Raw genomic sequence first — 70,821 nt, 5'->3', positions numbered from 1 at the left:
GAGCTGGGGTAATAGCAGTGGGAAGAACAAGGTCTTTGATCAGACTATTTTCTTGTTTATGTTTTACATTATGGCATCTTACAAATATGTTAATAGCGATGTCAACTTACTCGTGTCCCAAGGCACCTACACTTAATTTGTAAACCAATCACAAGACAATGTAATTATATGATCGTTTATATATCGTGAAAAATATGTAAACATTTGGCAAGGAGCCATGAAACTGAATAATCTGAAGGGAAAATGTTTTACACAGTGTGTCAATGTTAGATCAAGCGAGGGGGGAAAAAAAACAACTGACTATTTAATGTTTAGGCTGGAGAATAACTTTTCGAGGGTCAGACCATCTTTCCCGAGAGTCTTTCTTATATTCCAAACAGCCTTTGTGAGTTTTCATATATCACTGAAGTGTATACCTCTGCACTGAAATAGCTGAGACCCTGTGATTTAATTACCTTGCCCTGTTGCCGCCGTTCCCACTCTAGGCCAGGCTTCCCAGTTGCAGTCCCTCTCGTTCGCTCCGGCCTCCCCACATCAGGTTCTGATGAGCTTAACTGGAAACACGTGCTCCACGCTGGCTCCCCCGACAGATGGGACAATATCATATTATTAATGGCAGAAAGAGAGAGATGGAGGGAAGGAGAGGAAGAGAAGTGGAGAAGGAAAATCCTTCCTCCTCAAAGGACTTGCTGGTCTTAAATAGCTCAACACTGAGCTGCCGTCGCTTCTGAGGAAGTTATTATAGGAAGGTAGCACGTCTGTGTTTGCATATGGAATATCCTCTCAATCTAACTCAATACTCCACCGGCTTAGCCCCATGTCACTCCTCTTAAAGCCGCTGAACTCTGGACCCTTGTGCACGCCGATGAAACGATGTATATACCGCGTGAAGCTGAAGATGTTTTTTCAGTTTAGTTTAGTTCTCATTAAGGGAACTATTAATATTACGGCTTCCAATGATATTTTAACAAAGTGTGCTTCCAACTCTGCGGCTGCAGATTGTGGCTCCCTCTCTCCCCTCTCTTGTTTCAACAAGACAATGTCCTATTGCACAAAAAGAAATCCTTTTTATGCAATAAAAAAAAGGTTTTCTGAGTTTGATATAAAGCACTTGACTGGACTTCATCCCAAACCAAAATCCTCTGGGATAAACTGGAACGAAGGCTTGAGGTCAGTTTCACAAAGTTGTTTTAGGGTGTATTCACACCTAGCTTGTTTGGAGATGTGTTTCACCACCAGGTTTTGTTTGTTCGGGCATTTGTGAACTCGGCAATCGCTCTTAAATGTGGGGCAAAAACAAAGTGGGCTGAGATCGCCTGGAATGGGTGGTCCATTTCCTGATGATTAGAGATAATCGAATCAAGTTTACCTGAAGTATCGTCTGAAGAAGAGTTGTCATGTGAATGTGTGGCGGAGCCCATCTCTGACGACAAAATCTTGAGGCAACACGTCTTTTCTAATAAGATGCATCAGGATGATGGAACTGGATATTTTATCCATTTAATGAAGACTGGTAATCTTCCTGGTCATATTTCTGACCATTGTATGTGTTTACAACTTTTGTGAACAGAAACAAACAAGGGGGAAAATGCTACTATTGCAATCTGATCTGATCTGTAGTGTTAGGCCAGTCTTTAGTTTGCTCTTAGATGAGTCTGAGTCACATTGGCCTCATATTGAGGCAAGACAAAAAAGATGTTCTCAAACATGTCAACAACGATCAGTGACACCTGCTAACCAGTGATCGTTTTCGTTCCAAAGGTGTTAGATAAAGTACTAAACTCTGACACATTAAGAAGTAACACCATCTGAGCCCTCCTGCAGATCTACATGGCTCTAAGATTTCATTTTTTTTTGTTTGTTTTTTTGCATTCTGCTGAATTTTCCTAATAAAATGTCCTTGTAACTGTTGGATTCTTCCAAGAAACAAATATTTTCTGACTTGGAGTGAACAAAACTCAGCGGTTTGATGCGGTTGCACACTCCAGCCAGTATTTGTTAGTTAAAAAAACAAAAAAGGAGTCTTCTTTGACCCAGAATTCATAGAAAATTAGTCTTACTTGAGATAGTCAAGACAGACTCATGTATTTAGATGTCTATCTGAAGCCTGACTGTTAGTTTGATCCAAACCACAGTGAAAAACACCTATTAGTGCTCGACCTCACTAACGCTTATGTGGTTGGATGGGAGCAAAGGTTTTGACTACTTTAATGCAACAAGGTTTATTTTGGTTTTTGGACACATCACCATCGACAAATCTTATCATCCACAGAGACGGAAAGCAGAAAAGTGGTTTCATTATCATTTCATTATGTCTACTGCTATCAGACAGTACTCATCAGCACCAGGACCATGGACGAAAACATCCTTGTGCTACAGACTGAGTCACAAAGGGTTGATTCACCTGCATCAATTTACTCTGTAAGCCCGAGGCCATGTATCCTGCCAGCGCAGGAAATACTGAGCATATACAGATCGTGGAGGTACGGGGGTGAAATGTGGCAAATCCCTGCATCCAGGCATTAAAACTTTGGAATAAGCCTGGGGTGTCCACAAACCTTTCTGTATCTTGGTGCAGATAAACAAACAAATGTTTTTTTCTTGAACACAACTGCACAGATATCGTCCACATGCTAAGCGACAATTAGGTGGTCTGCTGCTTTAATGGCTTTTTTCACCCCCAGTCACCACTGATTCACTTTGTATCAAAGTACCGGAAACTACATTAACACTGAGTCAAACCACCTCTGTGTCTCTCTTTCATTTGCCTTCTCTCTCTCACAAACACACACACACACACACACGTGTGCAGTGCCACAGCATATACACAGGAAGGGGTCTCTGAGTTTGCAGCCAAGTGACAAAGAATTTACAGGCATGTTGTAAGGACCTGTAGATCTAAGTGTGCATGTGATAGAGTGTGTGTGAGAGACAGAAAGAAAGAAGAAAAAAAAAGGGGGTCTGACACTTGTCTATGAGTGCCTTATTAAAAAGGTGAGAAGTGAGTGCAGTGTCTGGAGGAGGGGGTTAATTGTGCTCTTAAAAGAGGACTTCAAAGGGAAGCTGGTGTCAGGGCTGAGGGGCATGGGAGTGAGAAAGAATGAAGAGGAAGAGGAGGAGGAGGAAGAAAAGATACAGTACTGATGTTGGGGGCTCAGGGGGAATAGCTGCGAGAGAGCAGAAAAGGTAGTGTTGGGGTTATACCAACGATTTTGAGATGTTCTGAAGAGGAAGAAGTAGTTAAGGAAAGGGAGGATGGGGTAAGAGATGTTTTTGTCACGGGATGGACCAAGAAGTTATAAAATGGTGAAAATGACTCTGTCTTTACATCTTCTTGCTTTTTGTTACCATTCTTCTAACTGCTGCTGAGAATATAACATCTTATCAACTATGAAATACTCAGAAATTCACCCCAATAGTGTCAAAGACACCTTAGACATCTTCTGTTTTTAGTAATGGCTCCAAGCAGTCTGCCACTTTGGTCCAGTATGAAATGTCTCAACAATTATTGGATGCATCTACACGTGCCGTGTCTCAATTCACACATACTACCATACTTACTCTTGCTATTTTAAGTACATACAGTAAGTGTGTTCACACAGTCAGTTATGTAAAAATGCAGTGTACTGTGAATACCCGGATGGTGCACTCGTAACGGTCAAAGATTATGTGAAACTTCTCGCTTTCAACGGTCGCTATTTTGGCTATGTAGCTGAAAGGAAGGGACCGCCTGCACTGTAAAAAAGTCGGTAGAGGAAGCTGCTGGAGCTGAAGTGGTTGCAGTGAATATCGCAATACACAAAAGTTGTACATATGTTTTATATTTACATTATGGCAGGCAAACGTTGCCGTTAATTCTCGACCAGATCGTCATTTCCGGTACAGTAAGTGCACAATGGCTGTACTTGAATTGGGACAACACTACTCTGCCAAAGTGAGCGCACTACGACAGGAGGTTCATAGTGTACTATATAGAATTATTCGAAGTGAGACAAACCAATGAACTTTGCTTCAGACATTCATGGTGCCCAGAGGATGTATCTTAACAACTTGTGGTAACCCTGACTTTTTATCTAGGACCACCTGCAGGCTCAAGATTTTACTTATCTAGCCAAATGTCTTGATATCCACTAGATGGACTGTCTTTGTACAGACATTCATGGTTCCCAGATGATGTATCCTCATGACTTTAGTGATCCTCTAACTAGGTGACTCCTCTGACCATGACAAGGACATTTGTGGTTTTCAGTGAAATATTACTCAGTGACTATTGGATGGATTATCATCAAAATTGGTCACACACGTTTCTTTCAGAAAGAATAGTAATACTTCCTGTGATCATTTAACTCTTCATCTAGAATGACCATCAGGTCAGTTTTGTTAATTTATCAAATATGTTGATTTATGAGCAATTACCTGCAAAACTAATGACATTCTCATCACTCTGCTGTAGTTTTGTTTACGGCTAATTAGCAAATGTTAGAACACTGACATGGAAAATTAAGATACTGAACATTATATTTGATAAACATCAGAAAGTTATTATTGTCATGTTGAGCATATTAACATGCAGACTTAAGCTCAAGCACCAATGTGAGCATTGTCTGGCTCTTAGTCTTTTTAGTAATCTACAGTAGGTTGAGACGTGCAACGTGGATGTCAATTAACTAACGGAACCAATTAATATTCTCAGCACTAGTTTAGACTTAATATGACTTACTAGGTGGTCGATCAACCTCAGATGTGCCGTGTGTCACTCCCTAAACAAACTAAATAAAGTACTGACAGATAGATATTTATTAGCAAATACTCTATAATTACAAACAAACCTTTTCCATTATTTATAAAGTTAACATTAGCGATGTTATAAATCTGAACTGATGATTCATTTAAACTCTTTGACAGTAACAGCTCCTCTCATGAGCTTTGAGCTCTCATGAACTCCTGATTGGCTGTTAGATGTTAGCTTAATGTAGCATAGATGATTGGACATTATCATTGTTCTAATTAGACCCTCGAACAGGCAGCTGTAAAGCAGATGGAGGCGTGCAGCTCTCAGACTAAACACTCCAGAGTCAGAGGAGACGCTTTCACATGCTCCGATACCGTTGCTCTGTCGGGTGAAAAGCTCCCATCTCCAGTACCTTAACTTCTTAGTAACTAAGAGAAGCTGCTGTGTTTCTGACCTGATGCTCATGCACTGTCTGTCTGTCCGTCAGGTTTTGAACAGAACCAATCAAAGATTGTATTAATTACAATAAAATATAACAGTATAACAAATTGGAGATACAAGGTTTTATGCTCAGCAGAGTTGATAATGAGTTGAGTTGACTGACTGCAGATGAGGAATGACTTCAGCACATTTTTGTTTTTCACTCTTTCTTGTCTCATTCATTTTTTTTTTGGTTTCCTCCAGATATTTGTTTGATTTTTAAATTACTGTTATTAAATAGGAACTTTAAAAAAAAGAGAGATGTTTAAAAAATGTGACATGGCTGCTTAGAAAAATAATAGCATGTAATCAAATAATCAGAGGAGAGATCAAGACTTTCTGCTTATTACCATGTGACATTCTCTGAAGTGTTGTCATAAAAAAAAAACACAAATACATAAATGAGTGAAGTGAAGCGAATGCAGAAGAATGCCAAAAAACTGCAGTTCCTCTAACGTCCACTTAAGGGCGGGCTCCAGGAATGGGCCAATCTCCATAAGCCTCCATGTTAACGTGTCCAACTTCACAGCAGAAATAATTATAATTCACTTGATGAACGTGACCCAATATTCACTCTCCTTTTAGCTCTGGTTTTGGTCTCCACCAACTCCTGAGGGAAATATCTGACTCTTTAGCTGCTAATTGCTCCATTATGTTCACCAGCTCGTAGCTAACTTTGTCTGTCTGCTGTCAAACTGATGATTTTTAGAGCTTTTTCACTAAAAAACAGCTGCCTGCTGCATTTAAATCATACATTACATACATTTATTTGAAAGAAGAAAATGTATGCTCTCCTTGTTGTACCAGATAAATTGGAAGCTCATCATCGTCAGGTGAGGTATTAACCAGTAAGGGAAGGGCTAGAATGTAAACTTGTTGTTCTTTGTGTTTACTTCCGTTAATTCCTTTATTTTGTATTGAGGGATTACAGTGACATTCATTACATTGAAGTGTAAAAACAATGTTGGGACAAAAGACTAAGTCTGCATTCATGTCTTTCTGTAGACCGGTGAGGAGGTCTGCTTCGCTCAGGACTCCCACAGACGATTTATGACAGTGTTTAAACTCTATAGTGAGCAAACCTACAAATCATTTAAATCACAGCCATTTGAAAACACACAAGAAACGCATACAAATAAGCGCAGCTCCAAATTTATGGTTGAAAAATAACAGATGTAATTGGTGTCCATTAAACACTGACTCAAATAACTCCAGGTGTTAGACCTTTAAACTGTTACGCTCTATAGAGAACGGCGCACAGTGGCAGGTCGAAATTCAAAAATAACACAAACTGAGTCAGATCAGCAGGAAAAGTCATGTTCAGATCCTGAAAAACAGAACGCTGACATCAAGGCTCTCATACAAGCCGCCTGAAGCATTGCTTAAGATTTCTAATACAGATTTTTAATCAACATTAGAACTTTTCCAGTGATTCATGATCCATCCATGTTATTTCACCTGACACTGATTACTCTCCTCTTGGACAGATGGTTTTACAGCAGTTGCGTTGAGGGATTTCACCCAACCGCAGCACCAAAAAATGAAAATGAAAATATCATTTGTAGCTGAATCAACTTGGCCCGCAGCGCTTATGTGTCTTTTTCCATCTTTGAAAAAGTATTTCAACGCTGTTTAAACCATTTGTCTTGTGTAATGATATGTTAGCAGGTATACCATCAAATATCTAGAGACTTTCTTGGAGCACAAACCATATTATGAGGATAATCACCGCTCAGATGAGTTCATAATATTCTGTCATATTTGCCATTTGCTTGCCACCTGCATTTACAGGATTTAACTGCTTTTCTTTATACTGTATAACCACACACACACACACACACGCACAGCTTGAAAACTAAAGCAATGCCCATGCTTACGTGACACTATAATGTTGGCCTCTGAGGTATTCCCTCCCAGCACCCGTCTGACAATAATTACAATGATTCATTTAGCTTTTTTAAACAACAGACATCTCTCTTTGTGTGTGTCGTGGCCTGGGGAGACCTAAGTGTCTCTAAGTGACGGGTCTTTAATTACAAGCACAAACAAACGACACCACGTACATATGTTCTGGTTTACTGTAATGAGGGAGACACCAGCATGAAAATAATGTTGTCATCGCACAAAGGATTACTTAGAAAGAGATATCAAATTCACTCCTGCCGCTTTCTCTCTGTCTTGCTGTAAAAAGCAATCATCATTACTGTAAGTTAGGTAACTCAATCTGCTGATATTGCTTTGATCCACTGATGTTGCTCAGGCAATGAATCTACATGTACTTACAGCGACGAATTAGATCGAGAGTATCTGGCCCTTACGTTCACTTCTCATCAGGGCCTCACAGCAGTTTAACCATGTGTTTCTGATCACTTCAATTAATCACTGTTTATCTGAAAAAAAGGTTAATTTCTCACTGGGAGAAAAATAAATAAATAAATAAGTAAATAACACCAGCTTTTCGTCTGTGTCATGCTCTCTATCTCTGTCACCTGCTGGAGCTTTGCTTGTCAGATGTTCAGAGGAGAAGGGGCTCGAATTACAAAAGTTGGTCTGCGAGCTGCAGCCAGGTAACAAACCAAAGAAGCCTGAGAGTGTTTTTGTGCATGAGGGAATGCTTGTTTTTCTGCACACACGTGCACAACCAGGTTCTCGTGCGTGTGTGTGTGTATGTGTGACCAGAAACACCAGGCAGTGTGAGTAATGCCTTAGCCTTTGGATGTCTCTCATATGAAGCGACGTCAGAGCCTGTTAGTAAATGATTAATCAGCAACGTTATTTGGGCTAATGCTGTCTGATAGCATTTTTCCTGGAAGCTCTGGAATTTGTCTTCACAGCTGGACTTTTACAAGATCTCTCTGCTCTGCGAAGGGAGTGACAAAAGAAGAAATGCAAGAGCGCTGAAGTGTTGTGCAACAGTTCAGAAAACTTCTTGGACAGCAGAAATAAGCGGATACGTAATATATCAATGATTGAGGACATTGTTTAATCCCAGCTCCTAAACTCTGCAGGACACTTGATGGCAACAATCGTTAATAAAAATGATAAAAAATAATAATATCAGTAATAAGTGAAACATACTAAAAGTAGTGTGGTCCTCGGAACAAAATAAAAGCTGCTTTTATTAGTTTTTATAATGGATGGAGCACAAAGTTTTGCAAATACTGGCTTGATTTTATCTTCTAATGTATCTTAGAGGTGATTTATTTTGTTGCATTTAACCTCTCTCTCTCCATCTTTCTTTAGATAACAACTCCACCACTTGTCTTTATCTCCTAGACAAATTGTTCCCATGACATCATTGCTTGTTACATATATCACAGCCCACCCACTCTTCTCAATCTCAATACTCCCCCTCCTAACACAAATCCCTAAAAGCTTTGGCTCATTGCTTAGTTTATCACAAGCCATCAGCTATCGTACTTTCTTGCTCCTATTTTTAGGACGAGTATTTGAACATAAAATCCATTAAAAATATGATTGCTTGTAGTTGAAACACTTTTAAAGTCTATTAAAGATACAATTCAGGCAGTTTTGTGCATTAAATCATTGCATTCCGCTTTGTGGCTTTCAAGCTACTGTTGGAACAAAGCTCCTCCATCACAAGCTGGGTATTTTGTATCCGCGGCACCTCCGAACATCAAGTAGACTCCTCTTGATTTCACGCTAGTGGCTGGATATGCTAGATGTGAGAGACAGACGTATATAACATCAGACATATTGACAGATTTACCACTGCAAGGATCACTTCATCTGCTGGGTTAACAGTGAAACAGATGAGCATGCTGGGAACTGGAGTTTTGGGTTGATCTAGCCGTATTATTTAATTATTTTCAGAAACTCCGATAGTTGGAACTTTTCTGGAACGTGACAAAAATTTTATGATTTTTTTGGTTATGTCAGGGAGGCAGGCTGGCGCTATAGGCTATACAAGCTATACTTTGGGCACAAATGGTCAAAACAAAATTCAGATTACAAGAGATTGAACAATAATTCTGTGCAATTTCCAGGTAAGTAAGACACTTAAAATAAAGCTCAACCAATTTTGTATCAACATATCCAACAGAAACCCTGATGTTATTTAGAAGTTAAGTTTCCGTTCACCATCCTGATTGTCTATATATATAGGCTGCTGTTGTGCTTTAAGCTTTATATTGATGGCTTTTCCAGGAATGAACTGTTCACACTTTACTGAGATGCTTAATGGACCCATGGAGAAAAGTATCCACACACTCAAACCTGTGCAAAAGAAGCCAGAACAGCGAAGTGGTTTGATGAAAAAATGCATTCAAACCTTCAACAAAACACCTCTTGTTGTGCCATAAAAAACAGAGGTATCTGCAGGAAACCATCTGAAAATACTCAGAGAACAGAACAAATATGCAGGCAATGAGAAAGACAGACAAAATGTGGGTCAACCTTTCCTATTGAGCTCACCGAGTTGGCATGACCCACTGCTGGAGGTCCCTGCATGCTGAACTGACCGTTATATGGCTTTAATAGGTTCCACACAGGCCAAACAAAACTGTTACATTATTATTCATATGAAATTTTTACCATAGTTCCACACGTAAAGACATTCATTTGGCCATATTTTTACATTAAAATATATGGCAAGCAGCTCTACTCCAAATCTGCTCCTGGTGTGTTTTTATCAAGACTGCTCTCAAACGTTGTGAAAGGGACTCTGTTTAACATCAGCTGCATTTTTCTCAACAAAATGGTGAAGAGGAAGTTAAATTTAGGATTGCTTCTGAAGAAATTGGACATGAATGCTGCTAAATGATGTAACTCTAAACATAAACTATGCGATCAGACAGAGCAACATTTACCAAGATCTGGAACAGCTGGTTTTAAGAGCTGGTAGACAAATTTATCCCCTCATGAGATTTAGTCAAACTACAATTACCCTCTATAGTAATGGAGTGTCTGACAAACACATTAGCAGGGCTATGCCATTTGTCTGTACCTTTAATAACCTTTAAACATTATTGCTGCAAAACTGTTTTCTGATCTGACACCACTTTGGTTGAACTTTAATGATGTTTAGGTTTTCTAGATTTGAGAAAAGTAAGCACGGAAGTTGGACTATCTGGTAATTAACTATGAACTAAGTTAACACAGCTCTCATTGATCCAAACTCCATTGCAGGAAAAAAAAAACATTGTTGTTTGCTCATCATGATTCAGTTATTTCTGCATCTGATTATCGGTTTATTGCAAATCACAGCAAAATCTGTTTATTTTGAGTTTGTACCGCTGTAACGTTGGAAACAGTCCGTAGTTCACAGTTAGTTGTTGAGGTTTTATGGTTACTTTAGTACATGTCTAACAGTAAAAGAAATCTTGAACAGTGTCATCGCATCGAGGGTGGGACGAGGTGAAATGTTTTTTTTGGGCTCGAACATAAACAGATGTTTTTGGGTATTTGTTCAAACGACTGATGTTGTCATGTTTCTTGGAAGGACAGTTTCACAGTGTTCACTGACAGGAAATCTCCTCTGAGAATTGGCACTCGGTATTGAACCTTGCTTTGTCACTGTACCCACAGCCAAAATTAAGGTCGAAGTCAAGGTTTGATTTCGTGACTTATGTCATGCTATACCTTACATGGAAATTGAATTTTTCATGCACTTTTTGCTATAAAACTTTTGTCTAAAAGTGGTGTTGGAGAAAAGGTCCAGAACGACTTCTCCTCAGCCTCCACTTTTCCACTTTAACCTCCCTCCATGAATGCATGATTTACCAATGTTACACTTCAGTTCACTGCAAACTTTCAGGCATCTGTCTTTGGGCTGAATTTGTAAACATATAGCGTTTCTTCTAAATTTAAAGATCTGATTTAGAACTCGGTTCAAGACAACTTTTCAGCGGACCATGTACCAGGTGCCCCCTGTTGCATGAATGGATGCCTTGTTTCGGTCCAGTGGACTAGTTAATGTCAGTATCAGGATTAAAACCATAATCAGATATGATATAATGAGGTTTCAAAGTACTGTAATCCCCATCAGTGAGAAGTTGAGTAGTCATTCAATCGTGTTTGTTTAAGGCTCAGACTAACATGGCTGAGTGTTCCAATGATGGTATGTTATTATTAGTTTGTTGCCTCGACAAGCAAATATTATCTGTCAAGGTCCATTATAAATAAAAGCTTTTAAAGATGAGCAGTTAATAAAATCAAATAAACTTTGTAGAGATAAACATTCATGTGTGTCGGGAGAAATCCACAGAGGTCTTGTAAGGTTCAAAGAATCAGGATCCATGTGTATTTCTGTGTGGTCTCTTTAGGTGGAGCAAACTGATTTATCGGTGAGAGGAACCCAGGTCAAGGATCTTATGAATCAAGACAAGTGGAGAAAGTCAGACAGACAGAACATAAAAAAGAGGTAAAGGAACTTGTAGATACTTTTTTCTGTTGGCATACATGTAAGATAGAGGGGTGACAAATTAATGGAAAAACCTGAATAAATGAGTCGAGAAACATAACTAATGCAGATGCTTCTACATAGGTACACTCCATGGTACAATTTTTAAAAAATAATATCCAGTCATTCTCTGTGGTGTTTATGAAAATGCTCAGCAGGTCCACTTACATCAAGATGGTAAGAGGAGAAGATCTAAGTGCCTCTATCATGCAGTGGCAGACATTTTGTTGGGTCCACTTGAAGGCTCATAGCAAGTCAATACAAAGCCTATGATGAAATATTTTTATCCTGATGGGAGGGGATAACAATGCCTCCATCCACAGGGCATGAGGGGTCATTGGTCATCAGTGTCATCAATCATCAATGGTTTGATGAGGTTGAAAATTATGTAGTCAACAGATCTTAACCTAATTGAACACCTGGGAGATTTTGGACCGATGTGTTGGACAATGTTTTCCAACACCATGTTGGAGATGAATGGTGTTTCATTCCTCCAGTAGAGTTCATAGACCTGTAGAATCAATGACAAGGTACACTGAAGATACTCCTGTGGCATGTGGTAACAATGTTGAGTAGATAGATCTAGATAAAACTTAAATGATCTGCATACAGGTATGTGGGTAGGTAGAAATTAATTTTATAAATGTAATACAACAGTTTAATTTTGATTGACTTCCTACAAGAGTCCATCCAAAGGATGTAGTTTTCTCTGATTTCCCTTGTGAGGCATAATCCATGTATGACTCTGATTCAAACCATTCAACAAATGATTAAAAAACAACAACAACAACAACAGAAAAAACTCAATTTGATGAATTGAAAGTTTTCTGGATAGAGTGTTTTTATCATACGTGTCTGGTACAGATTAACTTTGTTTTTTTGGTTTTGCAACTGCATATTTCTTTCAGCAGCTTGTCAAGTCGCCATTAAAGTATTGTTGATTTGTAGCATGTGGTTGAGGTTTGAGTAAAAAAAATGAGGGTAAGACAGGTGTAAAACCAGGCTGCTGTGGTGGAGAGGACAAACCTTTCATATGCTTCAGCTATTACAGAACAGTAATACAATGTGACTGTTAGAAGGAGAAAAATGGCAATAGACATACCCTCTGCTGTAGTTGTTGCAACATACCAATTGGGTTGGGACCAAGTGGCAACCTCCATGACTGTGAACGTCCACTTGAGGCTGGCTACCGAACGAGTCAGTCTCCATAAGTCCCCATGTTAAAATGTCCAACTTCACAGCAGAAATAAATATGTTTACAGCCTGGAACAAAAAACTGTTTTGGTCCCTATAGCTAATTTTCCTTCATGACTACTGTACTGACGGTGAATTTGTACAACTCACCTGTTTAAATTATATGAAGGCTACATTTTTGCATAATTAACAGTGACCCTCCTTTGATTGATAGGTAGGTGTCGTGACAGGCAGCTCATTTGAGTATCCAGGCATCATTCAGCCCTCCTCAGGTCAGCCTATTTTTAGAGTAGCCGAGAGGTAGAATAGGTAGGACTACCAACATGGTGGCAGCCAGCACCACAGATTTTGAGCTTCAGAACGGCTCTCAAGAAACCCATGGGTGACTTCACGCATACGCTGTCCATTTTTTTATACTGTCAGTGGTCTTTGCCTGCTTCACCAATAACATTCAGATCCAAAACAATCCAAGTGACATAAATTTATCCAACAAAACCTCTGTCGATTTTCTGTCAGTGTAGGCCAAAATGTAGAATTCAATGAGTATTTTGTTTCAAAGCTCAAAACACAAACCAAAGAACTTTCCACATCATCATGCATACACCATTAAAACATGAAATCATTACAGTTTTCATGCAGTCCCCCTTCTGCCCTCTGTAAGTGGTGAATTTGCCACCAATTCACAGATTGCTTGCACGTCTGCAGTAAATTCGGCCTTCACCAGAGGCCTGCTATAGGTGTGAAAATGCAAAGTCTCTTGGCAGCACGATTACAAATGTTCCTGTTGAATCAGCTGAGCTGCTGGAAAATTACAGAACCAACAGTTATGAAGAGGAGGAAACCACTTCTTCTGCAGAGTTTGTTGTGTTGAAGAAGAAAAAGACTCGTCCACGACAGCAGCAGGTGGCTAATGTGTCTCTGATGAGTTTAATTTTGTAGCCTGCTCAGCTGTCTCACTTTGTCAGTCCACATGGCAAAGCTAGATGCTAAGCTAGTGCTGGCTTGTTAGTCTACCAATGATATGCTTTACTTATACCAGATGCATAACAGATCACATCAAAGATACACTGCTGACTGCGTCCAATCTGTGTTGTTTTATTGTTATCCTGCCACATCTTAACAGAACGTGTTGAGCTGATTTAGGAGACTGAGGCAATAGTATGGTATTTCTCCATTATCCCTGCTTTTGTGAGGTCTAGACAATACCATGTACTTGGCTGCTCTCTGCTCACTACCAAGATACAAACAAAGAGAATTGCCACACAAACAGGTCTAACTATGTTGGGAAGACAGTGACACAGTTGGGAAATATTGAGGAAAGAGAAGAGAGGATACTTTGGGTGGTAAAATAAACTCAAAATCGGAATGATTTCTCCTTTTGTGGTTTTTGGATACAAAATATTAAAAGTATCTGTGCTATTTAAATTGTGCCAGCGAAATAATATGACAGGAAATCTACGACCAGACTGAAAACAGCGCTGCATTAAAACCTGTGCAGGGGGCTCCGCTGGAGGCATGTAGTTTAATGTAGTGGTGAGACAATGAAATACGATCAGGAAGTCCAGCTGGAGTAACAGATTAATGCATTTCAAGGCAGAGCAGATGCCAAAACATTGCAACAACAGTTTGTGACACACACAGGCGGGATTTAACAACTCTGGAAAGGTAAAATTATCACGACAACTATTTTATCTTTAATTCTGATGATCTGGAGGTAAATAATATTAATGTGATCGTAAGCAAAAGGCTTTTCTCTGGGAAACCCCATGCATTAGCGTCTCTGCTGTGTCAATGGATGGGCTCCATTGAAATGAATGAGAGCAGGGTTCAAGTTGGCCTGAATGCAACCTTACATGGACACGAATATCTGCTAAATTCCACCCGGAACGTGTCGCAGCCTTGCCTTGTTCCGGGTACGCCGAGGTCCCCGGCGTTGATCGTGGCCTCTTCAGACAATGTTTGTTACCCGACCAGAAGCGCCGCGTTGCTCTGCTCTGCTGAGAATACGCGGCCGGTCTATTTTTGACGGACGCTGCGTGTAGCCTCGTCAATCAGCACAGAGCAGATCGAGCTGGCCACAAGTCAGACACACATGGGAAATCTGGTCGATTTTTCAAATAAAACACCCTGTGAAAAACTCAGCCAAAAGGGAAACAATTTAACAATGCATAATTATGCATAACTAGGCATATTTACTCATGGTAGAAGCACATAAACCAGGGAAAAATGACCAAAGTTTACAAAGTCTGGAGGGCAAACTGGTGAAATCTGAAATGCTCAGGTATGAACTCGCAACAAAAAACAGACAAACAGAGAGCAACGTGCCCGATGGGGTCTAGGCATAAAGACATGACAGAAAACAAAGCCTAATGTGCAAAATCTTCAGGTACTGATTCTTGCCTCTCTGACTCTCACTGCACCGCTGTGGACCAGGAAAATAATCTGAGTTTTTGTGAAGATAAACAAGGATTGAGACGGTATAAATGACATATTACATAATAGTTAATGTGGCCAATTAGTCCTGATGAGGATCTCTGTACTGTATGTAATCGTGGTACCTTTAAAATCAGTTACAGGTGCAAACTAATGTATTATTTGTTTAGAAAGTAGGCCACAGTCCCGGTAAAGAGCCCAGCAGCGATGTGACTTACCTAACTTTGGTGATGTAACACACATATGCAAGCTCTACTCTAAAAATGCTGTGGGTTGTCTCCCTGAAAGCTCCCATGTTGCCTCATTACTCATCAACATCTCAGACAAGACCAACAATCAAAACCGCTGTACAAACAAATGTGACGTGACATGTTTGTTTGCTGTGCGTATAGTTCATGACCTTATATTGTATTTATTGTGGCGATGCTCGTTAATCCCTTTTTTCTGTTCTATTAGACATTAATCATCTCTTTAGGAAACATGTGGTCTCAGTTGAGTCTGCATCCAAAACATCAAAGATATTTGTGTATTGTTGCCTCCATATGAGGGAGTTGGCCTCAGCAGACACTTTCTTATGCACGCTGCAAAAGAGTATTCAGTGCGAGTCAATGTCGTTTATGTTTTGTTGCCTCCATATGAGTGACTTGGCTAAAGCTGACACATGCCGATAGCAATAACAGAGAAGCCAACATGCCAGTTGCGCTGGCCACCATATGAAACAGACCCTTTGAAATTCACAAAGATGTGTCAGAGTTCCAAATACTGTATGTCACTGTCATATCTGTTAGATGCCGCGCAAATCTGTAACAGCTCTCTATCCTCATAGCTTAAAAAGCTTATATTGTATTAAACCAATAGTCCATTCCCTGCTCTAATTCTGGATCAGCAACTGAATACATCGATCACTGTTGTGAATCCAAGCTGATCTTCAGCTTCAGCTCTTCAGCTCTCTCTGAAAGACAACCGGCTTCTTACAGCCATCGTGAGGGCTGATTCATGTACTTAAAGTCCGTGTAAAGGCAATTCCATGTTTTCTTTCAAAACACAATAAATATGTTGGAAAATAGTTGCTGAAAACATGCGAAAAGACTTTGAAAGATGTATTACTGAAATGTGGAGTTAGAGGTTCAAACTGTTTTTCACCAGTTTTCAGTCCAGGATTTTGTGGGCGGTCCTAAAACGAGGTCACGCTGTGATTATTAACATAAAATTAGCATAACTCTGATGGGATAGAAGCCTTAAAGGTGGTTCTGGTGGCTCAAACATATAGATTTTAACAATACCAATAATACTGATAGCTGTAGCATCCATATTGTGCTTGTTACAGTCCTAAAACGAAATCGCATGAAGTCACGTGATGGTCATTAACATAAAACTTGCATATGGCTTCGGTGCATTCGGTGAACACACACCCACAGTCCTGAAGCTGAGAATACGTCTCATTTTTACCTGATTTTGACACCTAATTTCAAAAACTTGTCGTTATTTTTGATCATTCAAATTTGGCTGGGTGGTTAATAACCATTTCTTCTGAACACAAATTTATTTTTACTTTACACGGACTTTAAAAATTAAATAAATCCGTCAAGTGTTACCTCAAAAGGATAAGGCAAAACCAACAATGCATTTTTCCATCACTCAAAAGGTTCTGGCACTCAGCACAAGCCAGTTCGTAAATATAAACATGTCACACATACTGTATATAGAATAAACTATTTTTGGCCGTGGCTCTGTAGGGAGGCAGTTAGTCCAGACTAAAGAATTCTCTACACATACTGGATGGATTGAAATGTCGTACAGAACATTCATTAGAGAAATAGAAGCAGACTAACTTTGGTTGAATCTGTCACTCTTAAACTAGCACCATCAGATACAATTTCAGTTTGTCCAACACTTTGGTTTATTTGACCAAATACCTGCAAAACTAATGATGATCCATCAGAATCAGCCACAAATGATGAATTATGTTGGTGATGCAACCATGTTGGTGCAACATTTTATATGCTTAACACATGAACATTAGAAGCATGAGCATTAGAGAAACTCATAGAAACTGTGGCTCATTTATGTATTTAGGTGCTTTAATTGTTTACATCGGAGGTCTATGGAGCAGAGAAATTAGCTATATTAAATTATCAATAGTTGTTAGTTGGATCAATGCATTGTTGGCTTTTTCATAGAATTTGTTGACAATAAATAAAATACAGGTTACTATTATGACCAGACTTCAAGAGTAAAATCACAATTCAATGCTTTTGAAGGTGTTATTATTTAGAGCAATGTTTAAAATGACTTATATTGGGGTGGTTGGTAGTGTAGTGGGTTAAGCGGCCGCCCCGTGTGTGGAGGCTATAGTCATTGCTGCAGCTGGCCCGGTTCGAATCCCACATCGGGCAGCTAATTTACTGCGTGTCACTCCCCCCTCTCTGCTTCGTGTCTATCTCCAGCTGTATTATCAATAAAGGCATAAAAGGCCAAAAATATCTTAAAAAACAAACAAACTTATATCTGAGAGAGTAGCAGTGCTCAACTTTTTTAGGCACATATGATCGAGGCCCCTCACAATCAGCTGCATACAGCATATCTGACAGTTATGACCAGTTTATCAAAAAGAGTTATAGTATATATACTATGTATTTTCTTTGAATAACCCAACAAAGCATAAAAATACAAGACTTAGACACTGAGATAGAGTTTAGCGGGATTTACCTTCAGTCAGGACATGTGAGAGACAACCGCTGTGGAACCCATGAGTCAAGACATTAGCAGCTATACAAGGGGAAGCCCAGCCTCACTGTCCTCATTACAAGCAACAGACCGTTGTGATGATGAAGCTTGATGACTCCTTTTATGTGAGACCAAGTCTCATGTCTAATGGCCCTATCATTACTGGAGAGTGTAAACAGGAGAAAACACTACATGCAGACATGGGATCAGTCCTGGAGTGAGTGTTTGTTGTGGTTTTGAAAACCACAGGATCATGTGTGTGTTTTATGTGTGTCTGCGCAAGTGTGTGCCATCTCTGGTAGCAGTGCTTCTTCCAACGCTGTAAATGCATTAGGCGTCATGAGCCCCGGCGTGGAATCAAAGCAAGCTCGAGCAAACGTATGCAGGTGCTCGTGCCGACCTTGTAAAAAACGTGCAAACACAGTTATTACACACAAATGACAACTTGTATCATCAATCGACCATCACAGAACAAATTCAGACTTGAAGGGAGAAAACACTACAGGGGTTCACGTCAAAGGAGGTCACTTCTCTACAACTGCACGTCATCTTAGATGTACTCACAGTTTAAACTATCAGTGCAGCAGACTTTCAAGTGATTTTGGAAAATCTTTTTGCTGTGACTTTGTCACTACAGAGACAATTTTAAAGCCTACAGACAAAAATTGGATGCTTGATTTAAATTAAGTATTCCTTTAAGGTGTAACTGTCCCATAGCACAAAACAAAAAAGGCTCCAACTAAGGATTATTTTCATTATCAATTAATCTTCTGATTGTCTTCTAAATTAATCAATTCATGACGCAAGTATATAATAAAATAAAAATAAAAATACATAGCCAGTAACCATGGATTAAAATAGCTCCATCCAAACAAGATATTCAGTTTACGATCATATACCGTATATTAACCAATAATCGGATTAACATCAGAGAAGCTGGAAGCAGTAAATATTTGGCTTTTCTTTTTGTCTGAAAATGACTGAAATGATTAATTAACATAGTCAATGGACTGATCAATTCATTGACTAATCATTGGAAAATATTCTATCTTGCCTGATAGCCAAATTTGTGAAGTATTTTGCACCCTCTATGTAAATATAAATTAGGATATGGTCGGGGGATTAAATAAAACAAATACTCTGAGCAGTGAACTCTCCATGTTTGCCGAAATACACCGTAAAAAACTGCTCAACTGCGGTTTTTACTACGGTAAAAAAACAAAAAACTGGCAGCTGGGGTTGCCAAAAATTTACCGTAGTAAATATGGTATAAATTTTTCTGCTATTACAGTAAAAGGATATTAGTACTGTGGATTTCCTGTTTAAGGTTGGTGTTTTACATTTTTAAAAATTCTGTATAAATAAAGGTACCAAAGGTACCAAGACATATACCTACATAAGACAGTAATATTAGTAGTTTGTAGGTGTGGTTTTGGCTTATTTGATCCAGATGAACAGGTCTTGAGGGTTTTCAGTCTTCTGTCATGACCATGTTTGAAATATGTCTTCTAAACACAAAGAGCTCTGTAAAATTATCTTTCTTGATTGATCTTTAAAGTGAAGCGCTCACTACTAAGACAAGTACTTAACAGGTTAATTCAAGTGCATTTCAAGTGCTTCAAAGTACTTTCAAAGCATTTTCAGCTCCGCAACCTTTTTTTCTTGTCTCTTGCCTACAAACGAACGTCTTCATCCTCCCTGTATGGACTCTTTTTGCTTTGGTTTGTTCGCGTGTCTAGACAGAATGCATTTTGCGCGGCTTTGAGCTGGCTGTCTATTGTCTACCTGTGTACCTGGGCATGGCTGGATGGCCTCACCACATCACAGGGCTTTGTCTGACTGAGTTTGTTCTCTCATCAGAGACCAGACATAATTGCCTTTCAACTCCTGTCGCCCTCTCTTCTCCTCACTGATGTGTCGTGCGGGGGAGGTGGAACATCCCTACCTGCCGCGCTTATATGTAGAGGATAAAGCTACACTGGTCACCTGCTAACGGAGCGTGTGCAGAGAGATTAGGGAAGGGGAGGGAGGGGGTTATTGGCCCACTTAAACCTGATACTTGAAATCCAACCTCGGGACATGGAACAAGACCGGTGTCTGGTTCCAACTGTGGCAAAAGTAATGGACATGAGTGGTGGTTGGGGGCAGGTTGGTGTGTGTTAGGTTGGTGTGGGAGGTTACAAAATCCTCTGTAACATAAGAAAGGAGCTGATAGAACTTCCCATGTCTCACTCTTTCCTCTGACCTCTCACCCTCATCCGACCTTTATGCAAATGTGTGTGTGTTCATGACGTCTGAGCGTTTACGTGTAAGGTTGGAGGTGCGTGGATTTGTGTCAGTGTCAAGGTCAACCGAGCACTGAAAGCTTTTTTTTTTTTTTTTTTAATCTTAAGAATGAAACAGAGTGCCACACTGTGATGTCTATAGCAGGAGGTTTTTCGTGCCTCAAAAGGTCTGGGAGCATTTTGGCCAAATAACTCTGGAGTCACACAAACACCTGGCCTCTATTTTACCTCATTCCTGACGCAACTCTGCACGTCATGGCAGCCGATCCATAGATGTGTCCCTTACAGAGGACATCTCAAGTAAACTCTACTGTTACTGTGAAGCACGGTGGCAAGGCTCAAGCCAGAAAGGACAAACATCATCCCAGTGGATATCTTGCAAGCTAGACCAGACAAAAACTTGCATCTGTTTTCATTATTAATTAATTAATTCATCATAATTTTTTCCAGAAAAGACGCCAAACTAATTCCATGGCCTTGTGAGGATTTGATGTTTTTTTTCTCTCATTTGATAGTAAACTGGATATTGTTTGATTTTTGGACATTTGCCTGAATTAAACTGGCAACTTAAACTCACATTTGAAAGCAATAAAGCTAACAAAAACTAACAGTGAAAACAACAAGGATTTGCAGCCCTTGTGAAAGCAAGTGTGCACGGTGGAACAAAACGTCTGTTGCTAATATCAAGCACAGTTCAGTCGGACCTAATAATGTTTAACATGTTCACCATATGCAATTTCTTGTTAACATTTAAACACATTATCCGAGGCTGATGGGATGTCATTTGTTTGCAAAATATTTGGTAATAAACTAAAAGACTAACTTACATTTGGACCTGATGATGGTGAAAGTCATAAAATTCTTATAGTATATCCTATATGTATATCCTGAGGGGGGCATGAATGATATTTCAGTTTGAACCAAAGTGATAAATGAACAGTCTTGGCATTCATAAAAACACGTGCAGTATAAGACAACAGTGCAGTCCTGCTCTCGACACACATTCTAATGAGTTTTACAGACTTAACAAACACCTCTCATCTGTTTGCCTGTCTTCAGACAACATGACTGCCCCGCACTTGTCCCGCCTTCTAATGAGCCATCGTTTGATTGGCTCTGGCATTTATCCCGCCTTTAATGATGACCACTGATTGGTCACAGGCCCTACTCTGCTTTCAACCTCCCGCCTGGTGAAATAAACAAGAAAGCCACGAGAATAATCAATCATCAAAGACAATTAGCTCTCTACTTTTCCCCCTCTCTCTCTCTCTCCCACTCCCCCCCCAAAAACCTCCCCCTTCCACAGTCATGCTGTATACCTTTATTTAGTCTCTCTTTAACTGCATACATGTCTGGACTGTGACAGATGTGCCAGTTTATGCTGAATGTCAAACTTCATTACGGTCACGTAAAAGAGAGCGAGATCGCTGTTAAATGTAATGTAGCAAATCATTGCTAGGCCTGAGGCTAGTTTTAAAAATAGGTACTGACATGATACTTAACGTCCTTACACAACTTAGTCTTTTCAGTTTTATATGCCATCAAATAAAGGTCATAAACAGATCTCCATGAATGTTTCATAATAATATAACCTATCAAAACCAGAGTACATTGAGATTTTATGGAGTTATTTTGTTTTTTATATCTGTAAAGTTCGAGTGAATGCAAATTTGATGCCCTGGTATTTTCTCTTCTTCTCGTTTCTCTCAGAAAGGTGGATGGAAGGATCTATAATAATTAATTTATCTGTCCGCTCGCTTTCTCTGAAACCAGAACTAATCCACCTGTTGCATTATTCACCCGGATCCAACACCCCCAGTCCCCACATTAATATTTCAGTGAAGGCCACGCACCTCCACCGGACAGCATGATGAGATCAATGTGAATGTTGGTGGAGAAAATATAGTGCGCCGGGGATAATGTTCAAAATGAACAAGGATATTTTTTGTTTTGCTTTATTTGCTATATTTTTGGGCAGAAAAAAAATATTTATTTTACAAATGTAATAAATGGTTTAAACACTATAATATAATTATAAACTATGGGGATATTTTAAAGAGTTTATTAATGCAAAGTCTTTTTCAAGAATTATAACTATGGAGAGGTATTTTTAAATTTCACCTTTTTTTTAAAAAAAATTCCTGTACCAACAGGAGGAATTATAGTTATAATATTAAATACATTGACATTTTTCAATTTTGGTGCCTAACAAACATGAAGTATAAATATAAGAAAGGTAGACAGTGTGCAAAAGTTCACAATATGCAGAATATTTTAAATGTGCATGATATTTTTTTAGTTTGTTGTAATCCAAAAGATGTTAATTAAAAGGTGTCAGTTAATGTAATACATAGATGGATAGTAGTATCTGCTTAATACTATATTTTAGTGTTTTATTTACTTATTATAAGCTTTTATTGTGTTTATAATTGCTAAATATGGTAAGTTACAGTAAAGTATTGCCACAAAGATTAGCAGGAATAAAATAAAGAGATTTCAATGAGATGCTGTGGATAAATGTGTGCTATTAAGGTACAAAGGCTATCATGGTATAAACCATGCGTATCATGGGGAATCTAAGATGTCTCCCCAATAAGATGGAGGAGCTAATGGTGCAAACCAGGCTAGAGAGGGAGTATAAAGAGTGTACCATCACAGAGACCGAGCTGAATGAACTCGCTTGGGACTCACTGGTAACTCTGGACGGCTTTCAACTTGTGAGAGCGGACAGGAAAGCAAATGAGAGTAGACGGATGAAGGAAGACAGGAAAGCAGCGAGAAAGAAGGGGAATGACAAAGGCAAAGGAAACGTCCATGGACCACAGGCCAGAATCAAAACCAGGTCACTCGCTGCAGGAAGGACTTATATTTTTTATCCATCTTGTATATTGCAAGGTGCTTTAACAAGTGAATTACCCCGGTGTGATCAATAAAGTCTCTCTTATTTTATCTCATATGCATTATTTTGCATGTTAACAGAGTTCTTGTCTATACGACGACATTTTAAAACTAGTGAATTAAAGGCTGAGATCCACTATAACTGCTGTGTTCAGCTGAACGGGTCTAAAAGATGACGACTTACATGTCTTAAGTAAACGAGACATTTCCAGCAACAGACAGCAAAGAAGGCCCAGAGAAGAGGATCATTCTTGTGAAAGAAGATCTTCAGGTCAGTGAGTTCATTCCCTCGACACTAAGGTGGCTGCCAGTATATTAACACCCAGCCAAATGATGGAAATGATCATCGCCGTGGTGAAATGTTATTTGTTACCATGGTAAATGTATCATGAGAATTAGCATTCCAGTGGCAGTTGTGTTTAACATTTCAGCTTTTTAGTCTCCTGCATGGAACACGCTGTAATTACTTCCATGTAGTTAACATTATTAAAATATGGAAGCTATCTCAACACTATTAGAAGAAGCTGTCAGCGGTGCGTTGTGGGAAACCTTTCAAAACTTCAGGTTTACATTTCAGAATGTAAACTCAGTCGAGAAGCGGCACCATCTGATACGAGGAATCGCAGTTTGTAATTTAAGCCAGTAGTTGACAAATTAAGTATGAAACTGGCTGCAGACGGAGTCGATGAGGTTGATGATGGTGATGTCAGACTTTTAAGTCCAGTGCAGACTTGCACTGTAAAAGGTTTTTCCATAAGAAACCAACACCAGTCACATGTATTTAAATTCTATGTTGATTTGTCGGTGCTGTATTTCCACTGACAGTAATTCTTAATCTGAAACCACATCCAGTGTTAATGATGATGTTAGTTTATACTGACCTTATCGAACCAAGGCACAAAAGAAGCAACAAATACTTCCGCTTGAGCCATTAATAAGATCAACACCTGCTGCACAGACTTCCTATGTTCTCTGTGAAGTTTATGTTTCGGTGTGTGTTTGACTGTATGGCTCATTATGGCATCAGGGCTGTTGATGTTTGGATATATCTGTAGGGCAGATGTCAGAGGGTTATGTCTGTTTCGCAGATGTGAGGTTTGGTGTCTAAAAACCAAAATATGGCGGCACTTTCCTTCAAATGTATAATTAGCTCTGTTATGACTTCATATTGGATCATAATTTTATTTTACTGCATGGCCTCAAGAAATAAACTATTCTCTCTCGCTCTGTCAATTTTAGAGGACACTTGTGGATGAAAAAGAACAGCAGCCTTGCATCAGGCTCAGTGTTTGTTTCCATTGGTAAATATTTTACTATCTTAACCTTCAGGTGCATTTATTCTGATGGGTCAGTCCATTTCCCTTTTAGGAACATTGGTGGTGATATCTTTATCCAATAATCATGTGAATCAGGCCTTGCAGACAAAAATGCTCTAAACAATAAAACGTTCCTGTCAGTGACAGAAACCAGACCGTCAAGACTCTTAATATGTGACAATGGTGACGTTAAATGAGATGAATTATTACTTGAAGACAGTGCTGCCTTTATGTGTTGTAGCTTTGTAGCTTCAGGAGAGACTTGTTCGTGATTATAAACCTGACTCTTTTTTTTTTTTTTTTTTGGTGGAGGGAAAAATCAGCATGAGGAGACAATCGGAAATACTGTGGTGTGTGAATCATAAAACACCCTTAAACCAAAGTTTCATTGTTCTATGTCACTGTTCAAGAACATCTTTGTTTATGCGATGTGAAGGTCACGTTTTGAGTTTGAAGACTCTGGCACACCTTCTGAGGCCTGCCTGAGAAAAAAAAAAAAAAGGTGTTTACTCGTGTTTCTCTTATTGCTACAGTTAACACGCTGATCCGTGTTTGTTTCCATTTCAAATCCGTGTAGTACATTCCAATGGGATGACAAAAATAATGTGGGAAGGGCAACAAAACAAAGCTTTAAAAAAAAAAAAGGACTTTAAAAGGAGCGCTGATTAATTTAAAATGGCTATTTTTCATGCTTTGAATTAGAACAGATCGTACTCAGAGTGGTCTGGATTATTAAGATCGTCGCTGATGTTTTGCTTTCACTCAGAATGATCTATGCAGCAGTTTGACCGTAACTCTAGTGTACAGTATCTGTAAGTTTATCGTAAGACCTCCTTTTTGTCAATAAGTGCTTTAATGTGTCTGTAATTAAAGTTAACTGCCAAGGCCATTTCTGCAGTACTAGTTTGAAGACCATAATGCGTTCAAAGCCACCAGCCCAAACCGCAATGAAACAATTAGAATCACTGAGCCGAACTGCTGGTCCCTAATGGCGTTCTCCTTCTAGGCATGAGCAATCAAGACTTATCCAAGGCATGACCAACGGAGCCAAAGGGGACCTGTGTCACCTCATCCGGGCTCGAATCCGCAAAGCCGCTCACTTTTACTGATCTAAGGCTCTTTGGGAATATATATTAAAGCTCACAGCCGTTTGGCTTTGGGTGCTGACCCTGGATCAGCACTTCCACTCTGACTGACTTTGAAGTTTGGCCTCAGATTGCAACGACAGCTTTAAGCCAAAACCACGAGACAATGAGACTGACTCATTTCTTTCCTATGATCGGAGAGAGAGAGAGAAAAAAAAAGGAGATTTTGAGAAATGTGACCACATCTAAAAAAATTATTTATTCATCATTAGAGGCACCGCTTTTTGTATTCTGACCTAGACTTACAACCATGACTGTGTAATTATAATCGGTCGGATTTTATTTGATTTTTTAAATATATTTTCGTTAATCTTATGAGACGATTTCTGCTGTGTCATATTTTTAAAAACATTTAGCTAGAGAACAAAATTATGTAAATGACGTGAATCAATTTTGAAGAGCGTGGAACTTATTGTAAATTATTGGATGACGATTCTTTCCAGAGAGGGAAGCCCCTACAGCCTTGTTGAGTATTTCAGAGGGAAAAAGCTGAATATGTGGTGCTCCGCTGCATCAAACAAATTGTTTTCTGGTGTGACAAAACATTTTTTCCCTCACGGACGACTGACTTCCAACATCTGAGTCTTGTTAGGACTGTTAGACGGAACAACAAGACTGCAAGCAATGAAGAGATCAGTCAGTAATTGATCAGTAACTGATAATTAGTGCAATAGTGATTCATGCTTACTATTACAACACAGAGACGATTAAACAGCTTGAAAAATTTCAGTGCAATGAAAGAAGGGTCAGAGACAAACTGTGTGCGTCTGTTTGTGTGTGTGTGTGTGGGTGTGTGGGTGTGTGCTGTGTGTGTTGTCATTCTACACCCCAAATTCAAGCCACAGAGCCACTGACCAGATGTTTTTTTCTCTCCTTCTCCTGCTCACTCCATCTCGTTGCATTTTTTTTGTCTCTTCTTCTCACTCCTTTGTTCTTTCCCTGGGAGTTTTCATTTTGATTGCTTCACTGCTAAGTTCTCATTCATTCATTCGTTCGTTGTCAGTGTTCTGCCTTTATAGCCACAATGTATGAGCTTCAATGTTCGATACTACCCACTTAAACCTGTGTACAGTATAGTGACTTATGACCAAACAAAAACAGAATCAGTTACATTTGAGACTTCATGGTTGCAGCTAATATTTTCATTACTGTTGATTACTTTCCTTGATTATCCTTATTTTTATGTATAAAATGTGAGTAAACTAGGAGTAAATTATCTTAAGACTTTCTGTCTACAGGACTTAAGATTAATGAAAGGATGTTATTTATTTTAATGAAATTAGGCTGCACACACATTAGTATAAAAGACTAAAGTACATTTCCATCTGAAATACAGCCCTACATGGTGTCTCTGTCTCAGGATCGTGTCTGTACATGTCCGCCTTAGTCAAACAGCTTGGAAAGACACTCAGGAAACTTCACGATATCTCGAATGGATCTAAGGATATTCGATTACATGAGTGCGTTGAAGAAGCGCGTCGTAAATTGCTGTCCGTGGTGCTGAATTTTGTCTGCAGGTGTTGACATGTTGATGGTGTTCTGGTATACATGTGGGCATGTGTGTGAAGTGTAAAACAAATGGTCAAGTGGACAGTTTTTTAAAAAGGTTTGTAAGTCCTAACAGGGTTACAACTAAAATACTAGAATATCTGCAGGTAATTGTCTCTTGATTAATGCTCATAAAATAAAAAAAAAAAGTTGTTTTGCCAAGAAAAAAGAACCCTCATAATTGAGAAAGCTGGAAATGTTTGGTATTTTTAACTTTAAAATTGGACTTAATTAGAGATGAATCAGTAATTGAAATAGTTGCAGATGGAGGTCACTCTGGTGGCCTAAGGGTTAACGCGCAACAACCATTAACCGCAACATCCGTGAGCCCGGAGGACTTTTGTTGCATATCATCATTCCCCATCTCTCTCTCTCCACTCATTTCCTGCCATCGCTTTGCTGTCAACTTGGCAGGAAAGCCATAAAATGCCCCACAAAATACTTTTATTTCAACTCCAAGTAGTGATGCCCCCGATCAACTTTATTTTGGTACCGATTCCAGTTGCAGATCATCGGCTGAAACGCTGCCAGTACTGCTTGTTCTTTGTTTTCTTATTGCAAAAAAGTGAATAAAGCCCCATTTCAAACAAAGTGCCTAAAAAGTCCCTGAAATTCAAATGAACCGCATAACACTGTCTTATATTTTGACAAAAGTTGGTTCATCGAGTCATTACAAATTAAATCACTTTATTTTTTTTCTTTTTAAAAAATCCTGACACATCATCAGTTCTCTCTCCTTTTTTTTCCTTGGCTCAATGAGCCTGTTACTGAAAACTAAATATACCATTAATGTTTAAATTTAATCCAGCATTGCTGTAAATTAATCATATACACAAATGACTGAATAAAGCGACTGCTGACTCCTAACCAGCTGGGAGGAGATGCAAATAATCAACAACTGCTAGGCTAAAAACAAAGCTTACTTAGTTTGTTTGGCACACATTTTGCATACCTGACATGTTAGGATTAAAATACTATTAACACCATCAATTGTTTTTCCCCATTCAGCGACTCGAAACATAATCCAGATCTCCAGATTGCATATTTTTTTCCTGAATATCGTCCGTCAGCAGGTCTAATTCTAATAATCCCCAAGAAATAATAAACATACTCACTCATACCTGCACCATTTTTCACCACTGACACAACAATTACATCTAACATCTAGCATCCAATTCAATCATTGATCATTAATATATCAAATGATGTAACTTTATTACACAGCTTGTAAAGTTCTGCACAGTAGTTGGTCTTTCACCATCAAATCAATCTTTGTCATGTCATCGACAGGCCCTCAGTGGGGAATAGTCGGCTCTAATGTTGACGTGAATGACAGACTGTTGGCAGCACTGAACATCTGTATAATATCAGCTAGAGTTAACCACCTTACAGGGAAATGCCGGCTGACTGTAAGTGTACATCACATTGTTATTACTGTGCTGTTGGTGCATCAGCAAAGGGAACTGTTTAAAAGAAGTATTAATGCAAGATAGATTGACACTAACTAAAAATGAATGAAGAAACAGCAGAATGTGATAACTCAAATTTATCCGTTGCATACCTCGGACAGAAGGCAGCAGTCCAGTAATAACGGAGAAGAGAAAGAGTAGGCAGGGGCGGAGATATGGCTGTTGTCTGACAATGTGAAAAGGAAATTAAACAATGCTGAAACCAGACAGCAGACCTAGATTCTTGAAAGGTGAAACACAAGGACACACGTAAGGTACGACTTCTTTTATCCAAACACAGAGAGATGTTTATCTAAAGATTAAGGTCTGAAGTAGAGAAATCACTTGATAGTATCTGTCAAAACAGCTGAGGGGAAACTTGGCTCCAATCTGTCCGCTGCATCCTCAGATGAGAAAAAGAAACTCTTGGCCATTATAGGCAACCATGTGTCATGGAGGGTGGAGAATTTGTAGCTTTTTAACTGGAGGTTTTGAGCATAATGAGCATCTCTTCAACCAGAAAAGAGAAAAACTAATGTGGAAAATTAGTGCACAGTTTCAATCGCCCCCACCTTTAATGAACACATGCATCCATATCAAACCTTAGGGAGGATGCTTTGGGTGGTGAGGTGTCAGGTTATTAAGGTGCGTTGTACACCTGCATTGAATGTGATTGGACGTTATAAGTCAGCTGATGGCCACACAAGCTGTGAATGAGCCAGTGACTCATGTGAAGCATGCAGCTAACACTTCATCTTTTATTTATGGGTGAAGTTGATGTCCTCTTTTTCAGTTATGTACCCAAAAATTAATATTTACTGAAAAAACTAGCAGAGAATGTGATATACGCTTAATAATGAGTGGGGCTAGAAGTTTAACAATGAGAAAACAAAATGCAGTGATGATCTTTTCTGTCTTCTTCAGGTAGTTACCTGGTTTAAAATAAATTGTTTTGCCAATTTCAGATTATTTAGGTGTTGTTGTGCTGCCGTCTCAGATGTTTCGACACATCAAACTTTTCAGACTTTTGGTATCTTTTTTTGTTAAATGTTTTATAGAGAAACATCTTCATATTTCTCACATTAAAGAAATTAAACCTGCATTATTTTGCTACATAAACTCTGTTGTATCAACACGAGTATTGAACATTTTTCAAAAACAAAACCCGAGCTAATCACGACGACAGAAACATTTTGAAGACGGACCTTAGAGCGCTGCAACAGGAGAGAGATGTGAAGGAAAGGTTTTCTTTCCTTCTTTCTCGGACCTGCTCTGCTCAACTGGTGGGGTTTTGTCTGGGAAGGGGAGGAGACATGGAGAAAAAGTGGAAGAGGGAGGGAGGGAAAGAGAAAACGGGGTGGGACAGAGCCCCCCCCCACCACCACCACCACCACTCCGGCCCCCCCTCCACACACACACACACACAAACACATATGTACATGTGCAGACACACATGCACGCACACATAAATGCACACAGCTCTTCAAAGCCAAGTGGTTTTCATAGACATCCAATTACGCTAAGAGATGACATCTGGGGAACTGCAGCAGATAAATAAGGTGAAAGGAAAGACAAGATTCAGTCACCTCAGAGAAACTCCAGATAACCAGACAGAACAGCGCTGATAGAGATAGGAGAGAGGGAGAGGCAAAGGAAAGAGGGAGGGGGCCAAAGGAGAGGGAGCCACACACAGGAGGAAAGAAGAGAGGCAACGCACTGCTCCAGCGCTCAGACTCCGGGAGGCAAGGACAGGGGAGAGATAGGGAGCTCAGCTCACTGACAAGACGCACAACAAGAGAGGGGAGAAAGACGAGAGCTCCCGGGCTCAGTTACACACTCAAGTAACTTCAAACCAGCTCCGACAAACCGAGAGAAACAAAGAGAGAAAAGAACAGAAGAAAGTCTGGATTCTTTTTTTGTGTGTGTGTGTGTGTGTGGCCTGCCTTGCGTGGATTTCTCTGGACATTTTATGAGAAGCAGCATTAATCCTTTTTTTTTTTTTTTTGACTTCCTGTTTTTATTTATTTCATTTTGTACTAAGCAGTTTGGCATCTTTTCATTTCATCCAGACCTCCTCCGCCTTCCTGTTATCCACCTCCCTGGACTGGAGAAGATAAATGGTTTGGGTCGTGTGTGTGTGCGTGTGTGTTTGTGTGTGGAGTAGATTCTAGCAGTGTATATGAATGAACTGATGTGTGTTTTTTCTTTCTGGATGTGAACATGTGTGTGTGTGCGTTCAAACTTTAAAATAGGATTTGGAGTGAATGTGTGCGTGTGTGTGAGAGCGGCGGTCTCGGGAGGAGAGGGTGGAGGTGGTGAGAGGTCTTTGACGCGAGCCCCCCAGTTGTTCCCATTGCGAGGTGATCTGAGTTATGGATGTTGACGCATTCCTGCGGCGCTGCTGAGGAATAAACAGAGGGGACTACAGCAGAGTCACTGAGGGCTTCACCACCACCGGCAGCTGCACCGCCATCACCATCAGAATTAGTATAACGCTCCATCTGCTACCACAGTCATCCCAGCCATTCTACAGGTTTTAACACCTACAGTCCCAGTGAGGTTGGGGGTCCCCAGACAGAGGAGGTGTAGTCGGTCAGTCAGGGGGGGTTTCTCCCACTCTCGTTCCCTCTCCCTGCACCCAGCTCAGCATGCCCCAGCCCCTGTGCACCTCCACAGCTCTCCCAGCTCCACTACCATGTGTAGATGGACAGTGACACAAGGTGCACCGGTCGCCTGGTTCTCCTCCTGCCCCTGCTGCAGACCTCCTTCACTCCTACTCTCCCTCACCTTCCTCATCCTGCTTCTGCTGCTCGGCCCGTCCTCGTCCTCACCCCTGTCCACTCTATCATCAGACTCTGAAAAGGACCACGATGCGCCGGGAGGTACTCCTGCAAGCATCTTCATCTCACATCTGCCACCTTCTCCATCATCATCATCATCACCACCACCGCTGCACGCATCCTCTGCGAGGTTGCCACGGGCGACCAATGTGTCATCGTCCTCCGCGACGGTCGTCGGGCGCCACGTGCGGAGCAGCTACAACCATCTACAAGGAGATGTGCGCAGGAGGAAACTGTTCTCCTACCAGAAATTCTTCCTTCGCATTGACAAGAAAGGAAAAGTTAACGGCACCAAAAGTGAGGACGATCCATACAGTAAGTCAACATTTGAATGAATCTTTATATTTTAAGCATCGAAATCCCCAAACTTCCAGGAATCCTGGAATTTCTTAAGACTTTACTGAGATTTAATCTCCTCTTAGATGTTTTAGTTGCACTAAAAATTGATAAAAGAGCAGCTGAACGCAACGTTTCGCTTCATTAAACTTGCATCCCTCTATGGATGCACTGCTTTTCTCCCTCTGCGTCTCATGTGTTGATCTGTGAAGAGAGAGGTTTCTCTTTTTCCACCCTCTTGTGCAACCGCGCACATTAAGGCAGGTGACTGGGCAAAAGAACAAATAACAGCTGCGTAAATTTCAGCCCCTTTCCACCATGTGTACAGGCGGGCGCACTACAGAGAGTTAGGGAAAGGGAGAGCATGACAGTGGGAGAGGAGAGGAAAGGAAAAAAAAAACACAATGAGTAAGCCAGGAAGATAAAAAAAGAGAGATGATTCACTGGAACCAATTATAAATGGCCCAGAGAAAGTTCTTCTTCTTTGAGGAAATATCTAAAACACAGCTATTACCAAACCCCTGGGGAGAATGACAAGTACACTTACTCCTTGCTGCTATTGTGCTGGAGCAATAATAGTAGTGGGCATATGCTAAGTATGAGGTTATATGAACTCACATGTAAAGTAATAACCATGCGATTCCTGCGCCTTCTTCTGGTCTTGCATTTTGAGGGCTGTGAAATATGATTTTAACCTTTATTTATCCTGAGAAGGGTCACTGAGCACACATGCTCTTTTGTCAGCACCACTCAGCCTCACGCTCACACAGTTACACTCTTTCACAGGTTTTAGTCGTCCACAGCGGGGCACTGAGAAACACCACTGGTACCTTTAGGGAACCTTGAGGTGCATTAACTGTACGACTGCATGAAAGTGGAACCTCTTGTAAGATATAAGGACTGAAGATGGATGTGAAAAGCAGCTATGTGGTGGCATGCAAACCTCAACAAAGCGTCTAATCTGTACTCTGGCAAATAGAAAGTCTTTTAACGACTTGTAAGGGTCATCATAATCATTTATGACTGATCCTGAACAGAAAATCAGCTGTTATCATTCTTGAGTCCACATCTTTATCTTCTAGTTAAACACATCTGGAAGTTCTCCAGGACTGCCACTCTCTTCTTCTCTCAGCGCAGCTCAGAATAGCTGCATCGCCTGAGGGCGCATTGACAGTAGTTTGTTGAGGGAGAACAGAACATTACTCCCACATTTACCTGCTCAGAATTTCCCTGCCAGTTCGCCGAATTAGATGGGCGACGTCCAAAGCACGAGCTAATTTCTTCAAAGAGTATACAACAGGCTCTCGTTGCGTTACGTCTACTGTATGTGTACGAATTTGCCACCGTATGTCAAAGTGTGTATGTCTGGGAATGTAACCTTCATAAATGGATTTTTGTTTTTATCACTCACACACCTTCATACACATGTCATAGGTTTGTATGCATCTGTCTGTGGGTCTGCGGTGTTGTACAAGCCTCTCCTGCACACACACACACACACACACACACACACACACACACACGCTTGAGCACAGAGAGGCCAGTCTTGCACATGGCCTCCATATGGCAAAGCCCATTTTTATTAGGGCCAGGGCCAGTGTGAATATGTGTGTGCATGTGTGTGTGCATGTGTGTGTGTGTGTGTGCCACTCAGACACCAAGGCTCTGCCAGACATGGCTGAAGGAATTTCAATTAGCGTCTCTTCCTCCCTCCCCTTGCCTGCAGTCCTCTTTGACACACACACACACATGCATACATACACTTTGACACACATGCACATAAAGAGTTCAACCATTAGGGTGCAACGTGTCGCTGACTATAACTGCATCAGGTCATGGCATCAGAGGCGCAATCCATCAATTTCAACAGCTCTTGTTATTTGATTGTGGTGAGAAACAGGTAAAAAGGTTTGTGGAGGATAAAAAATAAATAAATATGAAGACTTGGGCATGAAGGTGAAACAGGTTCATCTTGGCAGAATGTTTAGCAGACAGTTCATCTACCTGATAGCAAGTGCAGATGTTAAACACGTCACTGAGGGGAAATTTGGTGAAAAACAGGAGAGTTTTCACTCTAATGAAATAATGGGTGTCTGCAGATTATCATATTATGTGCTCAGGCGCTTGTTCATTTGCATCTGTGCACATGCAAGCTTGACTTTGTACGCTTGTAAGCCACCTCCTGCTATTTTGCATGTGCTCTAAAATCAGCAGAGAACAAATTGTACCCTTCAAATTAAACCAACACGACATAATTCAACTCTACTTCACTAACCGAGAACATGGATGTGCAAGAAATCATGTTTTTTGTTTTTTTTGCTTTGCAAGTTTTCAATACACGTTTTGCTTATTTCAACATGCTACAGATTATAACATTGTTCATTCAGATGGTAGAGTTGTAGAGCACATAGACTGCATACAGACTTTTGGGCAAATTAGTTATTTGATGCAGGTTTCTGGCCTTTATGTGCTCATTAAAAACACATGGTTCTTTGAGATAGTCCGAAGCTAACTTACAAAAAACACTACATACATACTACATCAAATAATGTACCTACATAACACATAATGTGTCAGGCCAAGCTCAGGTGCTGCACATCTTACAAGTGGTCAAAAATGGACCACTGATTTAGGAAAGCAGGGGATTAGTTGTTAGTTTTACTATCATGGTCTACCAGTCTGGTAATGTTCAGAAGGTCAGATCGCAAATGAGTGTCATTAGATGGTGTCAGAGGTGATGAAGACGTTTTAGCTCAAGCTCCGGGGTCGAGTCTCTCCTCCGCAGCAGAGCCTTTCTAATCATCTTGTCAAAGCCGAGGGCAGTACATCATTCAGAGTTTTGGGGGCCTGTATTGTGAATGTGCGCTCACTGGTGCATGTGAGTGTTTGTCCATTTGTTTTCATGTCATCAACGCCCATCTATCCGGTCTCACCTCATAAAGGTCTTTAATGTGTGGTAATCCTGTCGTGCTGTCATGCGATTAGCACCGATCATGCCACTGACCAGCTACAGAACCGGGCCTTGTTCTCTACCATCGGCGTTGTCCACGGACTGTCACATCTCGTTTACAAACAAACAAATAAAGCATTGAAACAAATGGACATGTGTTTGCAGTTGGACCACAGACTTGTGGTCGTGCGTAGCTCAATTAGCATTGAATAGCGCCAACTTGACCACAGTCAGAGCTTTGATTCTCACTGCGGCCACCCGGATTGTAAAATCTGCCACACATACTTATTGGTAACATTAATCACAGTGGACACATTATCCACCGACATGAATTAATCTAACGCACCACAATTTATGTGGAGTCTAATACACTGGACATTATTCTGATTTAGTGCAGGTTTTCCATGTCCAGGGTAATTACACAGGTCTGCCCCCTCTGGTTTGACCTCTTCCCATTGACCCAAGTCAGGAAGCTTTGTTAATGGAAAGGTCAACGCTACACAGTGCATCACTTTTGGCTGTCCTGTTGCTCTTGAGTCTTAAAAGTTGTGTTTTCTTAACATAAGTGTCATTAAACAAAAAGGAAAAAAATATGTGTCACTGTAAAATTGTTTTTCTAATATTCAAATATTTCAACAAGTCAGTGTCTGTGTCTTGAAACTTTAAAAATAAGACAGATCACTGCACTGGAATAAAGAATAAAGGGGGATTCATTAAACTAGTTGACTTGTATTGGAAATGTTACAATTATTTCACTGCACTGGCAGATTTTTCCGCTTGTTCAGAGGAAATTGGACAATAAAAATTACTTGGTAAAAATTTGGTAATGATTTTTGCTGTTAACATTCCATATAACTAAAAAGGAAATTGTGTTCATGCAGAATGCATAACAAACTTATTAAATATTTGAATCGGGACTTCAAACCCCACAACCGCTTCTTTTCATCTTTCTCCTCCGCATCCATAAACCGCCAATGTCTCAGCAAGGTTAACGCAAAACAAAAATGTAACAAGTGCTTGCCCTTCCTGGATATTTTTTTTTTTAAACATCCTCTTGAAATTAGTCCCAGTCTTTTCCCCTTTTTCGGTTTCTACACATCTTTATTTTTTTTCTGCTGCCTTTCTTCCTGCTCTCTGCTTGATGAGCGTGTTTGGGTTCTCGTGAGAAAAGGTAACAGTGTGGGCCATAAAAGAGAGTTATGAGGAGGTACTGGATGTACCAGAGGTTAGTGTCAGCGTTGCTTTTCATTCAAAGTTACTTTGACATCTTCATGGACTCTTCTCTCCAACAGCCGTAAATAAAAGCTGTGAGCAAACGTCACAGCATGAGCCTGTTCAGGAAACACTGAACCCATCATTGAGTACTCAAGCTGCTATAGCCAAGTTTAACATCAGCAACTACAATAAACATACAGTGTACTCTGATACTTCCCCTTGGTTGAGACGAATAAGAAGTGATCCTGATAGAAAATCATAGAAAACCACTTCACAAATTAGTGAAGGTCTTTGACTTAATCACCTTATTTTAACATCTTAGACGCTGCGATCTGCCTAGATGAACAAATTCAATATATTTCACTGTCTTATGGCCTCTTCATGGTGTTAATATCTAAAATGCAGCGAGTGTCTGGATCGAATCATGTCAGTTCTGATTCATGACTACTTTACTGGAATCTACGGAGCAAACGCTGTCAAGGTCCTGCAGAAACATTACATAATATTGATTAGTATCTTACATAAGAGCAAAAACTGACAGCTTTTGTCCTTTTATTCTGAAATTATTAAATAGATAATGAAACCAAGCCAAAGCATTAATAATCTATTGTAAACGTTTGAGACAGATGGATTAACGGGCCATTTACTGGTATTTACTGGCACTTCACACGAGTTGTTACATAATCTTTGATGCCTAGAGCTTGAAATGTTCAGTTTTGGGACAAAAGTTAATAACAGAAATCAAGCTGTCAAAGTCTGAAAAGTCTTTGTACCGAGAAAACCTTCATGTATTGATGAGGATGAGTCTGTGAGGGAGAAAGCTCTGCTGAGTTTACCTACTTTAGACTTCCATCTTTTAACAAATATTAGACATAGTCTGAAACTTTGGAAACTTTCACAGGTTCCAATATGAGTTGGTGTTTGCCATTTTCATCTCATCACTCCAACAGTATAGTTCAGTGATGGTTTGGGATAAATTGTCACATACAAACGTTAATGACTCCCAAATTTGATTAGAATTGAACAGATAAAATCGAATGTTTAAAATCGAATGAATCATGGCTGAGGCTTTGCCTCATCAGATGAAATAAAAACAATGACCATTCATGCAACTTCTCACCTCTCCCTCCCCACCTTTGTCAGCACTATTTTCCATCTCCCACGCAGAGGTGAATGTGAAGGTCCAGAGGTCCAGATGTATGAGTGCCCTTTGACCCAACAACTACCCGAACAGGGTAATTTACGGAGCACGTGTGTGTGTGTGTGTGTGTGTGTGTGTGTGTGTGTGTGTGTGTGTGTGTGTGTGTGTGTGTGTGTGTGTGTGGCGCTGTTCATGTGTTGGATGTGTGTGGGAGAAAACGTGCAGTGCTGAAAACGAACTCCGAAATTTAATAAAAGCTCCCCATCGAGATATTGGTTAAGATATATTTCTACAATGTTAAAGCTCAGTTTTTCTACTTTTTGAAAGCTCAGTGTTTTTGCCAAGAGTCACTGAGGACAATGACAGGATCTGTCTCATTTTTCCATCACTGTTTACATATTTTCTATCATCGCTGCTTGATATTTTCCCATCAATTCTCTCCCCTGTCCATTAATGTGTCAGCTACAACAAGAATGAAATAAGAGCCAGATTTCTGTAGGCAGACCGAGGCAGCCCTGCCACAAACCCCACCAGTCAGGCACCACCTTAAACAAAAGTCTTTCAGCAGCAAATCATGTTTCTGTAAGATCCTCTGCTGCTTTGGAACGCTTCGGCTCTCTGAAGAGAAAATGGCTCCAAACATCAAGAGTCAATTACTATCCGCAAGGAATCCTAAGTTGGACATCTTTGTTTTGATGGACGGCCTTTTTCATTGTTTATGTTATGTGGAGAATTCTTGCAGAGTACAATCATAAATATCCTGGAGAGTGGGAGAGAAAGAGAGAGAAACAGGAGGAGACACTCGGACTTACAGTTAGATTTGAGTGATTAAACACATTTCTCTTAATATTTGGTGTGAACGATCATCTCCATGTAATTGGTATGTAGTACACAATCCGGGTAAATAAGCAACTGTGTACTTATATCTGAAGGTGGCAGGATACATTTAGTAGTACTCCTGAAGTTTTACACGTCTGCACTAAGTTCATGTTATCAACACGGAGAGGCATTTTAACATGGTGCCCATGCAGCTGGGTTTTTTTGGCTCATCTCGGCGCTGTCCTAACAAATATCCAACAGTTTGTTGTCATCTAAATAACAAATCATTACATTCAGCAACAAACTGCGAAACAGAAACCATTCGGAGTAAACAGTGATGGGAAAATTGTTCATCATCCGCAGTGTTTGCCATGTCAGCAGGACACTTTTCTGCCTGGCTTAATTTTGGAAAGTTGTGTAATCTCTGCAGCGCTGGAGCCAAGCATGCCTTGGTTGCGAACATCAACGTAAAATGTGAGATTGTAAAAATAAATGTTGTAGTTTAAATCACTTCATCTGCAGCATAATCAAGAAGCTCTTGGCTTTGCTCTCTTATTCTAAGCAGTCCATATGACGACCTATTACTCTTTAAACTGAGCTGAACAGTGACATCTTGTAGCAGGAAACTGAACAACTTGTTATGGTGCATGTCCAGGTGAAAATCAGAAGTAATCTAGTCCTTTTTTGAGCTGATCGATTGGGTCATTTTTCAAGCTTCTCTATGTGATGAATTGCTTTTCTCTTTATGATCACTGTGAATGGGATTTCGGGATTTGAACTGTTGGTGGGACAGAAACATTTGCACTCAACCATGACCTCTTGGAAATTGATTAAGAAATAATTGTTAGTTGCAGGTCAGGTCCCAGCTTTAACTTTATTAAAGTATATTGAAAAATATCCTGGAAGAATTCATGGGCAGTAAAGCAGCGGGCGGTGAAGAAAAGCATCTGTGACAGATAACATCCAGGGCTGTTGCCATATAGACACCATGTGCTTCAGGAAAAGCCCCCCCACTGAATACGCACACACCTCATGTTACTGCTTCTCCACACTCACCCCCTAACCCTGCCACACACACACACACACACACACACACTCACCCCCTAACCCTGCCACACACACACACACACACACACACACACACTGCATGAAAGTGAGGCTCTTAATGGAGTCATCAAAGGTAGAGCTGAGAGCTGAGTTAAGTCCAGAGAGGCATCTGGACAGCCTGGTCGTTTGAACAGAGCAGCCAGGAATGCCAGCTAATTACAATGTGTGTATGTATATATATATGTGTGTGCGTGTCCTTGTGTATGTGTGTGTGTGTACTATATGTATATGGACTTAAATGCATGTGTGAGGAGAGACAAAAGAAAGTATTAACGATGCAGAGACAGAAAAGATGGATGTGACAAATAAAATGCAATGAATAATATCTGTGCGTGTCCTTGCATTATATTAGCGGTGTAAAATAACAAGATTTCTAAAGCTGAGAGTCCGGTGCCAACAACTCAAACCACAACAGTTGGGCAACATCGCACTGGCAGCTGAACTGTAAATGAAAAATGTGTGAAATGCAGACGACCGTCACAGCACTTTGCCTGAAAACATAAATCCTGCCGTGTCAGGCCTGTGAAATGTTATGACAGAAACTGGCAGCTTCGGCACTTTATCATGTTACAAAGTCAACTGTGTTAAAGGAATCACAAGTGTTTTTTTGTTGTTGTTTTTTCTTTTTTCCTCCTCTCGATTAAATCACCATTAATATCACTGTGAATTTCTTTGGGTTTTCCTCCCAGCTGCTCTTAAACGTGTGTGACATAACTTGCGGTGGTCTTGCTGCAACCAGTAAAGTGATCTCAAATTATGCGGACTGGAATGATGAGAAACTTAACACTATCTGTTGGCCGGACCTCTGGTATTTTTAAACTGAGGGTTTTCACTCAGGTGATCCCCTTTTGTTTAATTTTTTTGTATTTTTTCTAATATTCTGGGTCTGTTTTTCTTTCCGTACCTCGGCCAGTTTTGAAATCACACACAGCTTGAACGGTGTGCGGTTTCGGCTATTTCTGTCCGACAAGAAAGACAGTGATGTGAGTGTTCCTGTCAAGGAAGGAAATAAAACCATTATGGGGGCAAGAATACGCTGAGTACTCCAGTGAGAGCAGGTCCAATAGAACAATCCTGCTAATGTAAAAAATACCCATTCAGTGTAGTGCAAAAAGGGCATACCATAACATGATTTGTTACCCAGAAACTTAGTATGAACAAAACAAATTTTGAAAAGAAATCAGTTTACCAAATATTCTATTTGTAAAAAAAATTTGGCTGTATTGAAAATCAGAACCAGGCCTCTGTTTTCTCAGCTTCAGTCTAAACCGTCGGCCGGGCGGGCTTTGATGTGGCCACTTAGCGCAGGATGATACTGTTGTCAACCACATCAGTCTAAACCAATACCTCAACGCTCCTCAAAACACATAATATACAGCAGTTTCCACTCCAACCCAGTATCTTCACCAGCACTCACCAAGCAAACTGCACAAACGAGGAGTGTTTGTTCTCTCTCAGACTTCATAAAGAGCCGGAAATATTCAACCAAACTCCAAGAAAAAATAATGCAAAGGAAATAGTTTAATCCTGTTAAAACCACGGCTTTGTGGAAACGCAGCCAAGGACTTGTTTGCATGGATCTTGCTTTGTTTTTTGTATCTATATGGCCAAATACAGACAAATAGTTTCATATTTTCAATTGATATCTGATTTACGCACATTTATTCTTTGTGAATTCCTCTATTCTTCTTTTGTATCTTTTATGGATTTTCTTTTCTTTTAAGTCTTTTGCGGTTGCATGGATGTAAACTCTCGTGTCACAATGAATACGAGACGTCGTCAGTCACTCTGTTGCCATAGTTTCAAAGAGAAAAATGATCTTAGTGTTTAGACCTCAACTGATGCAAATCAGATAAAAAAAATCTTTTTTCTTTTTTCTTTTTTTTTTAAGAAAAAAAAAAGAAAGGCCACTTTTGCTTCATGAAAATTTTGTTTCTTGGATGTCACATTTCTATTTTATCTAAAAAGAGCGAGAGAATTTAGTCACTGCAGAATAAGGCATGAGTTCATCCAAATATCTGGACCCAGTATAAAAGAACCAAACCATTTCCATTCATCTCACTGAGGGGAGTTCATGACACATGAAGTGACGATATTTCACAATACAGAGCAAGACCTCTCCGGGCTTCAGGCACGCAGTGGACCCACTCACAGCTGGTCACCATGTCGAGGTCAAATTGTGAACAACCACAGTATAATCTTCAAAACATCTCCTGGATAAACAGTGGAAACATTTTCATAACCTCCCTTAACCTTTAGGTTCAGCTGGAGTCTCACTGACCGGGTTTACAAAGAGGGCTGAGCAGGGGTCGACGGGAGGTCTGCGTATGTGTGTGTTCCTGTATGTCTGTCTGTGTGTGTGTGTGTCTGTGTCTGTGTGTGTGTGTAAAAATACTTGATGCTATAAGAGCAAAAACATGTAAAATTTTTATTTTAATGATAAGTAAAAATTTCAAATTCACTCTAAAGATTTTCAAAGTTGGGCTAGTCTGGACGAGGACCTGTGTGACAACTCATCCCCTTTCCTTTTTTCCCCCACATTTCCTGTCATCTCTCTTCTATTAGCTATAAAAGGCATTAAATAACTAATAACATACTTTTAAATTGAGATTTCTCAAAAGTAGTGAAGTGAGTTTCATGTCAATCAAATAACTGCAAGCTTCTCCGACTACTGAAAACTAGAATTTCCTTCACAAATACTGATATTAATAAGGGCTTGACCTGATGTCTCATCAGTCAGATTCAAACACTGAGTTTTAGTAGGAAGCTGAATGGTTGATGGGAAACTGGTGGAATATGTAACCCCCTCCTATGACCAATTAAAGTTATAGAACTGCTGTTGCGTATACAGTATGTTTGTGCGTGTTTGATTTGTAAAAGGCAGATTTACATTCACATTTATAGATTTTACAGAGTCACACTGGTGTTCAGTTCTGGCTACAAAACCCATTAAAACTTGTAGCGGTCTTTATGAAGCTTAATGAACAGTTTCTTACTGTTAGAAGGCCAGCTTGTGTTTATTTGTACTTGCAGCTCCGTTAGTGTTACGGTTTGGGTTTGACTGGCAAAGACCCCTTTTGGCTTGTTTTTATGAAAGTTGTAGTGTTGCCCTGTCACACACAGGTGTTTGCCCTTGGTTGAATGTTGATAGCGGAAAATGTCCATGCCTTTTATATTAAGTGAACCTTATGCCATTTGTGCTTTCAGTGCTGGGTCATAAAACTGTTTTTCCTTTGCACTTAAAAACATAAATTCATAATTAAGATGTTGGGCTGAGATCCAGGGGGGCACAGGGAGGGAGATAAACAGGTTTCTCTTTTTTCTAAAAATACATTAACAGACTCAAGACACTAGTAAGACACAGTGTTAAGTGAGGAAAATAAAAAAAAAGGCAAGTTTGAAGAGCAGTATGGTTTTATCTTTAAGGTTTCAACCTCAGACTGCATCTGTGCATCTGCGTTTATCACAAAAACCTGACGTATGGGTCTGTGTTACAAGCCCGGGTCCTGTTTTCTCCATCTCCTTGCCATAAATTCTGTTGTTGCAATCTAAGCCTTTTGTTACAGCCTGGCCTTTTAACTCGAAGGCAGACGGGCTTGCTTCTGGTAACTGGTAAAGGGGCCATAAAAAGAGCCCTGTGCTTTGGTTTTCGACAAACCACATCAAACAGGAGGAGGGGAAAAAAGGGTTTGAACAGGTGGACCGGCCTTTAGCACAGCACAGCACAGACAGATCTTATCCTGACAGATCACAGCTCAGAAATGTCAGCTGTGGCGCAGCGAGAAGGAACATTTTGAGCCTGATAGATCACTGTTGTGTTGTGGTACAAGTCCCTGTGAGTAATGGACTTAACATAACAAACCAACATGATGCACTGTGAGCTATGAAAATCTTCTTTAAGTTCAGAGATTTAACAAGTCCTTACTGAGTAAGATTAATGCCGGTCGACCTCAGCCAAGGACTACATTTCACAAAAGGCAACAAGGCCAGAAACTCGAAACACACATACAAGGGGAAATTGTTTGTCGCTGCTAAACATCAAGTTAATTTTTATGCCATTTTTAGACGTTAGCAAATGCAAAACAGTCTCTCGCTGCTATTGCAAAGCACTGACAAATAACAGACAATGGGAGGCAAGAGTGACACATTTTGCATTGAGGAAAAAGTCCAAGATGTCTCAACATGTAAGGCTGTAAAACAGCAGTTTGAGGGCAGATGCTCTCAACAAGCCTCCTCATCCCTCATTTCTCATTAAAAATCGCACCAGGGCTGCAGGATGTTGCAAATCTCTGTCTGAGGATGAGAGAGAGGGGGACTGAGGGCAGGAAAGGGACATGTGGTAAAAAAAGACAGGTGTGATTTCTATGAGAATTGAAGCTTAAAGAACAAAGTGAGAGTGGTTTGCTTGATCTTTAACCTGTCCTCTCACACAGGATTTCTTTTACTGCCAAAGCTGAGGAAAATGAAAAAATACTGTACTCATGTTAAACCTACACATACAGCATTACATAAGGTTATTTAGAATATATTACTCGAACAGGAAAATCATTTTCTGACACTTTAAAATCACAAAAATAACAATAATAGACCTGCAGAGATCTTCTGGATGTACCGTCCTCCTCTCTCACTTATCCTTCCGATTATTCCTGCAACCATGCTCCACTTCCTACTTGCCCCTTTAGCTAATCCTCTCAAACCCCTGATAGTTTTATGGCTTGGTGTAACTGACTTTAGGATGAGAGAAGAAAGGGCCGGCGACCACAGTTTAAACCAGTAATTGGTTCAGGCTTGAAAACTGATACGGACGCCTTGACCTCTTGCCAGTCTGGCAGCCACAAAGCCTCTCCGTCCTGTCCATGTGCCCGCTCGCCTGCCTGCTTGCTCGAGCTCCCCTGGTCAGAAAAACAAACATAGAACGGAGAAATGTTTTTTCCTGGCTTACACCTCGGTCCCAGGGCATGCAGCCCACAAGCTAACCAACAAATGAACAGGGGGCAAGAGGCCGGTCTGAGGTCTGCCTGTCACACAGCGAAAGAAATTTAAAAAAAAAAAAGAGAGACAAGACTGGGGTTCACTTGTGCGGAAGAAACCGAGATGATTCAGGTTTCTGCTGCAGACTTTTTGAGCTATTTTGCAAAATTAAAAGAACCCAATTAAGAGTAATGCATGTAAGCTTAAACCTCATATTCAAGGATGCACCTTTTCACATTTTAAACTGAAGTCAGTACAGTCAAAAATACATTTTGTGGTGTTTTAGATCCAAATTTTCAATAATTGTCAACATTTACTAGACAAATATGACAACAATCAACAACAGTCCAGTATAAAGGAAAAAATGCCACACATTTGCTATTTGCAGATACATAAGTAAGCCCTTTCTTTGCTTTCCTCTGGTGTATAATCACTCGACTTTGTGTTTTATGCTGAAGATGAAACAAAACAAGCTGTTAGAAGATGCCACCGTGGCTACTGAGCTCTAAATATGTATCTAGCATCAGCAGAACAGTGTACGTGACTGCAACAATATCTAAATCTGCACAAAGTTTTGACGTGTTTGTGTGTCTGTCTCCCGCTGCACCAGGTATTTTGGAGATCAAGTCGGTGGATGTGGGAGTGGTGGCCATCAGGGGCCTCAGCAGTAACTACTACCTGGCAATCAGCAAGAAAGGAGAGCTATACGGAGCGGTGAGTACATGTTTCACATTAATAACTATTACTTTTTGTGTTTTGGGGTGTTCACACTGCGTGTATTCTCATGATTACTAAATGTTACTGGTGATACAGTGTAAAACATGTCTCTTAATGATTTAAAGTCTTGTAAAAGAGACACTTTTCTCCCTAAACTGGTGACTCTGCAGCCTTGAATTTCCTTGAATGCTTTTTAAAAACAATGGACAAGGCTACAAGACTCTCTATTCCAGAAATAGGAACCACAGTCAGTCAATGAGCTCTCCTCTCTGCTACCTACCTCTCCTCTCCACTCCATTCAGAAACAGGAAACACAATCCTTCAGTTTCTCTATTCTGCTTCAGTCCCTCTGGGGAGAGCAGCGCTTGTTTCATCCGTTTTCTCTCTCTCCCTCCTTTTCTTCATCTCATTCTCTCTCTGCTTTTTTTCCTCTCTTTTTCTTACTTTGAAAGACCCGACATTCAGCGTGTCTCTCTGGAGTCACACCACAGATGAAATGACACACGGTAGAAAAGACAGAGAGGCATTCTGTTGCATGGCCTGAAACTGAATTCCCATGACGTCTTCTGCTCGGTGCAACACAAGCCATAGTAGCGCGGAGGAGAAGGGCCGGCGTTCGATTACACTTGATGGATTTACACAGTGACTTCTTTATCCAGCTGTAATCAAATGAAATCATTGTTTCGTTACATCGTCAGATTAATACATGTAAATTACACAAAGGATTATGATTGCCTTTAGGTTTTTACACGACTGAATTTACAGAATTCTCAAAGAAAACCGGCGAGGAAGTATGAATGATAATTAACACTGTGTTATCAGTTATTAACCTTTTAATGTATGTCCAGAAATGTCACTAAAACGGTACTGACATTATTATTTTTCATGATGCATTGCAATAATTTGATGTCACTTATGATTACGGTTTCTTTTTTTCTTTTAATCCGCTTTTGTAATCATTTTAATTGCAAGGAAGCCAGCACACACACACACACACACACACACACACACACACGGTTTGATCATACGAAGCACCAGCTTTCGTTAGAAATCTGCACAGTGTCTGTAAAATATTCTCATTTTGCTTTGGGAACATTCAGTTTTACTTCTGGAACCAATTTGAACAGCTGTGGCCAGAAACAGAGAGAGAGAGAGAGACTGAGTTATATTGTGCGTGTGTGTGTGTGTGTGTGTGTGTGTGTGTGTGTGTGTGTGTTCGAGGCGAGTACATTTTTGCTTGTGAATATCAACCGCATCCAGTTAACTGGCTGTTTAGGCGACGTTAGCCTTAAGCACAAGGGCAGCTTCCAGTAAACTGACAAATGTTACTCTCTCAGATCATTTTCTCTTTATTTACCAGTGGGTGGTCACTGCGGTAATGTAGGCCACAAACATGGTGTCACGATGCTTTTTTGCTGGCACAGAGCCGGAACCTTTAAGACGTCACATCTCATGCTAACCTCTCCGCCTCCTGCGTCCTACAACACCTCCCCCACTTACCCAAAACCCCCTGCAGTCAACACACACACACACACACACGCACACCCACACACACACACACAAACATCTAGAACAATTTGAATTTCATGTCCGGTTTTTACAATTGGTCTTGATTACACTGGGGATTGTGCAGCAGATTCTTAAACAATGGCTGACCATTTGTTGATCCACGTTGTCACAAGAAGTAAAATATCAAAATGTTGTTGCTGTGCTATGACAAGGACCATACGAACAACTTTAACATTAATAAGCACGAAGAGATCAACGAAAAGCAGCAAACACAACAACCAAAGCCAGAGATTTGGCTTCAATTTTCTATTAACAACTTACGCTAGTTATGATATGAGTAACGAAACTCGTAATAATGAAACTGAAACATTAAGAAGAGAAACTGAGGACAAGACGTGGATAAGGGGGACATTAACTGAAGATCAGGGTCCAGTAAATTGGAAAAGGCAACCAGTCTTCTGACTTGGGGATGTCGAGGGTTACGAAAAGGGCAAAGTATGGACCTGAGAGTTCATTAAGCATCATCCCAAGATCAGAAATTTTTACACCATGCATCTGCTTTAAAAACATTAAGGCTACAACACACGATTATTTTGAATTATTGATTTATCTAACAAGTTTTCTTTTTGATTAACCGATTGTTTGGTCTATAAAATATCAGAAGGTTGGGATGTTTTCCCGCTCCGAAAGCTCAAGGTGATGCCATCAGATTGAATCAAAACACCAAAATATTTTTCACATTAACAATGACTGAATGCATCCAACAGTTATCCAAATTGCTGATTCTTCTCATATTAACGTTCCCTGTCTTTCCCCACCTTGCAGACGGACTACGGTCTGGACTGTCGTCTAATTGAACGCATCGAGGAGAACAAGTACAACACCTACGCTTCAGCAGAGTGGCGCAACAAGAAGAAGCACATGTTTGTGGGACTGAACGCCAACGGCAAGCCAATGAGGGGGAAGAAGACACGGAGGAAAAACACAGCCACTCACTTCCTGCCCATGGTGGTACAACCACGATGATTGGACATATCAGCCATGGGAGAGCTCTGCAGACCTTCGTGGGGTATCAGACTTTTATTTTGGAGTTACGGCGATGGCTACATTGGACAGATCTGAATCAGATCTGAATGATGCACTGAGGAGGAAAAGAATGGAAACCTATGGACATTTTATCTCTGTTGGATAAAGACATTTCTATTTTTAAAAGAAAGAAATAAGATATATTGCTATACAATGTATATATTATTTTCAGTTTTAAGTTATCAAGTACATTGGCACAGTAGAAATATGAAATGAAATGACTTCTGTGCCAAAATGTGTGATTAGCAACTCACATTTCTAGATTTGTGTACATGTGAAGCGATTTGACTGGGAAGAAAAATGAAAATATGTAAGATAGGAAGAGACAAAAGAACAGAAGAGGAAGTACTGATATAAAGCTCAAAAGAAGAAGAAGAAGAAGAAGAAAATGAAAAGGGACGAGTTAGTCAGGAAGCACCAACACAACAGCAAGTCTAACACTATCATGTTTATTTTTCTTCAAATTTATTTATTTTGTGTAATATTTAACAAAAACCAACAAAAACACAAAAAGGACACTTGTCTTTTTTACCATTTATGCTTCTCTTTTTGAATACTAATCATTTAAACCTAAATAAATATAAAAAATATATTTGTCTTTAAGTTGTTTGACTGACTTTGAATCTTTTTAGATATTTCCACCAATTATTGGTTGTTCATACTGTAAATACGCAGCAAGGAGATAGAAATAAACACAAATATACGCACTAACAAAACAATTCTTTAATCCAGGATTCGCTATATTTTAATATATTAACATGCAAATCACTGATTCAGTCCATGAGAAGAGGTTTGATGCTTTTGAGTTCTCACGTGAGTGTGAGCAGTACTTACTAGCTTCATTCTGAAGCTTTCAACCACATCTCATTGTCTTCGTTGGCGGATGACATAATTTTTCTTCCTCTTTTGCTGAGTAATCGGTTTCTTTAGCAAACTGTGAGGAAATCAGTGGATGTGGATGAAACCAAGATGTGAATCAGGAATCTGTAAGAGATTAGACTTTTGAACTACAGACAACCTGGTTGATGACATTGATACAAAAAGCTCTCCCTTTACAAGTATACATGGCAAACATGGCTTCCTGGAGGATAAACACTGTCTTTTATGTGATAACAACAAAGACAAAACAGGCTTTAGAAATGGCCGACCCACACACACACACACACACACACACACACATGAACACACTCTGTAAAGAGGTGTGTGCCTCAGTGTGGTCTAGCAGCTGGGGAAAGCCTCCTCCTTGACCTTACTAGTCTGAAACCTGTTGCTGTGCCCCCTGAGACAGAGAGACACATGGAGAAGGGCATATGGTATAACATAAATATCACTGCCTTGTTTATCACCTGATTCTAATTAACAATGATGATGTCATGTTTTCTTTATTCTTCTCTCACTTTCCCTCTCTTTCGCCTAAACTCCTCCTCTCGTCTCGTCGTCGTGTTTCCCTCTTGCGTGCCATTCACAAGACGTTTGTCATGTCTTGGTAAAGTTCAGATAGATTCCAGCAAATGGCGGGATCAGGCATAGAACACGGTTATCACACACACACACACACACACACACACACACACACACACACACACACACACACACACACAGAGTCACGCACTTCCTCTGCCCAGGGCTGCAGCAGTTGTAATTTGTTCATTGCATCCATCACTTTCAACTCTTTGCCATCTGTTTCTGTGTGTGGTGTGTGTGTGTGTGTGTGTGTGTGTGTGTGTGTGTGTACTTGTGTGTGTGTGTGCATAAGTTAATTTCCGAGTATGATGGAATCCACCAGAGTTGGTCCATCCCGCTGTGTTTATTACAAAAAGGTCCTCGATCCTCTTTTTGTGCGCAGGAATCCTCGGTGCCTAACGCTCATGTCAAAACGTGAGTAAGTATGATGCATCAGAGGGAGATTCAGATTTCCTTTCATCCTCCCAGGGCATCTACTTCTCTGTTTATATGATTACTTGGGTGTTCTGTAAACGACATATCAAGTACAATTACTTTGAAATGTGTTCAAGACACTGATCCCCTCTCCTCCTCCCCCACTGCCTCCCTTCTCCCTCCCTCATAAAGTTCAAGGGCTGGCATTCCTAAGCCAAGATGTCTTTATTATTTGGTGGTACAACCTCACAGATCTACATACGTAAGAAGCCCTTATTAGAACGTGGAAATCTGGACTCAAACTTCGATATTCGAGACAAATTCGTCCACTTGTTCATTCAGGGGACTTGGAATCAACCCTGCATATGTATCATCTCCTGAAATAGCTTGATGTATTTTTATTGCAACTTTAACATGACTTAATGTGCTCTTGCTTTTACCCGCAATGCATAACAAGGCCAGACATTTAAAAGCGCGGCATTGATCCAAGACAGATGTTCTACACTGATTATCAACCCCAATGACATCTGAGTTGGTCTTGTTCAGCGGCACCAAGCCACGCATCATTTCTCCCATTTCTACAGTGCGCCTAACATGTTTCTAAAAACTGTGTGCCAATGTCATTTTTTAGTGTTGTGCTTGGGTATGTTTGGTTAGTGTTTGGTTTGTTGAGGCATGTGGCGAGGCTCAGTATGCGGTTTCTGTTTTGACTACATCAGGATCTATCGGACCTGTGTCGGACCTCAAATGAAACGTACACCATCGGCTTCACACGTTCACAGCTCCTCTGTTTGCTCAGAGAGTCTTGCGGCCGTGCGACCTGACCGCAGCAGCAGCTGTGAATATTTTACTTCCCGGGGAGAGAGAGAGAGAGAGGGAGAGAACGAGAGAGAGAGGGAGAGAGAGAGAGAGAGAGAGAGAGAGAGAGAGAGAGATGGAGAAGGAGAAGGAGAGAGAGTTTGCGAGCTTTGAGTCGGAGAAAGACGTGTGGGTTTGGAGGAGAGGTGAATAACTGAAAGAACCACAGTCCTGGGGGCATTTACAGCAGTCGAGGGGGGTGGAGTGGGGGGTGGCGGGAGCGAGAAAGAAAGGGAGGAGGGGAGATGTTTGCTGAGAGGGCAGCAGTTTGGATGGGATGCCAAAGGGTGAAAGGAGGGGGTGAGTGGTTGAGAGGAAGAACGGGTGATGGGGGCGATTAAATGAGTTGCCAGAAATGTTGGGGTTGGAGGGTTGGGGGTGGCTTGAAGGGGTATTTGTAGAGGTAAAGAGGGTTGGGGGAGGGGGCAAAGGGGCTTGGGGGCAATCATTGGAAGCAGACCAAGGGAGTTCCTGGAACCCAGGAGGTGAACCAGGAGTCCTCCTCCTCCTCCTCCTCCTCATGTTCAGCTCCTTTTGCTTAATTTCTTTTTTCACCATTTAGTCCTCCAAAGATTAAACTATTTGTGATCGTCTTTCTTGTCTCATAGATGCACTTTTTCCCCCCCTTGCATGCAAGCTGAATTACTCAATATTTTGTATATTAACAATGAATCACTATGTGTGAAGTAAAATGGATTGCTTTTAGTGACAAACCCACAAAGAATTACCGCAAATTCTGAAGCTCCCAAAAAAGCTTTTTAGCCTCACATCTCACTGTTTTGGATTTACGGCCTGAGGCTCATCTCAGATCATCTCAGCGCTGACAGAAGCAAGAAGCCATGCTCAAGCAATCTGACTGTATGCTTGCTGCCCAGCACCAGACAAAGTTAATGACTAGCTGAAGAAGAAAGTCAGATTTTACCCTCAGAAGTCGGTTGAGACCAAAACAGAGCTGAAAGGGGAGTTGTGCATTAGTACGATTAGTAGTATTAGCAAGAACAATGACTCCAAAAGGATGCTGATGTTTCTCTACATCAGCCGAACATGTGAATACTGGCTAAAATGTTAGCCATAACAACTTATAAACAGCTTGTGTTGGAAAGTGTTTCTGTCCAGTAATAAACCTCTACATATATTCTACAAGAATTAAAACAGTAGTAGTCATGACAACAGTGAGGCTATACCTCAAGAAAGTATAAAATCCAATAGGTCCTGTTAAGGACAGACTGTTAAGCCCTTTGAGGCAAATTTATCATATTAAAATATTATTGACTTACAGTACATGTGTACTGTACAAGCTGGCTGCAGAACAAGTCAGTCTCCATAAGTCCCCATGTTAAAATATCCAATTCCACAGCAGAAATAAACATGTTTACAGCCTGGTACAAAAAACGGTTTTGGTCTCTGTAGCTACTTTCCCTGTTCATGATGACTGAGATACTGAGGGTGAATTTTTTATAAAGCTCACCTGTTCAAATTATATTAAGGCTTAAAGTGTTGCATAATTAACTGTGTGGCCGCTTTGACTCATAGGTGAGTGCTGTTACAGATGGCTTGTTTGAGCACCCAGATGTCATTCAGCCAGCCTCAGGTCCGCTGATGATCCACGTCTTTTCTGATTTTTACATAAGCCAGGAGGCGAAAGAGGCAGGACTGCCAACATGGAGGCGGCTAGAGCCACGGATTCTGAGCCTCACCTGAGGGTGACGTCACACAATTGCTGTCCATTCTTTGTACTGTTAGTGTGTTAGAAACACAACTGTTGCCCTGGAACGTAATCCATCTCATTATTATGCAGTATATACAGATGGAAAAATTGTAAATTTCACTTGGGGGAATAATAATAAATAAGAGATCTATTAATAATAATAGAATGTGTTAAAGAGAGAGAAACAGAAAAGTAAAGTGTAAAGCTTAATTTATCCATTAACTTTTTATTGTCTTTTTTCACTTTTGGGGCTCTGTGCCACTTTACCTTAGATTTTTGACTTTACTGCTTTTGTACAAAAACCTCTAAAGTAAAGTTATTCCTGACATAATAAGTCCACTTTTCTTTTTCCCCTTTTTTCATAATAGTGAGGTGTCAGCAGACACCTTGAGGTTTAAATATAGAAATAAGGATGATTCCATCTCATTTGTAAATGTGCTTTCACACACACACACACACACACACACACACACACACGGAGTAGTTCACCCCCGCCTGCCCCTTGACACAAACACACACTGCTCCGCGTTTTCCGTCTCCCTTTCTGTTCTGGTTCAGGGGCGACCTGTACCTGGAGCACAGCCTCAGCTCCGGCTCGATCTTCACATCTCCTGAGGGCTTCAAGTTTCCTGCAACAGGTGGCTCAAACATTTGCCTTGGCCTGCACTGAGGTGAGGCCTCTGTTTATCGATTCGGAAAGAGTGAGGAGAGTCAGGAGAGGGAGGGAAAGACAGAAATAAAAAGACAGAAAAAAAGGATAAAGTTAAAGCGTGTCAGCAGGAGAGAGAAATACTCAGGAAAAGTCTCTCTGACACAAGAGTCCTAAAATGTGAGTCTCTTAAGTAGAGTGTGTTTTATCTTAATGCATTTGCTACACGGAGATAAAAACAAGAATGTAAACATGTATTTTGTACTAATATTTTAGTCAAGGCTTTGATAAACCTACGAAACATTTTCCAGAGCCTGAGCCAGAGCACGAGCCAAAATCCCTAAATTACTCTCCTCTCCCAGTTTTTTTTTCTCATCTCATTCCTTCCTCACTTAATTCATTTTGTTTCTCCTTTCTCTCCTCTGCTCTGCTTTACCTCTCCTCTTCTTTCTTCACCTTTACTCCCCCCCACCCTCCTTCACCCACCCCTACTCTCCAGAGGAATATGCCTTGCAGTCTAAATGAAAATATATTTGTTGTTTTTGTTGGCCTTCTCTCCTCTAACTCCACTGGCGTGATTTAGCCTTAGACCCAGGGTCGCTGGAAGCGGCTATGGCAGCAGAAAGCCTCTATTAGTCCTTGATCACTGGCCGCCTGACAGCAGAGTCAACACGGAGGGCATTAGGGCCTGACATGGGATCAAATAAAGACTAATTTACTGGGTGTCTGTACATAGTAAAACCACATTAACCATTCCCTTTCCTGGTTTTGTTTTGTAATAATTAAATTAGCTGATATAAATGAATGAATCAATGAAATTAACAAGAATGGCAGTAATTATTCTACAGTATCAAACAGAAAAAAGAAAGAAAAATGTTTATATAATTTATTTTTTTTAACAATTAGAGATAAACATTTCATTAGAAATAAAAAATTACATAATATATAAAATCATATTGGTTTTATTTAAAAAGGTAAAATGACTGCCAAACAGATTTTCTTTCCATTGGAGGCATTTGCTGATTTTAAAAAGAGGATTTGGTTGATGTCATGTTTACATTGCAGGGTAAAGATTTTGATACAAAGCACTAGAGGCTATTATGATACAGAAAGACTGTAACATCTGCTGTTGATTCAAATGGATTTTCATGTAAAAACCAAAACATCACTCTCCCTGAGGGAACTTTTAATTGCACAGACCTCCAAACTTGATATAAAGGTGTTTGTAGGATGGATTAAATGCACTGAGACGTCACTGCTGTGAACCAAAACGACCACAAACTTACAAAGTGATGATGGCGAGGTTACACAAGGTGTATCTGCGATACTGTATCTGCTCGTCATCATGTACCGTACCGTACCGCAAGCATCACAGTGTCAAGGAAGAATGCCTCCAGAGCATCTTTTGGTTTCAATAATTGGCTAAACTTGTTATCTCCACCAAGGAGATGGAGTTGCTATAAACTGATTTAAATGATATTTGGTGAAAGCAATGGATCAAAGAAAATTATGATCCACTTTTGGTGGTGATAGCGCCACCACATGTTCATAATAAAAGGACCAGTGTGTAGGATTTAGCAGCAAGTTTAGTTTTGTCTGTTCTGGGCTACTGTAAAAACATGGAGGTTCAACACGCCGTACTCTGTAAATTATTATCACTTCTTGTCCTTCTCATTGATGCTGCTTTTCATGTCACCTTTGACTGGGTCTCTTCAGCTACAAACACTTTTACCTTCCGACAAACGACCTTACATATAAAGTAGTTATTTAAGTAACGTACAATCAGCTAAGAATCCTTGGTCCATCACACACTTTATCTATTTTTTTAAATTATTTTTTGGAAATTTTTGGGTCAAAATAAGATTTGTACGATTGTTTCATCGTCCAACATTCACCAGACACCTTCACCTTTTACAAAATATATTTAAATGCCACTCTGCCTGTAGGTGGTGCTGCTCCAACATGAGAAGTTTAAATGTCCAAAAATTAATTGACTGGAATTCGATTCACTTATTTTGAAGAATTAATCCTTGTACAAAGCTCTCATATTTCCAACATGTATATTTACTTCATGTGTACTTACAGAGCCAAATCAATAACTCAGGATTAAGGCTGGGCGAACGATCACATTTTGGCTTCCAAAGATTATGAAAACAAGATAATTGTGATAAAATTATTATTGTGCTGCATGCCGTGCTTGCACCCTTAAAGTTTAGGTAAAATTGAGTAATCATGGTCTCAGTACTGACCAAATTAATCATGATAACGATTGTTGTCATAATCGAGCAGCCCTAACTAAGACTGTACAGCCTGCAGAGTGCTTTCTACATCACATGTAGCCCAGTTATTTTAATTTATTCAGCCAATTTATTTGAATTATAGCTACCCATATGCTTTTTCTGGTCAGAGAGCTAATACTTTTATAAGGGATTACAGCTGAGGTTGGTGTGTTATATGTGTGGTGAGAGTGTCTGTAAAGTAAGAACAGACTGAACGTGCTTAACATGAGGTAAGGTGGCAAAAGGAGTGAGTGGGTTTTTTGTGGTAGTGTGGGAAGATTGCTGTGGTACAGGCCTACACCAGGCTTGTGGTAGGGCTGAGCTATTTTTGTGTGTGTCTGTGCTGGAGCTGGTTTACGCTACATTTATATCAAGTTGGTCTAACAAAAATTTATGACCGTAAAATGCAAATAAGTATGTGAACTGTGCATGGAAAGTGAAAGTTCTATTTCAAACACGCTGCTATTCCAATATGTCTTTAGGCCATTTTAGAATTTGCATTCGCAGGCTTTTTCGTTTCCTTCCCGAGTCCAAACCTTTCTCCATTCTGTGTCTGATTGTGCAGTTTCTACCCAAAGGTTCTCTGGGAAAGGCTGTGTTTGCATTCTGATCAACACAGAAGAGCTTTTTAAATGTTTATCACTAACAAGACTCAAAATCACACAACAAATCACACTGCGGTGACGTCTCCAGGTCATCTTGAACCCTATTCCAGTAAATGTGTTGGTCTTTTAACCAAATAATAAATGTAATACATTAGGCGCCCTGACACATATTTTGCTGATAATTACATCATGTACTTGGGAATCTCCACTACTTACTAATGTCTGTGTGAGTGGGAGTTATTAAAAGTGATTTCTTTTTTCAATTTGTTCTCGTTTACTCCCCCCTGAGCTAAACTCCCACTGGCTGGTGCTACAATTGAGCTCATTCTTGGAGACTCTTGGACTACTTCATGACACACAAGCCAAGAAAATCAACACATTTGAAAAAAAAAAAAAGAAACTCAAGTGCAGAGTCTTGAAACCTGTCACACATGATCATTTGCACAGACCGTTGGACCCGAGTGTCCCTAGATCCCAGATTTAGTTCGATGGTTGGAATGTCTCAGTCGGGTTTGGAATCGGTGTGAAAATAGTCTGGTATGGCACAATGTTAGATTGTGTGGTAATAAGCAATATGTGGTTTTGCAGTGAGAGGGATTTGTGTGGGTGCACCACATCAGGGGTTTAGATGGCATAGTGGATCCTACAGCCCTGAAGCCTGGAGAAACATCGGCTTCACGATGTATGGAAGCATCCCTGGGGGGTTGTGTTGTATCCACAAAGCTAGGAGTGTCTCACAATCCAAGTTCAACATAGTTTCACAATAAATCCAGATTTATGGTCAACGCAAGGGGTTAATGGGAAACCAACAGTAGAGGTCTGTGGCATAGCTAACAGTTGTAGCACTACCACAATAGTAGATGGATGCTCAGACTGTATTGTGCTTGTTCATTCCTCACAGTTGCTGCGTTAACATTCTTTCATTAGACGGTTGGAGGGTCTGCATTGTTCTGTTTCTGAATGAGGCTGTTCAGGGCATTCACTGTATTTAATGTATTTTAATGGACATTATGAAGTATTGCATTAGAAAACTTTGATAGAGACGAAAGATTTCGCTTGGCTTGAGGTGGTTTTAAAAAAACAAAACAGTTAATGCCCTTAAAGGCTGGAAAGATGGAAAAACTTTTCGAATAAGTTGTGACGTAGTGAACATTTAACTGATTACTGATCATCTGTTTCCACTCCAACAGTCTCCTCGTCGCTCCCACGGCTCTACAATATATTCACACTCGCTCAACACAGATATGATGTAAACTTCCTCACATTAATACATTGCACCGGTTTAAGTTTGACTGGTGTTCTTTTGCAGCAATGTCTTTGGTGGAACGTCCTACCAGTTCCTATCAAATCCGGGGAGTCCCACTCTACCTCTTAAAACTTCCTGAAGACCCAGCTCTTCATAGAGGACCTCTTCTCCAACACTACCAACAACTGGACATAATAAATCTACTTATTGCTGCATGTCCTTGTCGCACTGCCCCATGATTGTTTCCCTTTTTGTAAGTTGCTTTGGATAAAGCTTTTGACAGCCTTGATTCAATGTACTTTAGACAAAACCCGATTTCTTTTTATTTCTTTTTTTCTTTTGATTATTTAAATTAAAGTCCTTTGGTATTTAGAAGAGCTGAAACAGACAGATAAGGTAGTTTGATAAGTGACTTTCCCTAACTCATATTTTTCTGAACGTTATCTGCTGGTGAGATCCTTTAAATACATGAATCTGGATCCGTCAGTCTCAACATAACCTGCTCCAGAGCAGAGTTGTTGTGCACTGACCATGATTATACGATCTGTTTCATCATGAGGCACCACTGTAAAACCAAAAGGTCAGGGTTAAGCCGTAACTTAACTTACTAACCCACTAATCTTACTCGGTGAGACGGGACACGGCACTGACAAAATCATTTCTCTCCCCTCCTCTCCGCTTCAGAATAAAACAATGCCTGCTTCATTTCAACCAAGCATGCTCCAGCTGGGCCTCACAAAAGGGGTAATCATGGAGAAGATGAGTCCTGTGATGGTTTGGTTGTGGTGTGTGTGGACGCACACACATGTGCACGCATGCAAGATGTGGTCCTAACAGCACAGAGCCCACAGGAACATTGATGAGGTTTTTCAGTGATGCACTTTGCCTTTCAGCACAGTAAGAGGGACTTCCTATTGATGTCATATTCTGCAAGTGCTTCATGCCAGTGTATCATCGCTAAACTGCAGACCCCACCTCTAACTGGTCTGCATTATAAATACAGGTTCAAGATGCAAGACCAAAAAAGGGGGCTTTCATAAAGAGTCCAAATCAGTAATTCATGGAGAAAACAAAATGTCTGTTTGGGGATCCTGAACAAGATTTGTTTACACTGAAATGGTCAAATAGCAATCTACTCATCAAAACTAACCAAATAAATGTGCTTGATGAATTATAAACAAACCGCAGCTTCATGCAGGTGAGCCAGGAGTGCAATAGCTCACTATAATTTTGTTTTAGTTTAGATTTTACAAAACCTGATCTGCACCAATTCATTACGAAAGAAAACTGTGTAATCCATTTATACTGTAGCAAAACAAGTAGGAGAAAAATAATAAAGTGCGGCTAATTCAACACAAGCTTTCACTTTCATCTCATAGTTTTACTAACAAATACGTAGACGCAGTATGATGATGTCTCAATGGTACAAGCACCATGCGTGTACATATTACAGTAAAAAAAAAAAAAAAATCTCTTGGCAAATGTAAAACACATGTTGGCTCCATATGAAAGCAATAAACAGCTTCTGGCCCCATGTCCCCAATTCCAGCCGTCATACAGGGCGAGCGTAGATAATAGCAATGATGACTGCCCAAAACACATTTATTGCATTTAATTATTTAGTATGGTGCTTTGTCAAGCCCCCAAGGTTATATGAGACATAATAATTCGCCATTAATCACACAGCTTAAAATCCTAATCAGAGTCATGTGTGAAAGCTTAGTGTAATCTTAGTAATGAGTTGATTTTTCTATGACTGTCATAATGCCGCACAGAGTTTTTGATGAGAAACTGAAAATAATTACAATGCATTTTTCATCTTGGATATCTTTTTGTAGTTTATGAAGTCAATACCATGTTTAACACCAGCAAAACTTTATTCGTTCGAAATAGTTTACATCTGTAAGTCAGGTGAATGTACCAGCAAAAGTCCACGCAGGTGAGAGTTGGATGTAACTGGTGCGCTTGCTGCTACAGTAGCTGCATAGTGTCCTTAGCAGACACTAGCCGGCTTGTGCCCCGAGGGTGTCCCCACAGTCTGGCAACCGGATTCACACATGGATACACAAATCATCTGCTGCTACAGCTTTAACAAATAAAACTAAAAGACAAACCGTTCCACAGTACATTCTTCATCATATTTTTCTAGACACTGTGGACAATAGTACCAGACATTAACTTCAAAACTAAAGCTTTAAACAAGAGAAAACAAAAGGAAAAGCCCTTCCTGAAAAGATCGGACTTTATTAGACTGTCAAAAATGATGGCCAGCTAATAGGAACCGCAGGTCACCAGAGACTTTGTGGCCTGAGTCTAATGCTTTAGTTTTTGTTTTTTTTTTAAACTGTGGAGGCAACGGTGGTTATGGCAGAACAAGACGAGGACGGGCAACCACAATGACACTCACAACACAGTGCCCAGGCTCTGTGTGGGTACATGTGCGTGTTTCTATGTGTTGTAAAAGGCTGCATGTAGATCTGTGTAGTGTGTGTGTGTGTGTGTGTGTGAGTGTGTGTTTTGTCCCTCATCCATCATGCTGAGGTGCAGTTGGGCGGACTAACCACCCCCACCCGTTTGATCACTATAGCATAAAGTCTGTGCGAGGACAGTGGTGGTTTCAGACTGGCATTCTTCATCCACCCCCCCCCCCCCTCAGGTCACCTACAGATCCAGATGTGAGATAGCTCGTAACCTACAGTGACTCTGGTGGCGTCTGGCGGAGACCTCCAGCAGTTCAAAGAGTTCTGAGTTTACAGCTGCTGAATTTGGCGGGAAGTGTTATTTCGCTGGAATTAGTTAACCTCTCCCTTAGTTGCGTGTGTGTGTGCTTGTGTGTGTGTGTGTCTCATGAAGGATGTCAGACTATTTCATGAAGGACTCCTAAACGCTGTGCTGCTGCCGGCTGTTTGTTTAGAGAGAAAACAAGCCGAATGAGACAGAGGAAAGAGATTCTTCAATTTCCTTATCTCTGATTCTCCCTGGTAACTGTCCAATATCCTTGTGTGAGTGTGTGAGTGTGTGTGTGTGTGTGTGTGTGTGTGTGTGTGTGTGTGTGTGAGTGTGTGTGTGTGTGTGCAGTCCGTCTCCTCCTGCAGAGTCCAGTCTGTGCGACCTGCATTCACAAGCAGTTTCTTTTGCTTTGCTTTCCATGGTAACAACCTCCATATGGCGGACGTTATGATGTTGTGTTTTTTCTTGCATGAAATGGATCGTATAGAATTGATGACGGCCCGAGCTTTTTCAAGAGCTTTCACGGTACTTTACGTCACACACACACGCACGCACACACACACACACACAGTTACAGATATGCTTATATCCATACAAACATTGGCGAATGTACAGTAAACTACAAGAGGATACAGACACACGTAATTACCGTTCATATGCACAGCAAATGTACATCCAAATGCACACTTAGACACATAGGACGTAGACATCGCCAAACAATCCTTGATACAGGTTTGGCCTGATCGTGCTCACTTCCATGTGTCTTTCATAAGGTCGACCTTACCCCTTACTGTGTCTTACTCCTTCCAACCCCCCGTGTTTATCATCTAATGACTCTCTCCTGTTCTCTTCACACTAAGATGAAAGTGCAAGATTTGAAGGAACAATGAAAAACCCTCAACAAATGTATCTTCAGTGTAACTTAACCTATATTTAGGACTCACTGAGGTCAGAGACAATGAGATGTACAATTATTAACCCTAATTAGCTCACGTTTTTTAATTAACTCCTTGCTTCCTTCCTTTTCGATCACCTCCTCCTCTCTATACTCCGTACTCATCCTGTTCTGCCTGTAGCTGTCCTCACCCTTACCCCTCTTACTGGCTCTCTCTTTCTTTCTGTCTCCTGTCGTTTTACTAGCAGAGCTCTTTCAGCCAGATGTACTCTACAGTGAGAGTTTATCTTAACCTTGGCTTTAAAACTCAGGTCCTCCACATGATTAAAAAGAGTCAGGGACTGAGAGCAGACTTCTAAAGAGTGAGACCTCAGGGACTGAACGCACTGAGTCGCTAATGATGACGATACGTTTACTTTCATGTGTGCGTTCACTTGTTGTACTGATGCTACTTGCTGTCACCGTTAAAAAAGGAAAATAAAGTAAACCTCACTTTGGCACAGATGCAAGACATATTTGTGTTTGATTATGAAGATATTAAAGACAGTAAGCGATGATACTGTGACTAAAGGGGGAATTTGTTGGCTCTCAGTAGCTGTTGTAAAATGCTTCTGGCTGATATGTCACAACCTGATGTCTGTTAACCTACTGTATGAAACAGGAAAATACACAGAGCCAGTCCCCTCTGGACTGGATGCCACTGAATAACATCTGAAAGATGCAGTCTGTTTTATATCATCCCCCCGCTGTACAACTGTACATCGAATTATTTTGTACAAGTGTTTCCCACCCCCAGAGTTGAAGGAGTGTGTTAAAAAAAACACTCCACAAAACAATTTATGGATCACTGCAGTGATCCATAAATCTATGCACAAGGACAGCCAGAGAAAAAAAAAAAAGCAAGATCCTGTTATTTACGGTGCGGGAGGTACCCTCCGGGGGGTTTCCCCCTTTTGAATTGTTACATGTATGTGGCCACAAACCTTGAGGTGTCTTTGACCCATAATTAAACAAAGCTGGGTGAATGAATGGTCCAAGCACCGCCGCCACACTGAAACTACCCACAGGGTTGTGATGTGGTCTTGCTCCTAATTCCTGTTTGAGCGCAAGTTGTTCAAGCAGAATGGAAGCAAAGCTGAAAATGGGAGTAATTGATGAATCCCACAGTGAGTGTTGCAGCTTTGTTTATTCACTTCCAGCATGATTGCTCTGCATGCTGCTGTGTGTGTACTGCCGCAGTATGGATTCAGAGTGGGAACTTTATCCCAGTCTCATGCTCAAGGTTGATGAACTACTGAATACTTGACAATAGATTTGATAAAGTCTTATTGACATCACATGTCCGCTCAGATATCGTGTGCAGTATAAAATTATCAAAGGTTTTCCCCATGTGAATAATAAGGGCCAGGAGCTTGATTGTGTTTTTTGAAATCCAGATCTTCTCTAATACACCATGAACACACACACACGCGCGCGTGCACACACACACACACACACGCACACTTCAGCTGACTGTAAAAGGTAAACAGAAATGTTTGTTGGCTGAAGGTGACAGCGGTAATATGAAAATGGATGGAAACATCTGGTCAATGTCATGTTAACCAGTGGAAGGCAAAAATATTTCCTTTTGTGATGTTGATTCACCTCATGCATCGATTTGTGTGTGTGTTTGACAAAGTACAACACGGTGTGTGTGTTTAAATTGTGCGAAGGAAACCTTATATCTGATATTGAGTACGAGTGGAATTAAAGAAAGGGTTTGGCAATAAGACAAGACGTCATGAAAATGAATGGACAACAGCATTGCAACTTTGGCAAGACACATCAATAATAATATCTGTTATTCCAAAGAAAATCAATAATAGACACAAAGTGTAAACTGATCTGCTCAGAAATCGTGCCTCTTATGCCGATGATCTGCAGCTGCATATTAAAATGCTGCTCTCATTCAGGTAGCATTCCAAAACACTTGGAAAAAATTAGTGTTTTAAACACATCTATACTTCTTACTAAATGTGCAGATGTGACCCCGTGAAAACTCAAGGACTCGACCCAAACTAGTTCCTTGGTGAACTTTAGAGTTCACCTTGTTTCTGGATTGTGTTCACCGTGAATGTCTGTCGGGCTGGATATGACAGAACGGGAAAATTGAATGTGGCATCACAAGGTTTCCTCTAGTCACATAGCTCCTCTCTACGCCTTCATCACATCTAAAATATTACACATAATCCAAAGTCCTCAACAAACTCTGATATATCCAGAACTCTGCTGCCCCCGGTCCTGCTCCCGTGACCACATCACCCCTGTCCTCCAGAAACTCCACTGGCTCCCATAAAGGATCCAATTCAAAGTCCTTCTCTGAACTCACAAAGCGCTCCATAACCAGCCCCCCCTGCTACCTCAGTGACCTGCTCCACCGCTACACTCTGTCCCGCAGCTTCCAATGCCAACCTCCTGTCTCCACCACTAAGGACCAAGCGCCGGACCTGTGGCGACAGAGTCTTTTCCATTGCTGCCCCCTCTCTGTGGAACTCTCTTCCAAAACAAATAAAAGACTGCACCGACCTGTCTGCATTCAAATCACTACTCAAAACTCACCTTTTCAGAACTGCTTTTAAATGTGTGATTAACGTTGTGTGTCGTATATTTTCAGTGTGTCGTTTGATGATTTTAACTCCTGTAAAGTGTCTTTGAGTATCACAAAAAGTGCCCTATATAAAAAATAGACTTGTCCTGTGATACTGAAGCATTTAGCATTTAAGCAAACATGTCAATCAGCAGTTTTCCAACTGGATCAGTGATTCAAAAAAACAAAAAAAAACAAACTGAATGAATTCAATCTTTTTTCTGGACCTACCTTTATTTCCTTTGAGTCTGTTTGAATCCAATTTAGTTTGTTCTTTTGTCTCGCACGGGTTTGAGTACAACTTTTCTGGCGCCCCTGTTATGTTTGCTGCTTTGCTGCAGCACTGCAGAGAGAATGCAAAAAAATATCAAAGATAAAAGATATCGTCAACAGATGCAACTCTAAATTTCTGTATGTCAAATATTACATTCAATCACAGTAAATGCATTTGCACGACCTCGCATCATGGTTTCAGCAGGACATTACTCGTTTCAGTGGAGATAGAAAGGACAAAGAGCCGATGACAGGCGGCAAATCTCACGGGCATCTCACACTACATCATGCAACACAGGTCTCCGTGCAACTGTACAAATATCAAGTCCTCACTATTCTCACAGTCCCGCTCTTCACTTGACACATGAGAGACAGAAGCAAAGCATGGAAAACTACAAACACCAGCGAATCATCCAAGTGTGAAGCATCTTACAGAACTCAGCCCGGAGCCTTGGACCAACCTGCTCATCAAAGACAGAGGGGGAATTACCCTAGCCTGGCGAACACACATATACGCACACACACACACACACACACACACACACACACACATTCAGACAAACACACACATTCAGACAAACACAGACACAGGTCTAATGAGTCCCAGCTGTGAATGGTTGCGTGATACAGCAAGACAACAATTAATGTGGAGAGGAGGCAGGACATGTTGACCTACTAAACAAAGAGAAAGGGATGGAGGGAAGAGAGGATGAGAGGGAGATGGAAAGATGAGGGGAAGGTGAGAGAGAGGATGAGGAAAAGGTAGAGTTTGGCAGAAGAGCAAGCAAACAAAGACATCCACAGATGAAGTGACTTACTACAGTAGACAATAACAACTGTGTGTAGCTGCCAGTCCATTCTAATAAAATGCTTCACTGTACGCTTGATTCTCTGAAACTGAACACTGAAATATAAAAGAATGTTGAAAAATGAATTACTTCATATAGTCTGATCCCTCTGCAGCTGTTGGAAGGATGTAAGTCAAAGTCATCCTAAATACTCTTGACAGGCTCCATACTGAAAAGAAAAGCCGCTCTAAACAGAATTACCATGTGTTATTCTGAAGATCTTACGCAGCTCAGATAATCATTGTGAACAGGAATACGTCTCTCACAAAGCTTGAAACCAGAGGAATTAAGAAAAAATTGAGGGCTGAATGTTTGTGTGTTTGAACTTAACTTTGCATCCTTTATTTCACTGAGGTGTTGACATCTCCGAACCAGAGAATGTGCCTGTATCCCCATAAAATTTCCCTCGGTACTGTCAGTGCCTGTACAGTCAGTTTTTCATTATGTGTCAAAGAAGCAACTGTTGGCTTTGTAAGTTAAAATTTTCAAACATTAAACACATTAGGTTTGAGGGAATTTGATTTTAGTGTGTTTAACCTTTGTCTGGAAAGTCCTGGTGAAGAAAAGCTACAGTACGCTGTTCACAAGTCGGAGTGAGCAATGTGGAAACCACATTTTTATCTAGTCACATCAGGACATCAGGTAAGATTTTCCTAAAAAGAAGGAGGTGAAGTGAAAGTGTCTCTCCTAGAACAGAGATGATCAGTGTGTGGCAGGTTCAGCCCAATTATGTCATTTCATTAAGGATGTTTAAATGGTTTTGATGATTTCGAGGCCTCGAGGTAAAGATTGAGATGAGGGCAAGTCATTTAGGAAGTTGTGCAGTTCAGCCATTACATTTTAAAATGCTAAAAATTTAAACACTTAAAAAAATCAGCTGATCAGAAAACTTTGGAGTCATTATACGTATGTTCCTATAAGATAAAACCATGTCTTAAGTCCCACAGCCCTACCCATCTCTGTTATTATCTCTCTACCTTCCCTGTGAGAATGTCCTCTGAGCTCACTCTCTCTCTCTCTCTGGCCTGTGGAGAACAAAAATTAATCCATTTTGACGTCTCTGTGAGACAACAGGAATGTATCAGGGCAGGCGCGTTATTCTCCTTGAAAAGACTTGATGTCCTCTCCTCAGCCAGCGAGACTGGGTGTGTTGATGTTTAACTGGCGAACAACTGAAGAAGAGAAACCTGAGAATGTCAGTAGAGCTCACACTAAAATAATGCATCAGAAAGTCGCTGCAAAGCATCTTATTTTAGCTCGGGTGTATGGTTATTAAACTTGTTATCAGAAGGTGACCTGACCTCATTGATACTGAACGTGTCTCCCAATCTCTCTCCATAACTACTTTCCCTACTTACATATCTACTTACATATTTATTACAATGAAGTAGTGACACCTAATCATCTGACTGTATAAACTAATTAAAAAACGTAATGTTTTGAAAGGCAACATAAACCAAAGTCCTTGTAGATGGAGCCAGAAAAGAGCAAGCCAGGCTTCATGTGTGAATGTGTGAAAAAAATGTACTTTTTCCAGAGTGAAGGAGTTGTTAGAAAAGACTTGGTGACATCATTGTGCTATAGTGAAAAAGTTGAAACATTCTCAGGAATGGCTTTCCGGGATTTTGGCCACCACAGAAACGTACTGCGGCAGTAATGCTACACCCTCCCCATCAAAAGCCATTACAATTGTGGCAGGCCAGTAAAGGTCGCGGTTGTCCCTTAATGTATACGACAAAGAACAATAAGGAATGCGTTAACATGTTCAAGAGAGCCTCGTGGTATTCATCCAACAGCTACACTTAAAAGTGTGTATTTTAATGTAGCACTGCAGCACACCTGTCGACAGGTGAAAGCGTAGCCGGCTGAGATAAACACCTGTTTAGTTTGTACAGCAGACTCTGTAAAAAAAACAACAAACAAATAATGCAATAATCACCTACCCACAAACATTTTAAGAGGTGAAGTCAACCACACCACAGCCACAGCAGCTGGTCAAAACTGGTCCAAACACACACACAGACACACACACACACACGCACACACACACACACACACACACACACTCGCATGCATGCTCAGAACACACAATAACACTTTCAGATTTGGCCACCCAACACTCATCTAGCTAATAAAGCTTTTGGGTTGCTGCCCAGAGAAGGGGGCTGGGTATGAGGGGCTTGGTTTTTTTTTCGGGCTGTGCAGAGTAAACAGAGCTTTAAAAACAATAACAAGTCACTTGTGAATGATTCAGAGTTTGCAGAGGCTCTGTGGACTAATAAACTTTGTATTAGCAGGTGACTTTATTGGGACCTCAGGGGAAATGTGTGGAGGTGTCTGCTTATGGAATACAACAGGCATCAGACGGTCTGGTATCAGCGACGACAAACACGCATGCTATTCACACTGATGCCTCATCATGTTTTTTTTTAACCTGTTTACCTAAAAACACACTGGACTTTATTCTAACACATCTAAAGGTTGCCTGCCGTGTTTAGTGTAACAGCACACCTCTGCCAATTAGCTATTAGAGCCTGTGAATCCTCAGATTATAGAAAAGAAAATGTAATTAAAAAATAAAAATGTTAAGAATGTGCAAATGATCTAGTGATGATGCACACAAGTCCTTCTAAGGCAATTTTCAGACAGAAAATAACACTTCGTATAACTCACGGGGTGCAGAAGAGGAGGTAAAAAAAAAGAAAAAGAAAAAGGTGATTCTGCCTCGACTTTACATCATTCAAACATCTTTCTTCTTCCTCACTGGTGACTGAAACAACAGGAGTCTATCCCCAGCGGACTTTGGGCAAGAGGCAGGGTACACCCTGGACAAGTTACCATACACACTCACATTCACACCTACGGGCAATTTAGAGTCACCAATTAACCTGCATGTCTTTGGACTGTGGGGCTGTGTAAAATTAAATTTTTAACCAATATTTAATTTTTAAAATCAGATTTACACATGATTTTTAATAAAAAAAATAATGAGCCATCCTGCTGTACAAATACAAAGCAGGTAGGGCTGGACCTCAATGGATATTCTTTCACTGGGAAGGTGTTTGGTTTCAATTTCAAATTCAAATATACATACCTACACATCTATCATACAGGGACTGACACATACAGCAGCTGCCTTTGCTTTTTTAGGTGGCATATTTAATGAAATTGCACAAAAAACACTGCACCTGTAAAGGTTTAGAGCTCTGTCTGCGTTTCCCTGCAGGGCATGTGCGATAACAGTAGCAGTACAAAATCTCAATATGATATCTCAGTCGACCCAATCCCAGCTTTTCAATATTGACTGTTGCTGAAGCTCCGGAGCCCAAAGAAAGGTACATATGAATATGAATGTTTCTTGTGGTAACCGTGACCTGTGGTTCATGACTTGTCATGTCGCAACCAGGAGCTCATAAGCTCGATTTGAAGGCAACCCATAATGTGTAATTGTAAACTCCCTTGCAGAATTGTTGTTCTGTTGATTGGTCCGCTGCCACGAGTGACAAGGTAACAGGTGACATCAGATCAGACCAGCATGACTTCATGACTTTCTTTAGTTTCTTATTCAACTTGTGTATACGAGCTGCTGTGACAAGTGAATTTCCCCCAGTGTGGGATCATTAAAGTCCATCTTATCTTATGTGATTTTTTATATGGTGTTAACAGCATAATTTATTTGATGAGTGAGTATAAGCCACTGCCTGTTGCCCTTACACACAGTAGATTTTGATTTTTGTCTGATTATTACAGAACAAATGTTTTTTTCCCCCCCACCTTCGAATGGTATCTCAAATTCTGACTAAAAAGTGATAGCCCTCATAGACACGCTAAAATACACAAGCACACTGTTCTGTTCCACTGAAGCTCAGGTCAGCCCGCCTCACCACAGTCTCCACAGACCAGGGGGAGAGATGAAATAATGTTCACACTGACAAAGAAAAAACACACTCTCCATCCAAAGAATGAGCAGGGAAAACAGGCGAGCGGCGCAGCTAGTGAGGTGGAAAAGTATCAGTACAAAAGGCCAGGCACGCTGGAGACTGGAAGATGTAGCCACAAAACCCTGGCTCTGAAAACCACACAAAAAACAATAACTGTTGATCTTTGAAGGATAGAGAAAAAAAAAATCTGCTCCAAATGTGTTTTAATGCAAAGCAGTAAAATTAGAATGTCTGTCTAGAAATATCTGCTGTCTTTTTCCTAATCCGAGAGAGCAGTGCCAATATTAATACACCTCTTAGGACATGGAGGCAATGTTATTTCATCTGGATATTGAGTATCTCTGTGTGAGTGTGAGTGTTTGCGTGTGTGCGAAACTACATCTAGGAATAGGCGAAATGACCCCGAAAAGCCAAGTTTAAAAACCGCACACACACAATGGAATCTGTACTATGTTTGTTTTGTTTTTTGTTTAATTCCAGACCCCCAGTATGAGGGCTGACAGGACGGTGAAACAGGAGCTGAACAAGGGCCAGACACAGCCAGGAATGAGACCAAAAAGTACTCACTCACACCTTCCTAAGACTCAGCAGAGGTGCACTTTATCTGTCATATTTGCAGCCATCTTGAAACCATCTCTCAGCAGAGCTTTCTTTAACAGAACATTGAACCGGGGCCGGCTATACTCTAACGAAGGTCGTTTCAGGGTCTCGTTGTAGTACCTTGTACTGTGGAAGTGATAACGTTTACACCAGAAACTAGATTTGAAGAACCATCGATTAACTAGTAACCATTACAGAAGCAAAGAAACTTAAATATCATTTAGATTCATTTAATAAATCAATTTCTAAAGCAGTATCATACTATGGCACATAGGTGTCTCTGGAAACACTTAAAAAATCATTAGTAATAAAACGTCTTAAAACAGGAGGCCAAAACAATCAAATATGGACAAGGCTCTGCACACTTATGTAAAATACAAGTTACAAGACCTTCATTATTCCTTAAAAAGAAAAGGTGGGCTCTATTGGAACATAATATGAATAACTATTGTCCATCCATCCATTAACTGTAACAGCTTATCTTCATCAGGGTGGGGCTGGAGCCTATCCCAGCATGCTGCCACTAAATCCTACACACTGGTCCTTGAAATATTAGAATTGGATCTACATAGGTGACCCAATAAAATCAAAAATATAATGTTATTATCCTGTGTACTTGTGTTAATCCGGTTGCTATTGTCCTGTGCTTGGGGGGTGTATATACAAATTTATCAAATGCGATTGAAGGCAACCAGTTAACACCAAACATCACGTACTGTACATTGGCAATACGGCTTTTTTATTTTTTTCCACAGCAGTCCTTGCGGCACGTCACAGCAGGGAATGCACATGTGCAATTGATAACATTAAAAGCGGCTGCATTCCATTTAGGTGAGCTAGTTCCAGGGTGCTGGTCTGGTGCATGCAGGCTCACTGTTGTGGCTTACTGGAACACTTAAACTGCGTTAACGATGGCTTAGTTGCATTGTTTCATCCACGCTCCTCCTCTGACACACCAAAATGTCTGCTGTGATAAATGTCTACTGACCGTCATTGTGGGGTTGTACAAACTAGTGGAGCTTCGGAGATGTGTGTTTAGACATCATTAGATGCCTACTACTACCAGGAGAAAAAAAAAAGATGTGGACTTTTACAACTCTGCATTGCTGTGATTCCTTTTTCACAGCAGACATTTTGACTTTAAGCACACTGTTATTAAAAACACTGACAACAGCACTCTCCTATTCAAGTAAGCCACACCAGTATGACAGTGCATGCACTATATACCCGGACCCTGAAACTGCTAAATTAAATTCACACTTGTGCTTTTCCTCCTATGACATGTCAACGACAAGTTGAACAAACCTTTCTGCACATTTAATTCTCAGACACTGAGCCTTCAATGGAACTTTAAAGAATGATTAATGGAATAAATTCCACCTGTATTTATGCGTAACGCTGTAAAAAATCAGATTAGTTCCGGGAGCACAACCTTTTAATGAACCACTCGTCGCTGATTTATTGAAGTAGTAACTTCGCCTTTCAATATTTGCTTATAATCTGGATTTTGTTAAACTCATGTAGAGACTGCACTTTACTCAAAAATTACAATACCATGTTTTTGGCCTTTATTCTGTCTGTTCTCGAAGTTGTTCAGCTTGCAAATTGAGCTCTAATTTGGTCCTCGGGGGTAACAAGCTAAGGCAAACAACTTTGATATCATTTCAGGAAATAACCCCAACAGTTCTCAGGGTTTCGTTAGGGAAAGAGCTATACAAACAATGCTGATTTTGATTTTATTTGAACGACATGAACTGTGGTTACTGATGGGAGAGCAGAAATCATCTGTGCTTCTCCACATCCAAACAGACAGGCAGGTAATTTAAGACCCTGGGAGAACAAATTGGCCTGTTTCACCCACTCAAGTCAATCAAGAGCGTGAGGGGGAAGGGAGAAAGAGACAGACAGACAGACAGAAAGGGAGGGTAAAAGACTGAAAAATGACAAAAGGGAGTGGATAACAGAGATAAAAAGATGACTGTGTTAAAGAGGAAATTATAGAAAATGGGCGACCGTAGACAAATTGTGAAAGAAAACAGATAAAAAGGAGGGGACAAGAAGAAATGTAGAGAATTCTGTCTCCCCATCCTCCCACTGGTGGTCCATGTTCCCACTGTTGCCTCTCTTGATTTAATTGCCTGGGTAGGAGTGAGATCAGAGCAACAGTTCGGCAATGGGCTTCTATCAGACCTGAGAAACAACAACAAATAAGAAATTAAAGAGATGAGAGAGACTGGAGAAAAAAAACCCCAGAGATGGCAGAGAGAGAGGAAAGAAGTAGAAACCAGTTAAGCATGATGAAAAAGCACATAAAAGCACACATTTAGAAAACAAAAGAGGAAGACGTGAGAGAAATAAAGGGAGGCT

At 40.5% G+C, this 70,821-nt stretch overlaps 1 protein-coding gene across 1 annotated transcript; it reads left to right on the top strand.

The window, feature by feature from the left end:
- The first annotated feature begins 22,830 nt into the window (after positions 1 to 22,830).
- On the top strand, positions 22,831 to 47,883 carry LOC104923886 (fibroblast growth factor 5). Its single transcript, XM_027282233.1, has 4 exons — positions 22,831 to 22,965; positions 31,116 to 31,782; positions 44,617 to 44,720; positions 47,058 to 47,883. The coding sequence occupies exons 1-4, from the start codon at positions 22,831 to 22,833 to the stop codon at positions 47,256 to 47,258; spliced, it is 1,107 nt and encodes a 368-aa protein (XP_027138034.1). The 3' UTR covers positions 47,259 to 47,883.
- The last annotated feature ends 22,938 nt before the right edge of the window (positions 47,884 to 70,821 follow it).

Source organism: Larimichthys crocea, chromosome IX (genome assembly GCF_000972845.2).
Source record: "Larimichthys crocea isolate SSNF chromosome IX, L_crocea_2.0, whole genome shotgun sequence".
In the NCBI taxonomy this organism is placed as follows: domain Eukaryota; kingdom Metazoa; phylum Chordata; class Actinopteri; family Sciaenidae; genus Larimichthys; species Larimichthys crocea.
The sequence above is the reverse complement of the archived record's forward strand: the minus strand, read 5'-3'. Positions and strand labels throughout refer to the sequence as shown.

Excerpts from the sequence above, each read along its gene's own strand:
- LOC104923886 (XM_027282233.1), top strand. The coding sequence starts at position 22,831 with ATGCGTATCATGGGGAATCTAAGATGTCTCCCCAATAAGATGGAGGAG. Across the intron at positions 31,783-44,616 it reads AAGTGAGGACGATCCATACA|GTATTTTGGAGATCAAGTCG; the intron begins GTAAGTCAACAT and ends CCGCTGCACCAG. Across the intron at positions 44,721-47,057 it reads AAGGAGAGCTATACGGAGCG|ACGGACTACGGTCTGGACTG; the intron begins GTGAGTACATGT and ends CCCACCTTGCAG.